Here is a 72,089-nt window from a genome sequence, read left to right as displayed (position 1 = left end):
TGTTTGTAAAATATGTATGTTTTTTAGGTTTTCCCAACTATTTTAGTTGGTAAAAACTAGACAATGGTTTTATCCGGACGAATTTCATGCAATTAAAATGCAGCTAGACCTTATTTAAACATAACCCTGGTGTGATATTTTGGTGTTCAGATTAATTGGTGTTTGTTAACTTGCTGCACTCTGTTGCTTTTCAGATGACTCATGTCGGGTGTGATTATGTACGTTGGGAGGTGTGGGTGCACTCTTTATTCTCTGACCTTCTAAGTTTAAGAAGATTCAAAGCAAACTCTGCCAATAGTCATTTTTCTGCAGTATCACTGTAGGGGATTCTCTGTCCTCTCTGAATTACGACATGCAACACTTTTATTGCATTATATAACCAATGAGGTACATTATGTAAATTGACATGTCTACTGCATCCTCTCTCTTGCTGAACAAATAATTATTAGAAAGCTTTTGATCTGAACTTGGTTTGATCTACTTGGTGGTAGATTTTTGATCTTTAGCTTTTGTAAAGCTTTGATTTGACATGTTAATGGAGTACAATATGTTATATCAGCTGTTATCACACTTAGCGTTGCAACAACAGATGTTTAACAGAAAACAGATAAAATGAAATTTCCAAAACCAGCATTATCCAAGGCAACAATCGAAAGCTCGAAAGAACAAAACAGAGCAACTTTGTTGTGCTCTGTTCAGCTTTTCTGTCATCTTGGTTTCCTCTGACGTCTCTGTGCCTCTTCTCGCTTCATGTTGGGACGCCTCACCAACACTAAAATTGCAAACTGTCAGTAATCTCATCATCACTCAAACACAGGTTGCAAAATGAAGAGTTTTGTTGATACTGTAGCATGGTAGGATTACTAATTGGAAACAGATCATCTTCTTTGCTTTTTGATCCGCCAGTCACGAGTCGACCAATCTGAATTTTATTCACCATCCAGTTTTTCTCTACAATAAACAACTAAGTTCATAAATTTTTTCCTGATTAAGAATTGATGCATTAAACTTTTTATTTTTTTATTTTTACACTTTATGGTGGGTTTTAATATTCTCTTGAGTCTCACTTTTGTTTGATTTTTTTTCCAAACTTGCAGTAAATCAGGAATGGCTGACTGAGTACTGTTTTACTCTAAACAGATGTCAAAAACCAGCGACAGCTTTGTTGGCTTGATGTATGGTGGCCTCTGCATTTGCAGCCGACAACATTTTGTTAGATGTATTTTTTTCAGACAAAGAGAAGGTCCTGCTGATGACAACCATACAGCAGATGTTGAGGTTGTTTGTCAAACAGACATCAGAACATTTCAGCAACAGTGTTTGGAAAAAAGTGCATTTGGCAAGACAGCTTCAGTAAAGGATCTTTACTGTAGCCAGTAAAGTAATCAGATTAACATTTGTTTTAGATTGTGGTGAGTAATCATCTAGCCTGAAAAAAAAAAAAAAGCGTTCTTTTCATACCACATCTGCACTCAGATGTTTTCAATGCATGCTAAACATAATTTGAAAAGCCGTCCCCTAGAGTTTCTAAATGGCTACATAAGACTATACTTTAAGGGAACATGTTTAAAATGTAGAAAAATTAATTGTAAATCACTTTAAATGTCCACAAACTATCACAGAAGAGAAGCGTTCCTCTCTGTAGGATGATAAACTTATTTGACCTCCTTTTTGTAACTTGTTAAATAGTCTATTTCTTGTGTCAACATTTGCCTTAAGATTTAGATCAAGTTAAAGTGGGCGATGGTACTGAGCTCACCTGTGCTCAGTGAGCGTTAGAAAAAAAGGAAGAGAATCAAGTCCAGCTTCTATCAATTTACATTCATGTAATTCTTCATTTTTTTTAAAACTGTCATAGTTCTAAAATATTTAAAAATATATATAAATTAGAACTTATTTCTGCAGGTGCAAACACGTTGCAGTGTATTCTTACTGAGGTAAAAATTCTGTAGTTTAGCCCGGAAGAAGTCGAAGTCAGATTATTACTTCAAACTAGTGTGGTCATGTAGAGGGTTCTCTGGTTAAACTCCACCCTCCATCTGCTTCTGCCTTTGATCATGAACAGCCCTTTTAATCTTTCTCTTGGATCCCATCAACACACAAGCACACACACACACACTCACATATGCTCGTATGCACGTACACAAACAAACACCAAGCATCTTAAAGTCAACAAACTTCAACCAAATCATGGTGGTGCTCTGTAAATCAGCCTTCCTATCTCCTGTGCCATCTCGAGCTTGGATAATCTGCTCCCTGTGAAGCCAGCGCTGTTCATGGAGCCTTGCAGTCTGATGAGGGGGGGTCTTCTCGTAATTGGACATTTGTTCATGCTGAAAGAGACATCATTGCAAATTGTGTTGCGTCTGCTTTTCACGTGCAATCCAAGAACTCTGTGAGGTTGTTGATTTTGTTTCTGCAAAATTAATATATAAAGCAAGAATTGAACGTTTCTTTGTATTCGTTCAAATGTGACATGCTTGCTCTGCTGACTTGGTTTTGCTGAAAAGACAGAAAGTCTCTTGAGATTTCACTTCAGCTTGACATTTTTAGGATCCATTAGCCCCAAAGCCTGCCTTAAGTGGACAGTCTCATTTTAGATTCTACAGGGGCTCAACTATGTGATTTCGTCTGTAAGTGTGTTATTTAGATTTAATCGGATGTTGAGTCTGTTAGGGTTGTTTACTGTGTGATTCTTTAGCCTGATCTTTGCTTCAGAAAACTTTCTGCCACTCAGACCTACACTTTTTTTTCAGATTTATTTTGAATATCACTTGAAACCATCAAAAGAAAGAAAAATAAATATTTCTGGACACTGTTTTTCATACAAACGTTGAGGCATAGTACTTGTCTCCATTATCCTCCATAAACAAACAGGATACAACATCGACACCATGGCTGTGTTTAAATAATTCAAAAAGACTTGCCAGTGCTCATTCGCCAGACATAAAATCCACCACCTTGTGTTTGCAGCCATGGGGAGAAAACAAAGATAGTGAGCAGGTGTTGAGACCGTTCACAGCTGACTGGAGCAGAATGGGAAGGGTCAACCCACATAAAGCCTGAGGGCCAAATGACATTTTGAAAGATTCTACTGCTGCTGACTTGGAGGTAGATTTTACAGAGAAATCTTAGTTGTCTGTAGCACAACGAAGGATACAAAAAAGGCAAAAAAGAACCAACAAAAAACCTACTTTTTCTAGATAGAGGGACAGCTTAAAGAGTGTCTGTAAAGAATATTCCTAAACAATATACAAAAACACATATGAATATATTTAGATGTCATAAGAAATAAAACATGCACAGTTTTGAGCTGATGTTATATCAAGCTGTCCATGAAAACCACAGTTGCCTATTTTAGTGGAGTGCAGTGGATCCTCTAATGAGATCTTCCAACATTCCTCACACTACATCATGTTACTGGATGCCCTGCACAGTATTTTATCACTCCAGGAGAAAATGGACATTGGTGCCAAGATTTTGTTCCCAGTGGCTTAAAGTGAAACCTTGTCTGTTCAGACAGGATTTTGGATGTCTTTTTCAAGAGACTATGACTGCGTGTTTCAGAAAACTAAGCAGAGGAGTCCCACAGGGATATGTACTCAGCCACTTTGTCTTTACTTTGCTGATGCATGATTATTTTCCAGATTCAGGAAAAGCAGGTCATTGAGTGCTTTATCATAGTTCAACCAGAATGATACGATTCATCAACGAGGATGAACTACAGAGAAGAAGTGCAAAAGTTTTTGAGTTGGTCTGTGGACAACACTCAGTCCCACATTGTCGAAACACCACTGAACTTATTTTGGGTCTGTACATCAGTGTGCATCCCTGTGGGGAGGGTCAGCAAAACCAAATTTGTGGGAATCTCTCCAGATATCCCCTCGTGTCTTGATACAGCACATACGGCCAAGAAATTTCATCTGAAAATACATTTCCCCAGGAAGGTAAAGTGAAATGCATTACCGAGGCTTCTTTGAGGTCATACTGAATGCTGTGTGAGAACTTGAGGTGTGATACGGTTAGCTGAGAAAGCCATTGGTGTCTCATTATCCTGTTTGAAGACCATCTATTAGGAAAGATGCGAGCAGAACTCCTTGGTTTTGCATGATTTCTTTCACCTCTTGGACGTTTAACCTCCCACCATTTAATACATTTTACATAAAATCAGTAAATATCTACTTAAAGAATAGCTTAAATCTAGTGTATGTTATGCAGAAGAACTGCTATTATTTAAACTAAATGTAGATTTTATTATGACCATTCTCTTACCACCATCTGTATAATTTTCCTCTTCCAACTGTATTTATGAGAGAGCAGTCATCTACCAGTGAAGAAAGTGAAACTCTCTCATGTTTATTTTCCCATGGGATTTACATTTTTGTACCACTTACTAGGCTAACATTCCTTTGCAAAGCACATTGAGCTAATCTAAAGAGGGAAGAAAAAAAAAACAACCTCTAGAAAACAGTAGTATGATACAAAGAGAAGAGGCTGCATAGTCTTGCCGGAGGATGGCGCTATAGCTAATGCTGCTCGTGCTTGCAATCCAAGAGAGGAAGTGGTCAACTTCAACTGAAGTTGACCACTTTATAAGTTGAAGTTGTCTTTATAAGTTTAAATAAAAGTAAAACTTCACTTCCCCGAAGGCTTCGTCAAGCTTTAAATGCAACAACGGAAACCAAGATGTTTTTACCCCAGTTCACATCCGACTTCCTGGGATAAAATACAGTAAAACTCTTCCTTGTCTCTTCTCCTCTTGTCTTTCTAAATACTTTTTTTTACTTCTTTTTGTCTTTTATTCCTCTTTTTGCCTATTTCCATCATTGTCTTTCTGTTAGCGGCTAAAACAATACCTGTCTTCCACAACATGTCAGGACAGTCAGTCATCCAGCCTGTAGTAATGGGGAAAGCATGGAGTTCCCAGCAGAGTGACTCACGGTTCTAGCAAGCAAGGGTCGTGCAAGTGTGTGTGTGTGTATATGTGTGTGTGGGACAGCTGAAATATGTGTGGGTGGTGGGGGGAGGGATAACTAAATCACGTGTGGGTCTCTGTGTGTGTGTGTGTGTGTGGGGGGGGGTGTGCCCAAACATGTTTATGTAATTTGGGTGTATGTTTGCCATGTTTTCCTTCCTGCTCGGCTCACGGTGAGAGATTTGTCGGTAGTGTAAAGGTCATTTGGTAGTCAAGAGTAAAGCACACATAAATCCTAGGGCTCAAATTAAAATGAGCCCTAGGAGGAAAAATAAACTTCTGTTTTATTTTTTCATACATATGCATATTTTTATCTCCCAATAAACATGTCAATCTTTGCATCTTGGACATATTTATCTATGACTTTCCTTTTTTGATTATTTCCTGTTTTGTGGACACTGGATTGTGAATTGATCTGGCAAACCCAGACAAAATCTTTCTCTATCTTTAGGTATGTAAATATGTTCTTTATTCGAACATTGTGATGTTGCTAAAGCTGGTATGTAATAATTCTTATCAGTTATGTGAAAAGAATTTGTGATTGTGAAAGGATGAGCGGGAATGAATGGATGATCCCTTTCATATCTATTTGTAGACAAACTGTTTCTCATCGCTTTACTTCAGCATCATAAGTGCACAATCCAGAGAACTTCAAACTTATCAGTCTATATGATCAACTTTTTGGGTTTGTTTTAGTTTCCGTGTTTGTCGGTAGTGTAAAGGTTCTGTTTTTTGTAGCTGTAATGACAGGAGTGGAAAATCCCTGCAAAATTACAAATTTCCCAATGATGTGACTGTTATAAAACTTCTACTTTAAATTTAGAGATTGTAAAAATCCTAACCATTTGTTGCTGCATTTTAGTAGTCATTGGTTGAGTTTAAGGAAATTAAAAGCAACCTGAAGGAGTTTTGAATAACAGTAATTATAATATGTGTATATGGTATCACACTGACCAACAGGGTTTATTGAAAAAAATGTTACATTTCTCTTACATTCCTTTTACGTCTAGCATGACCGTACAAGTAATTTTCCACCAGTTTCATGTGTGATTTAAGTGCCTCAAAGGCAAATATTTTAAATTAGAAATTGGATACTGGTAAGAAAAAGGAAAATATGCCCAGCATCCAGTTTATTTCTTGGCTTTATTTTAGAAATGTTCACTTTTATAAATAAAATTCCCATGGAATATAATCAAAGAAAAAAATTTTCAAATAACAAATGTCAGGATTTTTTTTTTCAAGCATCAGAGGAGCACCTCTGCTTAGTTGTAAAATTTGAATTAGTTACTCTTTACTGAGTACTGTACTCTTTACTGTGCATATAGCCATGTATAATGTACATAGTATATTGCATAAGTTTATGCTGAAGATTTTAATTTTAATTTTTCTAATTAAAATTAACTGCAGACATGTTGGCATTTGACAACTTTTAATGGATTCTGTAATACAGTGCATTTAATATAAAATCGAGGTTCAGGAGTTGGGTGTGTTCAGAGATTTCCATACCAATTACTTGATTCACTCTGAAAACTGCGGTAGGACTGGGACATTCCTAATTGTTGAGTGTTGTCTTTTGAATGTGTTCACATGTGTGTACATGTACCCAAGGGTGACATTAGGTTTTTCCACTCACTCGAGGCACACTTTAACCCAGAAATGTTTGGATTTGAAATGCACTATTTAAGGGACTCGCATCAGCAGCTAGTTTGACCTTCCAGATGTTATGACGTCAGCTCTGACACCTATCCAACTTTGTAATTAAAATACAGTGTAAGCAAAACACTCTTATGTGAAACAGTGCGTGACTTTCATTAGCTAACCAATGTAGCGTGTCGAATATTTTATATAAGCCTTACTTTTGGTTAGAGATTATTCTTTTCCAATTGACTCTTCAGTGGCAGAAGCAGACAACGGAGGCAACCAAACTAAGGTTGCCTTGATGTAAATATGAAAAATGGCTCCTCTTACCCCATTCTCACCTATACGAGTTGCTTAACATCACATTAAATCCCCAAAAGGGTGAGTTAAAATTATGCACAAAGCTATCATTGTTACTGTTGGACAAAGGTCGTAGTCCAGCATTAGGTACATTTTCATTTCTAAGGTAACGGTTGACATAATATGGAAACCAGAGAGCACTCGGTGTTGCAGCTTAGGCATTCTGACAAAAAGTTGGCATCTGACATGTCAGGGCTTAGACAGCTCAACATTTTTGTTTTGTTGGGTAAAACCTCAGAACGCTTCTGTCATCACAGTTTTTACACTAATAATATAGTGTCAATGGATGTAATACCTAATTTTTTTTTTTGAAGTGGAAACTGCAGTTTGTGATATTGTGTGTATATGTTTATGCACATGAGAGCGTCTCAGTGTTGGATAAAACAGCAATCTTCAACTATCTGCTTCATGTCTTTATAATTACTTCCAGCAGTAGAGAGGCGCCAGTCTACGGTTAGTATGCACACCCGGGCACAGGCACACACACAGATTCAGACACTCGCGGCTTGCCGAGCAGATCATCGGAGGAGCGTGGCAGAGCAGAACCAATCCAAGCTAACTAACTTTATTGCTTTTGAGTTTAACATCAGGCAAGATTAACAAGCAATATGTGTGAGCTTTTCTGAGTGTGTCTGTTCATGCATTTCATGCATTTTCAGATGTAGGCAAACGGATATTTTGTTTGCTTATGATTAAATACAAAGAACATGTTTGTTTTTTTTTTTTATTGAAATACTTTTAGATTTCATTGTCAAACCTGTAGCTGATGTTGGTGATCATAAATCATATTGTGCTGTATATGTGCCTCTGTGCAACTTTTTTGGAGGAATAACGGAGAGCAGATGTGGAGGAGTAATGTTTAAAGACCCTGTCATTGGCTCACACAGAGCAGATGTGTGTTGGACTATCATCTTCCTTTTGGCCAGTAGCTGCACTGAGTCAAACGGTTCGGCTGCGTTTCACACGCTGAACAAGCAGCATAAACAAACCTCACAATATAAGGAGACAGAAAGCCGATTTATGCTAATAGATGCTGTTGGAAGGGTTGGGATTTGTCAGAGCAGAGAGAGGTTGACTTTGGGGTCAATGTGCGTATGGCTGGAAGTCTCTTGACAACCAGTACACCATTGCCATGGTATTTTCCTAAACACTGTAATAAAATGTGGTTTACGGTAAAAATCTAATACTCCCAGCTGATTTCCGTTGAATGATCTCCAGACAATTAACCACCGTTAAAATGGGTAAAGTTAAGAAGAACAATAAAATCACATCTTCTGGTGATTTATGGTTTCAATTTCTTTTGTGGAAACTCCTCCTTTCTCTCTTTTTTTTCTGTTGTATTTATTTGCTGATGTGTGACAGTTCCTTTTCAATAGAGCATGAAGACATGTTCATTTAAAGTTTACTATGGTCTAACAATATTGAGTGAAGTAAAGAAAAACATTTCTTATTTAGCACAGCGTCTTAGTTATGTGAAAAAGAAAGACACCAAGTTTGGTGTTTAAAAATTAACTTTGGCATTTAGTTTGAACAATAGTAAACGAAATGAGGTAATATAATACTGAATGAGTGTAATAAAATATGAACAACAACAGTAAAAATAATATGAATGAACACAAATGATTCTACTACTACGGTTTCTTAAGTTTATGGATGTTGTTGTTCACCATCCACATCTATTTATATCCTGGTAAAAACATGTAATGATCTTTAAAATAGAAGTTGTAGTTGCTTAAACTTCCAATAACAAAATTTAGAAAAACCTTGAACTGGAGAGGTAGTCAGTAAGTGAAGTGTGGAGGTAATATATTGATTCATGCGTATTAGAAAAGTCTTACTCCGATTCGTAATCCATGCCTTTCTGTTTTCTTGTGGCATACTTAAGATGGGGTAGAACTTCAGCTAAGTACGCCCAGAAATTCTTGTTGCATACCGAATGTATAAAAAAATCTGTATAATTTGTTTTATTGTGACTGTAAATGTTACTAAAGTCAGAGTACATGCTGAAACAGTTGAAGAGATTCTCACTTTATGTGCTTTGTGAAATGATCCTAACATGATGGATTTATGTTTAGGAAAACGAATTGGTTATTTGTTTTTTATAAATACTGTAATTATCTTCTGGTAGATTTTATGTGTGATGGTTTACGGTTAGTTCCTGAGTCTATGTGCCAATGGGCCTTTGAGATTCAATGCCCAGGGACACCTGAGGGTGTTAATCCGTCTTTGTTCCTCAAATTGGGAAAGATGAGATAATTAAACATTGAAGTGAAGCAGATGTGTGTTGATCTTAAGTCAGTATAACGGCCTCAGAAAATAAACAATTACTCACCTAAGTTTGCTCAAAAGCTTAAAACAACTGGAACTGTGACAAACAAGGCTGGGCAAAGACTCAACTTTATCTTTCCAAGACCAACAGTGAGGAGAACGGGAAACAGTTTTTATTGTAAAGCATTTTCTTTATTAGATGTGCATCTACATGTGGATGGTGTTGTGCACATACAGACTGCATTTACCATGACGATGGAGCAGGCAGTATAGTGCCGGATTATAGATGCGCCACAAAAACTGTGGGTTGTAAGGAACAATAGATGCACTGTTAAAACCCAAGAAGAGGGTTTTCTTCTTGTTGGCAGTCATGAAGCTTCCATTGGACAACATCTGCTTGGCAACTCAGTTTGTGGTCATTTGGTTTTCTTGCATAAAGGCTTCAGCCTTGCTAAACTGGAGCAACGTGTGCTACCTTCCCTGAGCGAAAAATGAAAACTAAAGCTAAAGAGCCATTTACAGGAGTGGTTAGTCTAACTTTAACTTTTTGTGTATTATCATTAATCCATAGACCTTGCTAAGTTTCTGTACTTCCGTGTTTTTCTTTTTTTTTTTTTACTAATATGTGGTCAGCCAGGCAGTGCTGCTTTTCTGAACTTAAGAGGCCTTCATAGATTGGTAATAAGTACCACAGAAGTTAGAGATGAGCTGATAATTTTTGGTTTCCTTCAAAATCTGACTTGCTTATTCTGATTTCGACAGATATTTTTTGATCAATCAGAGAGCATCAAGGGACAACTGGTTATTTTGAATCTTGTTTAGCTGACTATAAATTAGACTAATTTGTACTGTAGAACAATTTAAACATGTTTAAAGAAATAAATGTTATTTCTTAGAGTCCCTACAACATTTTATTTCAGTTCTAAACTGCAGTATTATAAATACTACTCTACCCTATTCACATCTCAGTGAAATGTATGGCTTCACTGAGTTTCTTCCTTAATATCTAACTGAAATATGTCAACAATTAATGGCATAGAGGCTTTTTTTCCCCCTTTGAGGATGAGCCAGTTGGTTTTATCCTTTTTAAAGCCTCCTTGCTTTGGTTACTTATCTGAATCAAATCCTGGATTTAACACCATTCAGTTCAAACAAAAGACCCAATCAACACGTAAAAAGAAAAGTAGGACATATGTTTTGGGAGTTCCAGGTTAAACTTTTAGTTTGGATGTTTTGGGTTCATCAGTACAGTGGATTCATTGTAAAATCTTGCAGTTGATATTTATGCAGCTAACTCATTGCATGGCAGGAAATTGTAACAAAAGGTTTATTCGCTGACGGTGTGAATATGTACGTTTTTAATTTGTTGTAGCTGAGTAGTTGTCTTGAGTCGTGTGTTTCTAATTCTTTAGCCATGTACTTCTTTGATGAGAAACACCAACGCGCAGTCTAAAGAGAAGCGTTTGTATGCAGATGTACTTCTGCTAAGTCCAAACTCCCAACCCCCACTCCAAATGATGCAGTTCAGTACGTGTTTATTTATATGTTACATTGGCTTCAGTATTACAAACTTGAGTGCTCACAGGATTGCGGTCTTTGTGTGTGTGTGTGTGTATGCGTGTGTGTGTGCAAATAGCTGGCATATGGTAGCCATCTTGCCCTGGCGACAGAGCTGGAGGAAATTCCAGCATTATAGTGCTGAAGCCAAGATCCTTACTGCCACAGACACTCACTCGCTCTCTCTCTCTCTCACACACACACACACACACACGCACACACACACACACACACACACACACGCACCAATTGTGCCAAACCCACACACACAAAGTTATATTTTTTACGTCTAAAAGTATTGAAAAGTTAACGGAAAATTCTCAGATAGGAGCCAAAAGCTGTTTTGTATTTAAAGTTTCCACTCTTCCTGCCTAATGTCCTCCCCTCTCCCTTTTTGTTTCACATATACATGTGTCTGCACGCTTAATGCCTAATCTGCAGATTGTCTTGGTGTTATCTCAGTACACAGATGGAGCGTTTACTTCTTATGTTCTAAGGCTTGGGAAAAAGTAAGAAACAAGTTGAGAAACCTGTTAGCTGAATATTTCTGGCAAGGTATATTTCATTTAAAGCTCTCCTTTTTTTCATTAACAGCGTATTCCTAGATAAAGTTGTTTGTGCTGTTTATATTCTATGCTGATTGTCTTTCTGGTTTTATCATTTATATTATCATCATCAAAGTCTTAAGCTTTTGTAAGCATGAGGTGCATTTAAAGAGTTAAAGCATAATACTTAATTTTCACTTTATCATCTAACCCTAAGGTAAATATGAACTTTACAAAAAATATACACAGATAAGACTTTTAGTATTTTGAAATAGCACTGAAGACTTTAAAATTTTGATCTGTGTTTTGTATCTTAAATTAGTAATTAGCAGTTAGTGTATGTAGCATTATAAAATTAGCACTTAGTTTTAATTAGAGGTTCTCAAAAGCTTGTCCATTTACAAATCCAGCATGTTTTATGGCATGAAACCAATATATTTAGCCTTTCTGGGCCTGTCCCAATCACCAGTAAACCAGTTTATTGCATGATAAATTAAAACGAGTTCAATAATTTCCATTTGCATGATTTATTGTTTTTCTTATTGAAAGACAATTTAGTTTACAGACACTTCATAATTTATTTAACTGTTTGTTATTTATCTGTTGTTTTATTTATTTATTTAATATTTAAAATGTCTTACAATTCCAGTATTAAATGTTCATAAGAATGTAAAGTTTATTGATTTTAGAGAATATGTTCTTGCTTTTTTTTTGTTTTGTTTTGTTTTTTTAACCATTATTTGAAACCGGTCTTCTCAAAACTACAATTTTATCGTTTATTGCAATAACATCCAGAAAAATTTGGTCTCATGACAGGCCTAAGCCTTTCTATTATCTACTAAAGGCCCTGCACTCTCCGAATCTACCACTGGCTGACTGGGCCACAGAAATGTAATACAAGACATTTTCCTTTTGACTAATTTATATTTTTGCGCTTCTTCTAAAATCTCTCTGAAAATTTAACTTGAACTTTACTTCCCCTCAGCAACAGGGCCCACTAAGAAGAGCTAAAAAATCCTTTGCTTTGGTTCTGGTCACCTAATTTCTTGTTGCATCCCTAAAACTGAGCCATAACTCTGATGTCTTAATTGATGGACAAAAACCAGAAAGTTCATTTTCTTTTATTCTAAAGTTTTGCAAAATAACATGATTAAGAACTATCAGAATTATTTTGTTCCCTAAGCTAGAAATTGCAAGCAAAAAGATCATTACCATCGGCACCAGAGAAGGATTATGAGGCTATTTGGAAACATTTTTGTCTTTATGGTTTTTCTGTGAGGATCATTCACTAGTGGAAATCATTACAGACATCCTCTATGTTCCCGAGAGCAGATTTGCTTGGAAGCTCATCCTAGAACGAGATTGTGCAATGGTCAGTGAAGCTGCGAAAACCAAAGAGTTGTGTCTTGAACAACACACATTTCAGTCAGTGTGTACAACATTCCCTCCGTTAACATCCACAATGAAATTTGAACAAAGTTCAAACAATAACCTTTAGCTTGGAAGTTTGCCACAAATCAAAATATCTTCAAAAAAAAAAAAATGTGGAGGATGCAACTTGAACCACCAAACATCCTAAGCGACGTCCTTTAGACGGACATAGCTGAGGTTGAGATGTTTAGTGAAAACCAACCGCGGCGTATCAATACAAACATCTCATGCCAACTGGCAGCTGAAGCTTAGCAGAAACTGGGCCAAAGCACAAGACAATGATCTCAGGCGCAGTAAAAGCTTGAACAAAATACCTTTAAAGGAAAAAAAAATAATCAAGGCATTGTATTTGCCAAGTGAAATTCTAGACCACCACCTGACTTGCTTGAAGTGCTGTGGCGGGACCTTAACCAAGCTAAGCATGCACAAATGTGACAGATATTAATGAACATAAATCCTGTTGCAAAGACGAGCGGGCCAAAATTCCTTCACAATGACGTGGAACTGATTAAGTCACACAGAAGACAATTACTTCAAATTGGACAGTGCCAATTTAATAATGAAACAGTTCACTTTGACCTACTTCACATTCCCGTCTGTCAGCCCCCTTTTTTGGTAACATATTTACAACGCTGCTTTCCCACTCCTGTTCCTGCCATGACCTCTCATTCCTCCCTACCACCTTGTTGTTTATCTCTCTTGGTGCTCCAGAGCTGTCAGCAGGTAATGTCGGCTTTGATGCCAAGCAGAAACGTATTCATTTTCTTTTTTTTGTCCCTCTTATTTTAATTAGATTAAAGCCGTGTAAAAAAATTCATTTGGGTAAATGTCAATTACATGTGTCCTGTCTAGAGCAGAGATGAGGGAAGCCGTGGATGTTGGTATTTGTGTTGCTGCTAAGACGGTTTCCACTGTGTGTATTAATGCACATTTATACATTTGGTGTGCAAATTATTAAAATGTGAGAGCCCCCTCTATTTTTAGTGGGGCTTCAAAGTATTTGCGGATTTTAGCCTTTCACAGGTGGTTGAGGTCACAAACCTCCTTAAATATTGGTGATCTACTGAATGCTTATATTTAGGATTTTTGTTTACCTTTTGCAAGAGATAAAAAGTGAAAATAAGACTTTAAATTGATCTATGTACATACACAACACATATTCCATTCATATTTTGGACAGCGCCTGGCCTGCAGTGAATACTTTTGTTTTTGCTTCAAACTTATCTTATCCCTTCTCTTGTTCCATTAGCTCATTCACACCTAGACCCCAACCAGCAAAGCAAGAAATTCACTGGCACTCATTTAAAGACGGCTGTAGTGTGTGTGTCAAAAAAAAAAAAAGCCCTGCTCTTTGTCCGCTGATGTGCTTTGAGCTGCTCCACATATGGAAATACAGACCGACACACACGGATGTCAGTCAGCGGTGCTCTTATCGCCTGGAAAGGTCAGGAAGACAGGGTGTGCAGGGATTGCCATGGTGACCTGGGTAAACACCAGCTCCATTGTAGTCCTCCCCCACCGTCTTGGCTCGGCATCGTTGCGTTGTTGGCTTAGTGCACTTGCACGCGCACACAGAGTATATTTTTTCACTCCGTCTCATTCACACTCGCACACAATGCACAGTTACACTACAGTTTTGTCAGCATTTTACTCTTGGAAATAGATGTGAGACACAAACAAGTAAACACACTTTGACTATTGTTGCGGAGGCTGTAGGGTTATTGAAACATCGGTCTTTGTTAGTTTCTAATTTATGACATGTACTCTAATGACCTGTCCTTCTGAACAGGACATCCTGCAATGATTTGTTATGTCACTGGCCAGCAAAGCAGAGCGTCCCTGACTCAACAGTGATTTTTCTTTTTCAAAATGCAAATATTCCAGCACTGTATTGTTGGTGTGCTTTAGGGTTTTTCCCTACAACACCCAAGATCTGCGATACGTCAATCAGCTAACTTTAAACAAGATTCGCCAAATTCACTCCACCTCCTATCGACCCCCCAGGCCTGGCTTTTTTTCCCCCCCTCCCTTACTTCTATTCTCTGTCTGTCTGTCCTTTCAGTGTCTTGTTTCTTCTCTTGTAAAGCTGCCTGAATGTGCAGTGGCATGCCAAAAACAGAGTGACTCACTACGTGGGATTGTGCTGCCATGGAGAACACTGGTTAATAAAAAGCCTTTTTAAATGTGATCTTTCTCTGTCTCCGTCTCATTTTATCATCAAGACTTGAGAACCGTTAAAGACATCTTCAACAAACCCCTCCTCACATAGGTATTGTTCGATTTTTGTCTTGATACATTGACTTTCACTTTTTACTATGTTTGAATTGGGCGGAACATTTTTCACCGAGAAAGTTTGTACGTCCCGGTTTAGCAATTACTTTTTATCGCTTTGTAGTTAAGAGCTCGGAGAACACTTTCAGCTTTATGACTGGCTAACTTGTGCTTTGTGGTGGATTTACAACTTTTGTTGTTTTTCTGCTTTTACGAATTGTGAGTACTTTAAAGATGCATCCTAGTGACAATGACCACATTCCCGTGTCTGCAGAGAGGTTTGGTTTAGTATTCACAGTAGAAGGGTGACTGGAGGGTGTGACTCAGGCTATTGGCTTGTGATTACACACTCTGACAAAGACACACACATGCAACCTGAAAAGAAAGCACAGCCAACACAGTCAATCTCGCTCTGTGACGCTTGATGTTGCCCATATGCTTTTCGTATTTTTCACGTAGAATATCAGGCTTGTTTTGTTGTCTGGCATAGAGTTAGAACTCTTGATGGATTGCATTCACATAAAAACTAAGTGGAGACTTGGGGACTAGTACTAAACATCAGTACTGATTAGAAGCCTGGAAAGCAGTATTAATCACCAGACAGTCTCATCTTTAATCAGACCTGCAATTAAACAACATATTACAAATAAAATATTATAACTTTTTCCAATTCTGCTCTTAATAGAGCTACTTTATTGAGTAATAGGTGTTTCTTTAGTTTCCACACACTGACTGCTCATGTTTTTCACATTTGAAAATATTTTTACACGGTCAAATTGATCCTACTGTGTAACCAGGGTAAAAGTATTCTTTTTTTCTGTTTAGTTTCTTTTTACTCAGTGGACCTCTGCTCATAATCTGACACTATTTTTTTTTAGACCACAAAATGTTTGTGAATTAAAATAAGTGAAGTTCCAAAGACACTTGCTTTTCACCTTTTCTTTGCTTTAAAAATGTATGCAGTCCTGCTGACCATTAGTATCGGCTGAAACAATGGACGCCAGCATTTAAGGAGAATCAAATGGTTTAAGAAAATGTATTTACTGGACTTTGTTCTGGCAGGGATTAGATTGCGGGAAAACTCGATCAGACTGGGAGACAGAACAGGGGCTTTACAACTCATCAGGGTCAGATACAGATAAGAACCAGCTGACTGGAACTGATAGAACAGAAGAATTATTTTTCCCTATGGTTGTATACCAAAAAATATAAAAATAAATGTGACTTGCATATTTAATTTTTTTAAGATGATCAAACAGGGAAGCTATACTAATGGAGCAATAGAAATCCGGGTACTTAACTTTGAACATTTTGACATGTGAGTGATGAAAAGCCATCAAGCAGACGAGGTGGCGAATGTGTCAAAGTCTAAAAAAAGAAAGCAACAGGCTGAAAGTGGAGGATAGCAGAAACCGTGTCTGTGAGGTTTAACATCAGACTAAATGTTGCTGACAAGGTCCTTCATTAATATTCCATTTGCACATTTTAATCCATCAGCAGAAATGTTTCCTTTTAACTATCAGAATGTCCTTTCTATAACAAAACGGGGAAAAAAAAACACACAAAAAAAACCAAAAACATTACGATAACACTTCCATTATACTGGAAACGTTTAGTCATGTGAAAAAAAAAGTTGTTATTTTTATGCTACTAAAAAAAAAAAAAATCGAAAATGATGAATGTAGGTCTTTCGCTTCTGGGCACAATGAACAAAGTGAACTGTCAAAACCTTTCCTTAAAGATTAGTTGGTTTTGCTTGTCAAACTTTTTAAATGAATGAAAAAAAATCATATTTAAAAAACGTTGCCAGAGTGAATCATCCTAGTCAACTTGAGCATCTTGTGAATAAGTAATTGTGCTTTGCTTAGCTATGCTTATGTCACTGTGGAGGTGTTTTGACCTGCTCTTTGCAGACTTTTTTCTAGGCCACATTGGAAGGATTTTCCTTGCACAAACCGTTTAAAATTGTGACACACCGTCTCAATTAGATTTATATCAGGATTTTACTAGACCACTAAGGGGAAAAAAAAAACATTTTTAACCATAAAGAGGAGGACCTTCTGGTGTGATTTGCATCTCTGTTTTGCAGCATAACCCATGTGTAATTGAGGTTAAGGTCACACACTAAAGGCCAGACATTCAATTACTTTTTCTCATCACTGTATAGCTTATGAATACCATCCTGTGTTCCCACTGAGTTTTTGTTCATGGACTGTTTCTCAGCAGCTTAACAGTAAAATGGGGCAATGTAAGCAAGCGAGTGAGAAAGCTGAGATTTAAATTTGCCCCATACTCTGAGGTGGCGGTGGTGAATGTAACACAGCTGTGCTACCTCGTAGCACGGTAGACACAAGGGGGCCCGGCAAAGACGTCAAGAATATTTTTGAACCAGTTTATGTAGGAGCCACTCAATTTTCCCAGTTTGGTTAATTGCTTGAATTATTTGGAGAAGGAGGTAATCTGCTATTGTAAACTTTTATAGCACAATGAACCTGTAATTCAGTTGTTGATTATAAGATGTATGTCTGGAAAACTTGGCTGCAGAAATTTCCAACCACTTATTGTGACTGAACCCAGGATGCGCGAGGCTTGTCGCGGGTCGGTGTTTATTTAATGGGGTCAAACTTCATAAATGTGAGGTGTAATATAGTCAAGCTGTGCCAGTGTGTTTTGTTTATTTAACATTTACAGCTGCTGGTCATATTAAAATATGTTGTGATGCAAATTGTATGGAGAAAACAATGAAACACCAACAGTTTTATTTCTGTTGGTCCATATGTTGCTGTCACGTCATCTTAAGAGTCCTCTTTGTAATATATTGTAAATAACGCTTTATAAAACACTATTAATCAGTCACTAAGATGTAACACATTGCTTAGACGCTGGCAGCCTCAAACATAACACCTCATTCTCCTGTTTACTTTAAGGTTTATATAACAGATGATCTGTTTGGCTGAGATGCTGTGAACCACATGTTGGAGTGTTATTCTCACTAAACCACAGTGATCGCAGTTCAAGCGCCCGTAAATAAACCTTCAAAATTCAGATTGTCTTTGCAGATGGCATTAGAGAACAATCTGGTTTTTGCAATGGTCAGGGATATTCACACAGTAGACGTTGGGTTACTACCTGTTGGGTAGAACTGTTACAAAATTCTCATGTGATAACGGGAAAGAATATCCGGTTGACGGCGTCAGATCAAAGGTTTCAAACATAAATGTTACTGTTGCAAAAAATAATCCAGACTACTACAGTTACAGCAATCTTGTTTTCTACAATGTTTTGAAGATTTATATTTAGACTTGGGCAAAAATAAATGCCTGTCGTGACTGAATGCTGGCTTTACCAATCCAATATTTAAATTTTTAAGAGTTCCTTGTGCAGAAAAATAAATCTCTCCCTCTCTGTGTTCTTTTTCTTTTTATACAATAACACGTTTAATTTAATTCTTAGTAGCTAGTTAATTAGATGGCTGTCTGCACAGATAACCAGCCTGCAGGCTGCTGCCTAGCATACATGTGTTTTGTTGTTTTCCAACTGTTGTATTACCACAGTTTTTGTATTTCCACACTATCCTTGAATTTTGGGTTTGGAAATATTGGCAAACGAATGAGAGAAAAGTTGAGCCGCCATTTTTCCGCCTCCTGACCAGCAGTGTGAAGCAGCAGATCGGAGAGAGGAGGAGTCGTCTCACTCTGATGACTCTCAGAGGTTGTGCAGGGACAGAGCCTCCGGCAATTTCTGCGTCTTCTCATTAAAAAGGAGCTTAAACCTTAGGAACGGTGTGATGGAATACGTTTGAGTTTTTAATAACCACAGCCTTTTGTTGACAGCCTTGCTATACCTTGATTCCGATAACTGACTCATTCCTACGTGGCTGAAATCTTGGCAGAAGATGTTTAGCTTTGCAAAGTTTCTGTTGCATTTTTAAAGTCTTTCAAAGTATTCATATTTATTTTATATTTTTAGACAGTTTTAAGTGCATCCAGATTTCCCCTATTACATCTTAAATAGTTTGTTTTATAATATAAATTTTCTGTGTTAATTGATTAACACTCGTTTGGATTGTTTTCATACATCATTCACTTGTTCATGTGCGACAAAAACTGCAGAGACATTTTTAAAGTATAATGATATATGGATGGGGTTAGGGTTAGGCTAACACTAGGGTGATACTAACCTGATTGTAGATGCACGTCTGTTTTAGGGTGTGGGGCTTTGATGCCACATTCTTAATAAACAGCAGATTAATTTGTCTGTTTTAATCAGCCTGTGGGACGATTTAGCAGCGCTTATAAAAACTTAAAGACGGCTTGCTTAATTCGACTTTATTAACAAAATATAACTCTGGTTAGACGGTACAGATGGTGATGAATAAAAAGTAATAGGATGAGCTGTGACACATTACGAAGGCTCAGACTGTGGTACTGCAGGTTAAGAAATGTTCCTGATCCAAACATGTCTAGCACGATTAAACAGAGTGAAAAATATTGGTAGCGAATATGTATGTTTTGATACTTTGATTATGCAATTCAAGGTGTAAATATGTTCTCTGAACTAAATGTCTGTCGCTCATTGTTTGCTCATACTTCGTCTCCTCTTTTGCTCCTGATGAATTATAGAACTGTTTGACATTGAAAGAAATGGTGTTTGTGTTCAAATATAAAAAAAAAAGAGTGGGTTCTTTATGCTTCGTGCTTCGTGCCAGTCAACCCACGGAAGATGTCTCATTGAGTTTTGGCATTGAGCAGCTTCATGAAAAACAACACTGCTGAATTGATTATACATATATATATATGGTCTTTTCTGTGCAGGATCTAAATAGGCTGCTTTTCAATTTCATAATGAGGAAAGCATATGTTTTAAATATATTTACATGCTAACCTCTTTCCAGACCTTCAGGATTTTTCTCTCCTTTAATACAATGCAGTTTTCTGTACTTATCTTATAGTTATTTTGTATATGAATTGTTATGAAAAGTCTGTTATTTGATGTTGAAAAGCTCTTTCACTTGAGCTTCTGCTGCTCAATTACTACCGTTTCCTGTTTGAGGCCTTAAACCCCGTGAAAGAGAACTACGATGCGATCGGTTGCAGTATTTATCTTTTTTTTCCAGAAGCATAACCAGGAAATGGTTACTTTTGATTAAAATTTAAATAACCTCCTCCTCCATCTGTGTCTCTGTCTTTCTAGATGCCAGGCCTTCTGTCCAGTCCTGTTTGTCTCACAGTCATCTGGTTTTTGTCTTGGTCACTGCCTCCCAGCCGTGCTCAGATTTGGAGTGATGAAGGTAACACATGCTCACGCACGCACACCCACGCCTCAACACACTTTCTTCTCAAACAAAACCGACAGTTACATTTTTATGAAAATATATGTGGCTGCACATTTGTCTGGGCACATACCTTCGCATCAACCCAGCAACAACACACACAGAGACGCACATCCTGTCGAGATTCTGACATGGACTCCTCTGGATCCTTTACACTTGGTGGCACATACAGAGCTTAGAGTGAGCATGAAAGAAAGTGTAAAATGTCATTCTTTATTGACAACTCCAGTGCTTGTCTTTCACTTTTTGTGGAAGCAATTTCATAAGGTCAGAGCTCGTAATGTATGCTGTAATGGCTACAAACTCCCACACTAGGTAACTAATTCAGCTGCAAAGAAATCTGAGAGATGTGTCATGGTACCCTATAGGAAAGATTAATTAAATGAATAACAGTACTTCTCACCTTTCCTGCCCTGATTTTCCACAGATGGTTACCTGAAGCTCCGGTTTTTTGTTTAAACTTGACTAAGGTTATTACAGCACAACACCTTCAGTAATAACTTTAGGTCATGAGACAAAAAACCTGTAAAAACAGTCTTTAATTAAACCAGAGAGGCTGTTATGGTTTGAAGACGACGCGATTGTGTTGGCTATGGATAACAGAGCCAAAGTTTCAGCAGGTGTTGGAGTGAAACGTGTAATTATTTAAATGTGTTTTCAGTTTAAGCAGAACGTCCTAGCTATCAAACAGGTGATTTTTCAGGTATGTAGAAATGACACATGTGCACATGTGTGTTTGATGGTTGCCTCTTAGCCATCGACCACACATGTGCACATAGCAACCTGACCAGCAGAGCAAATGGAGCAACAGTTTGTTTTTCAAAGCGGGGTAGCAAACTTAAAATTTTTTTTATTATTTTTGCCTCACTTCATTATGATCAGTCCCTACAGTCTGGAGCATAAACTGTATTCATGAAACAACACAGATGTTGTTTCATAAACTGTTGTGACTAAGCGATTTAGGCAAATTGTGTTTTTGTGCGCTCACCTATTTTATAACACAATCAGGTGCCTAAACTCATGCACATCTGCACATTCAAGTATGCAAATGTCAGCAAAGCAGTGCAGACATTTTATTTTCGTAACAACTCGATGTGTCATTCCTTTTTCAGGAATTACAAGTCAGATTATTCTTAGAAAATTTGTTTTACTGTGACAATAAACTGTCTGAATGAAAGTCAGCCTTTTTCTTTTTTCTTAGCTCTGGGTGAAACTTTTTTTCTTTTTTTTTTTCTAATAGCCACCAGCAGGAAAATAAGACAATTTCCTGATTCATATGTTATTTATCAAAGCATACTGCAAATCACACCAGTAACCTGTGATTATTTTCTCTTTCATTCATTTGAAAGAGAACTATGTGAAATCTAACCCCACTGATCCACTCATCCATTCATCCATTTGTCCTTCTGACAGTGTTAGTTTTATTTGTAGTTTTGTAATTAAAGCACAGCCTTGATAGACAGAGCTACAATAAATTATTATGGACTTCTAAACTTTATAAACTAAGAAGGACTTTAAACTTTGCTAATTTGTGTCTGAAGAAGTTTTATTTGCCTCTGAAAATCAAATCTTTCTTCCTTTCTTGTGTGCTTTCTTTCCTTTTTTCTGTCTTTTTTTCTTTCTTTCTTTTTCCCTTCTTACTTTCTCCTTTCCATTTTTTCTTTTTCTTTTTTTTTTTTTTCATTTTAATTAGTGAACAAACTGACCTTCACATGAGGCTGTCCGTTCTACCCTGAGGCTCCTCGGTCCTTTCTATTGTTTTGAAAGTACCGAGTTTCATCCAGCTTGCAGTTTCTGTGTCTGCTTTGCCATCTGATTTTAACGTCAAGACGAACCTGAAGCCTTTCTGTGCACATTGTTATGTGGACGTGTGTGTGAGAGAGAGAGTGTGTGCATAAACGCATTTTTGTGTATGAATGGATGTGCTGTTTTATGTCTGTGTGTATGCGTGTGTGTGTGTGTGTGTGTGTGTGTGCGCACATGTTGGGGTGCTCCTGCCAGAGGCAGAATCAGATATGAGTGGAACGCTGCGGGTTTGGGGAATAATGTACTTCACTGCCAATAAAACATGAATACACACATTCAGACCAGCCATTTCTTTGTGCTGCACCAGGGCCCCAGGTACACACACACACACACACACACACACACACACACACACACACACACACACACAGACACACACGTACATGCAGGGAAAAAAAGAAATGGAGTGTAGTGAAAGGAAAAAAGAAAATGTAGTTAAAATTGTTGAAAATTGGCTCTGTATAAAACCACTGAGTAAATGGAAAGACTGATGAGGAAAGTGAGACAATAAGAACGAACAATGGTCTATTATAGGACAAACAAAACCATTTGTAAACTTTAGTAATCGAGATGTTATGGACAGTGTAAGTCAAGATTTGTTCTGAACTCTTTCTTACCATGTGAGATAACCTTGTTGCATAGTGTTTAAACCCAGAGACTATTACATTGTTGTATCCCCACAAGTTTCAGTTTCAGCCTCCAGTCTTCTTTAGTTGGAGTATCACGGGTCTTTTGTCCCCGGCCTCCTGGTGCGTCTTGTGAAACCACGTGCGCTCTCATGGAAAATTTTCTTTAGGGCTTTGAATATTTTTCAGACTGCACAAGTCATGAACAATGAAGTTTAATTGTGAATTTGGCTAATATAATTGCGGTGTTGGTCCTACTTAGCGTTTTGGCCTCTTCTGGTTCAGGTTGTTTATGGCAAAACTGAACAGTTTTACATTTTCACAAAAAAAAAATATAACTTGCAGTAGAGGCTGAATAATTTTAGGTGCCGACTGTATGCTTGCCATATTGACTAGAAACAACACTGAATGCAATATTCCCTTTTCCCTTTTCCAGATTACTTTTTTAGTTTCATGCAAGCGAAATATGTGTAAAATACTTTGCTTCCAGTTTGTGTTATTATCTGTACATTCATGTGCATGATCCTTCTTTATCTTTCTTAATGTATTAATGTTTTCTTATCTGAACTGTAAAACCTACTGACTGAAACTTGGCTAATGTTACTCATTTCAGGAATTTTTCATTCACTTAGAAATACAGAAATCCAACAATTGCTCAAGCTCAATTAGTCAATTTTCAGCTTGACTAGTTTGACCCGTGGGTGGCAGTTGCAGCACCCACAGATCTACTCACAATATTAATAACTGTTTTTTTTTTCTGTGTAAAAATTCTTGTGTTGTTTCTTTGTTAAGGTAACTTTTGAGTTTTCAGGTCAACCAGACATTAGTTTTATCAAAGTAATTTACCTCCCACAACATCCGTCTTGAAATAAAAATTTATTGACCATGCCCTTTGTTATATGTGATTAGCTATGTCCTATATTCCACAGCATTATTAACAACTTTATTTCACTTTAGACGGTCTCAATATATTTCCGTGTTCTCCTCCCCTTTCACCATTCGTCTCTCACTCTTAGAAATCAAAATGCAACCACAAAGTCCCTGTGAAACTCATTTCCAGCTGTTTCAGTTCATGCAGCTGCCATCAGCAGAAAGAATTACAAAGAAAAAAAAAAAAAAAACGCTAAATATAAGCTGCCAGTGAAAACCAAGTTTGCTAAAGATCTGCAGCAAACATTCATGAAATATTGGTTTATTTCAGACACACCGCAGATTCATGAACCGTTTTAGGTAGTACTAGTAATTAAATAACTTTTCTGCAGTTCAGCAGTTTTTCGTTGAAATAGATTAGATAAAAACATAAAACTAAGGGTAGATTGTTTGCTGCTATGGTCGGAGAGGCCAGCAGGGAGTTTGCATGCCTCAGTGGCTGAGGTTGTGAATTAATGAAGCTGTTTGCGTGGCAGCCCAAACTATGCTGTTTTTTTGTTTTTTTCCTTTTTTCACCCCAGATCTCTCGTAAATGCCAGCTTTCACATTACGAAGCCAAGCTAAACATGTGCTCAACTACTCTCACACACACTAGATAGAATATCTTCTTTGCAAATTACTACAGCCACCACAAATATTTGCTCGAGTAAACACTACACTTGCTATACTTTAAATCAACACCACCCTTCAGTTTTGTTTGAGTTGGCAAGTATTGACATTGAAGATTTCTCCACATGTCAGTGATAGAAATCATCAAACTTTTGCAGTTAAGCTACATCTGGCATTTTCTGTTTATTCAGCTTCGGTACCGTTAGCAGTTCGATATTAATCCTGAAGTGATATAAAGATGTTGGATTACTGATTCTTATGAAAGTATAATTATTATCTGGTCCACTCTAATCCAGAAGTTGCATTTAATCTATTTAGCACTGACCATAACTAGTAGTAGCACTACCAGTAAAGATATCTGAAGCTCATCACTGCTTAGCCACGTTTATGTTGCATTGTGGGACACATGGCGTAAACAAACTAATGGTTGTTTGTCTTATGATCAGGCCTTGTCCAAGTTCCAAAAAGTGATATTTTTTTGGCATACCTTTCATGTAAGTTTGAACTAAACAGTATTGAGAAACAAACTAATGAAATGATTAAAATCTCATTGTTTTCTACGAGCTCAGAGCACATCTGCTTCTTGTCCTGATCCAATAATGATATCGGATATCGGTCCGCACATGCTCTTTGTTTTCCTGCAAAGCTACATAAATATCTGCATCTAAATTACGCTTTTTTTATTTTTTTAACATGCATAACAACAAGTCTATGCAGTATATTGTAGTTGGGGTACTGCTTCTGATTTTTTATTTACTTATTTATTTTATTGCCTTTAAATAATAAGTTAATCAGGACACAAGACAGAGTAAAATGTAGTTTACTGCTTTTGACCATTTGAGTTCTAAAGTGTAACTTACTTTATTGGTCCCAGCGGGGCTCTACTTTTAAAACGGTTTCAAAGTGGATTTATTTGAAAGACAGTAATATTTCAAAAATGACTACAACCAGCTTTCAAAGATAAAACACAAACACTCCGCAGCAGCTTTCCAATGCGTGCCAAAGACTCCTCAGTCTGCCGGATCCCGAACCGTGTATGGTCATGTTATTGTAACCCTGCTGACTGGACTGCTAGTGATTGTGCTTGAATCACATTAACGTAGACAGTACAGACACATTGTATGTCAGACTGCTCGGCGTGCACATTCTGGAAGCGAGCATGAAACGCTCTTTAACGTTTTATGCGATGTCTGTGTTTGCAGTGTCGGACGTGCAGTTTGGGCGTTTGGAGTCCAACGTGACACTGGCATGCGGGAAGTCACAAATCAGGTAGGAAGACCAGCATATTGCAAGCACTAAGAGGAAGTTTCATCTTCACGAGTATTGTGGCAAAAATGACAAAGAGCGCAGTTAGTATGAAAGATTCCCCAACATCACTTGCTATCATAAAAATTAATAAAGTACCTTCCTCTGTCCAGTGTCCCTGTGGTGTGGCGTCACAACCACAGCTCCGTGTCGTCGTGGCACCAAGTGACATTCAACGGAAGCTTAGTCCTGTTCCTCGTCGACCAATCAGCACAGGGCAACTACAGCTGCTATGACGACAGTGGGCTCCTCCTCCACTCGGTCATACTCCGACTGGGCTGTAAGTGATGCTTTGACTTCTTCAGATATACGTAGGTTTTAAAGGTAGTAGTACACATATAAAATGTCTTCTTGCAAAAGTATTCATATCACTTAAACTTCAGTGTGTTTCATGGTATTATATGTGATAGACTAACTGAAAGTAATGCATGGCTGTGAAGCGGATGAATGCTGATTCATATTTTTTTTTATTATTATTATTATTTTTTTATGAACAAAAATATCAAAATTGTTGTACATTTTTCTTGGTGTGTATTCTCTGTAGAATTGTAGCCATTCCACAGAGATTGCACACAAACAGGGAGGTTTGTTTGAGAACATTGGTGCACAAATCATGAAGATCCAAATCCCAAATGCAACACACCAGACAGGTCAGCGATAACGTTTACCATAAAACTGCACTATGAAACTTTTACAAAAATATTATTTTATATAAAAAAAAGATATTTTATTCATAACATAGTTCAAACTGTCATTGTCATGACCGCATTGTACGAGACAATCTTGGTGGTAATTTTAACAAATATGTAAAAACATGCATATTTTTATAAAAGTTACATATTGCAGCTCATGCAAAGGACAGAGCAAAATCATGGAGGGTGTTCTGCTTAGATGGAAGGGAAACTGAAAACATCCAACATAGCAGTCAAGGTGAAACATGGTGGCAGTGTGACCAAGCTTCAGGCATGTTTTCATTCAGAAGGGACAAGAAAAGATAATCACAGTGGATGGGGAAGTGGCTGGAGATGCATACATGACAAAGTGTTAAGGCAGTACATGGACCTGCTAGAACATGACATAACGGTATAGCTTAAAGCACATTCATAATTCATGTTAGTTAGTGGCTCAGTTAGTGCAGACCAGTAGATAAAAATCCGTTTGAGCATTTTTTTTAATTAAATAAACAAAATGAGCAATGAGCAAAAATGTCTTCTGGGTGTGCAAAGCTGAAAGAGGCATAAACTGAAAGACTTGTGAGTGTAATTCCAGTGAAAGGTCGTTGTAGAATTATGAATGTTTTTCTGTTTATAGTAAGATTACTTATGAAGTCAGTGATAAATGGAGCAGAGCTATTAGTCCTCAGAGGAAACTGGTCTTATCAGCCATCACAAAGCCATCCACATCCTGCCACTGTCTCAAACAGGAAGGGGCTTCCAACTGATTTTCCTTCCAAGGAACTGGGAGTTTTGCCTTCTGCTGGTCAAAGCCCTCCTGATTGTTTCGGTTCATAATGGGGACACTCTTGTTTGTTAGATCCCCCTGGGCTGCTGAGCATTTCCTGCCGTGTACCCAATCACACATTTGTTCGCTGCACCTGGAAGGACTCTGTGAAAACCTTCCTGCCAGCCAAGTACAACACCTCCTTCAGGTACAACACAGTTACTGCATCGGAACGGTCAAATTCAGAACATTGTGTTTTGTTTTTTCTTGTTTTGTTTTTTTAAATTGTAATAATAATTAAACACTTTTGATCTTGTTTTCAAGAGGGAAGGAAGAGAAGGAGCCGACCAAAGTGTGCATCGTGGACTCCACCAACAGGCGCTGTGTTGTAGAAGATCCCGCTTTCTGGCAGACCATCCACACATTTGGAGTCACAGAGACAAACGCTCTTGGGTCCCAGACATCTTACCGCAGAATCAGACTAAATGAACTTTGTAAGGCTGCATAAGAAATCTGTGATTTTTATCAATTTTATTTTTTATTTTAAAGGGGAGTGTCTCATAAAACTAAATTATGTGAAAGAGAGTTGTCTTAATTTAACGCTAGGAAACACTGCTTGGTTCTAAATTACACTTTTTTTGTCCATTAGAGCTGAAACACTGTTATTTTTTTAAAGAAAATATGTTTCTTTCTTCTGCAAAAATAAAAAAACAACAACTATTTGTTCAGTTATTCACTTTCTAACTTTCTACTTGTTTGTTTTTACAGTGAAACCAGACCCTCCACGGTCTGTGTTCATAGAGGAAGTGGAAGGTAATCCATCAAAGTTATGGGTTACATGGAAGAATCCGTCGTCTTGGCCAGAGGACCCTTTGTTTCCCCTGAGATTTCATATTCGATACAGACCACAGGGATCCATGCACTGGTCAGAGGTAAGTCAATCAAACCCTCGCCCACATTGTTGGCTTTTGATGCCGAACTGGTTCGCCACCCCTGCTCTATTCGGCGTTATGATTGTCCCATCAGTAGCATCTTTTTGTCTGTCCAAAAACAGATGATGACAGAAGAGAATTCAATTGAAATACCCGACGCCACACCGCACCACAGCAACCAGGTTCAAGTTCGGGCCCGCGACGACGTCAGCCCGGAGAGCCAGTGGAGCGAATGGAGCGCCCCGAGTTTCCGTACGCCCTGGCGAGGTGGGACACATTAATGGATATTTCATGGATATTTTTGGTGACAAATGAAAATATATGGGCTGACTGAAATGATTGGACTAGACATAAATAGGTCAAAAATAATGAGTGAAACCTTCTATACAGCTTCGGCGATATTGTAACTTTTTGAGAAACTATGAAAGAAACGTTGTTTAGATCAAATCTACTAAGAGAGTTGGACTCAAGACAACAATGTCGGGATAGAAAACTGGGACGCAGTAAAACTGGATGAATGGTGAAGTGCTGGAAATGAGCCGGTTCTAATTACTTGTGTTTGATGCGCAGCCAGAAACACGTACAGATTTCATTAAGTATAATTAACTTTGACTGTAGGTTTCTTTTGTGGTTTGAGTCACGGGATTTGGTACATTGACGGCAAAGTTTGCATCTGTTTGTTTGCGTTGCAGCCGACACCACCACTCACCCTTCAGATGACCCAGACGATATCTATCTCTTCAGCACGCCGCCTGAAACTTTCACCTCCAAAACCCACGGTAAGACCCGCTTGTCTCTTTAAAATATCAGACCCCTGGCAGTCTTGTTCCTCGGCAACAAACCGGGTGTTTGTTGTATGAACGTGATGCCAGTTGTCATCACATTTATACAATTTCCTCATTACCATTATCCTTAAAAAGTATTTTAAATGTAGAGCTAGAGCACTGCCTCTACTCGTTCTGTGTTTTCCACATGCTTTTTTAATTAGGTGAATCACATTTCCTGCTGTTTAAACTCTTTCTAAAATTATGTAGGCAGCGCCAGAAATTCCTACAAAAAAAGCTTCTAAGGATAATGGCGTCTTGGGAAAGTATTTACATAATTGTAAAGAGGATGGAAAATTGCACGTAATTTTGTCAACTATTTTTAAAAATAGAAGCCTGAAAACTTGGCTGATTATTTGTATTTAGTGCCTATATGTATCTAGTTGTGTCTATGAATAAATGCAGCTATTCTGTAAAGGCCTTGGAGATTTGCTAAGGAATGTTAGTGAGCAAATAGCGTCGTGATTTGGCCCAGGATCACGTTGCATGCTTCTGGACTAACTTTTTGCACTGGCTGCGCTGGTGTGCCTAGCTTTTTCTCTACAGCACAAAATTGAGTTGCACCCAAATGTTCAACTGCATCACATTAAACATTGCAGTTTTACAAGTTAGCTTTTTTTTTCCTGAATCACTGTTCAATACGCCAATATTTACTGATGAAAGACTAACAATTTAGCAAACATAAAGGAACTGAAAAAGGGTTTGAAGTGGTTCAATGAGCTAAAATCTAAGCAAGATAAAATGAATGAATGAAGCGATGTAAGTTCAAATATTTTAAAGGCTGAACATCTTATGGATATTTACAATAAATGCAGTGGGAAGGACTGGGAGGGTGACTGATCACACAGATACATGCGCTCAGAAAAGTCTTGTGCTCTTAGGCTGGAGGGAAAAATATAACACTATTATTATCATCAGTGTAATGCAGAAACCAGACTGACAAAACCAAAACATCAAAATTTAAAACGCCCACATCCTCCACAGCTCTGACACACATATCCTGAGATTATGATGATGATTTTTAGATGACTGAGGCCTTAACTTTCCTACAGCCTCTCTGTTTATCTGACTAGCCCAGCCTGCTCACCTCTGGTCCACTGCAGTACACAACATTGACACGGTCTACCACAGCCAATCAGAGGATGGGAGCCCGCCCTGTGCTATCTCTGATTGGTTTAGACAATGATGTGGGCCCAATGCATGTCTGCTGTTGAAACACAGGGAGACTCTCAGTGTCAGGGACGTTTTTTTTTAACATCTCATAGGGTGAGCTGTTCACAGATTGAATATAAGTGTGTGCTTTTCACATTATTTTGTGGAACACTTTCTAAACTAGATCCACTTTTCTTTCCACTTCACATTGTGCCATATCATTTTTCAGACTCCCTGGATAATCACCAGAAAATATGCTACAGTATTTAACTGTAGAAATGTTCCAGGGTGGAAGGGTTCAAGGGTTGTGAATTACTTCAAAACTTACTTTTGTACTTTGTAGCTTTGTTTTCTCTCCAAACTTTTTTTTTATGTCACTACTTTTGCTTTTTTGCTGAACTGTTCATTATGTGTGACTGTATTTCATGATCTGGGTAGAGGATGTGCACAGCTTGTGTCATTTCTCCTCATTCTTGTTTTGGGTCTTGCGTTCTTAACTATTTATTGGCCTGATATCAAGGAAAACTGCAGGATAATCTGCTTCATAGCTCTTGTGTTTGTTTTGGCTGCGTATAAATGTCTAATCAGTCATTAATGCAGCTGAAAGCTCAGAGGGCATTATTTACAGTCATTACAGTCTAGATAAGACCAAACATGTACCTCTTGTTTGGTCCTATCCTCCATTACATATAATTGTAGTACATTGCTCCTACAGCGTGTCGTGTTCTTCGATGTGATTTTTGGTTCCTAGATAGTAGCACCCATATATCTGGGTGAAACAGAGTTGAAAGCGACCTGCAGTTGCAATTATCCCTTCTAAACTGTACACATGCAGGGAACCTGCAAGTGTACACAAACACCCACATGTAAGAGAGCAGGGAGCATGAAAGTGAGTGGAACTAAAAGACAAGCTGAAAACTGATTTTTTGCAGGTTTTTTTTTTTCAGTCTGCATATAAAATGTTGATAATGCATTTCAAACTGATTGTTTTCAGATCATTTGCGTCCATAAAAGAGTTTTGTTCCCCCATGAAAGTGTAATCAGTGAATGTTTCTTTGTCAAATCTGGAACAGCAATCCTCCGATTGACTTTTAACCCAGGAGTAATTACATCCAGCAACGCATCATCAGTGTTTTGGCAGTCTGTTTAGTTCGTAAACAACAAACTAGAAATTTGCGAAATCTCTTCTGTTTTTATTAAAACTCAGCTACACCCACTGGCTTTTGTTATCCTTTTGTTGTCCCAATTTTCCTCAGTCACACGCTGCTCCGTTTTCATCACCTTCCTGCTGCTTTGCGTCTTCCACCCTGGTAGGCCCCCAATATGTTGTTTTGCTTAAATCTTTTGTTTTTTTTCCCTCCCCCCCACTTTCTTCCCACATTAGGTGTTGTACAAGAGGATGATGGTAATTTGGGTCTGGTGATCCTCTTGGTTTTGTTCTCCATCTTCATACTTACCACCGTCCTTTCTCTTATTTTTGTCATATGGTAAGACACAAAGACAAGCACACATCCCAGAACGGATCACAGCTGTATGTTTGAACGAGACTTTACGTATTATTTTATTTTTTTATTTTATTATTATTTCTAGGATGAGACAGAAACGGCGGGAACATGCAACCAAACAAGAACTCGCCTCTATGGTCAAGATGAAATCTTTGCCAATCTAATGAGACATTTACCTCGCAGCATTTAATGTGTCAAGGTAAGTTTTCTTTTCTTTTCTTTTTTTCCTTTAAGGAAATATTTAACTTTTTACACCTGCGTAGGCAAACAAAGATCAGGCCGAAATCCAGTCAAATTCGATTTTTATGGAGGCATAAAAATCACGGTGTGACAAAAATGTGAAATAGTTCAAGGTGTGTGAAAACCTTTGCGAACCGTTTTATATTGGAAAGACAGTGGAGGTCACAGCCATTTGTTTTTATTTATTTTGTTTACCAGATTCATCTGCGAGTTTTGAAAAGAAGCAGCCTACATGTTTGAATCCAATTAAAATCCTATTTTGGATGCTTTTTACTGTGACTTAAATAGCTCCACTGATGATCATCAAAAGCATGCTTAGCCAATGAGACGACTTTCATGGTTTTTCTGCTTTACTACGATGCAATATGGTTCAAAGAGTTGCTATAAACATCTCTGAGACAACCCTTCAGATTGCCTGCCAACTTTTGATTATAAGGCTGGCACAAACACACACACACACACAAACACAGATTATAACTACGTATGCCTGCATATCTTCTATTTATCTCTGGCTTTTAAATACATGCTTTCAAACAAATTATGCTATGATATATGTTTTCTGCAGCTGCATTTATCTCCCTTCTTCACCCTGTTTTTTTTTTTTTCTTTTTTTATGTGTGTTTTTCTTCTTAGGTTTGTTTGAAGTGTCCACAACCTGTCAGCTNTTTCTTCTTGTTGGCAGTCATGAAGCTTCCATTGGACAACATCTGCTTGGCAACTCAGTTTGTGGTCATTTGGTTTTCTTGCATAAAGGCTTCAGCCTTGCTAAACTGGAGCAACGTGTGCTACCTTCCCTGAGCGAAAAATGAAAACTAAAGCTAAAGAGCCATTTACAGGAGTGGTTAGTCTAACTTTAACTTTTTGTGTATTATCATTAATCCATAGACCTTGCTAAGTTTCTGTACTTCCGTGTTTTTCTTTTTTTTTTTTTACTAATATGTGGTCAGCCAGGCAGTGCTGCTTTTCTGAACTTAAGAGGCCTTCATAGATTGGTAATAAGTACCACAGAAGTTAGAGATGAGCTGATAATTTTTGGTTTCCTTCAAAATCTGACTTGCTTATTCTGATTTCGACAGATATTTTTTGATCAATCAGAGAGCATCAAGGGACAACTGGTTATTTTGAATCTTGTTTAGCTGACTATAAATTAGACTAATTTGTACTGTAGAACAACTTAAACATGTTTAAGGAAATAAATGTTATTTCTTAGAGTCCCTACAACATTTTATTTCAGTTCTAAACTGCAGTATTATAAATACTACTCTACCCTATTCACATCTCAGTGAAATGTATGGCTTCACTGAGTTTCTTCCTTAATATCTAACTGAAATATGTCAACAATTAATGGCATAGAGGCTTTTTTTCCCCCTTTGAGGATGAGCCAGTTGGTTTTATCCTTTTTAAAGCCTCCTTGCTTTGGTTACTTATCTGAATCAAATCCTGGATTTAACACCATTCAGTTCAAACAAAAGACCCAATCAACACGTAAAAAGAAAAGTAGGACATATGTTTTGGGAGTTCCAGGTTAAACTTTTAGTTTGGATGTTTTGGGTTCATCAGTACAGTGGATTCATTGTAAAATCTTGCAGTTGATATTTATGCAGCTAACTCATTGCATGGCAGGAAATTGTAACAAAAGGTTTATTCGCTGACGGTGTGAATATGTACGTTTTTAATTTGTTGTAGCTGAGTAGTTGTCTTGAGTCGTGTGTTTCTAATTCTTTAGCCATGTACTTCTTTGATGAGAAACACCAACGCACAGTCTAAAGAGAAGCGTTTGTATGCAGATGTACTTCTGCTAAGTCCAAACTCCCAACCCCCACTCCAAATGATGCAGTTCAGTACGTGTTTATTTATATGTTACATTGGCTTCAGTATTACAAACTTGAGTGCTCACAGGATTGCGGTCTTTGTGTGTGTGTGTGTGTATGCGTGTGTGTGTGCAAATAGCTGGCATATGGTAGCCATCTTGCCCTGGCGACAGAGCTGGAGGAAATTCCAGCATTATAGTGCTGAAGCCAAGATCCTTACTGCCACAGACACTCACTCGCTCTCTCTCTCTCTCACACACACACACACACACACGCACACACACACACACACACACACACACGCACCAATTGTGCCAAACCCACACACACAAAGTTATATTTTTTACGTCTAAAAGTATTGAAAAGTTAACGGAAAATTCTCAGATAGGAGCCAAAAGCTGTTTTGTATTTAAAGTTTCCACTCTTCCTGCCTAATGTCCTCCCCTCTCCCTTTTTGTTTCACATATACATGTGTCTGCACGCTTAATGCCTAATCTGCAGATTGTCTTGGTGTTATCTCAGTACACAGATGGAGCGTTTACTTCTTATGTTCTAAGGCTTGGGAAAAAGTAAGAAACAAGTTGAGAAACCTGTTAGCCGAATATTTCTGGCAAGGTATATTTCATTTAAAGCTCTCCTTTTTTTCATTAACAGCGTATTCCTAGATAAAGTTGTTTGTGCTGTTTATATTCTATGCTGATTGTCTTTCTGGTTTTATCATTTATATTATCATCATCAAAGTCTTAAGCTTTTGTAAGCATGAGGTGCATTTAAAGAGTTAAAGCATAATACTTAATTTTCACTTTATCATCTAACCCTAAGGTAAATATGAACTTTACAAAAAATATACACAGATAAGACTTTTAGTATTTTGAAATAGCACTGAAGACTTTAAAATTTTGATCTGTGTTTTGTATCTTAAATTAGTAATTAGCAGTTAGTGTATGTAGCATTATAAAATTAGCACTTAGTTTTAATTAGAGGTTCTCAAAAGCTTGTCCATTTACAAATCCAGCATGTTTTATGGCATGAAACCAATATATTTAGCCTTTCTGGGCCTGTCCCAATCACCAGTAAACCAGTTTATTGCATGATAAATTAAAACGAGTTCAATAATTTCCATTTGCATGATTTATTGTTTTTCTTATTGAAAGACAATTTAGTTTACAGACACTTCATAATTTATTTAACTGTTTGTTATTTATCTGTTGTTTTATTTATTTATTTAATATTTAAAATGTCTTACAATTCCAGTATTAAATGTTCATAAGAATGTAAAGTTTATTGATTTTAGAGAATATGTTCTTGCTTTTTTTTTGTTTTGTTTTGTTTTTTTAACCATTATTTGAAACCGGTCTTCTCAAAACTACAATTTTATCGTTTATTGCAATAACATCCAGAAAAATTTGGTCTCATGACAGGCCTAAGCCTTTCTATTATCTACTAAAGGCCCTGCACTCTCCGAATCTACCACTGGCTGACTGGGCCACAGAAATGTAATACAAGACATTTTCCTTTTGACTAATTTATATTTTTGCGCTTCTTCTAAAATCTCTCTGAAAATTTAACTTGAACTTTACTTCCCCTCAGCAACAGGGCCCACTAAGAAGAGCTAAAAAATCCTTTGCTTTGGTTCTGGTCGCCTAATTTCTTGTTGCATCCCTAAAACTGAGCCATAACTCTGATGTCTTAATTGATGGACAAAAACCAGAAAGTTCATTTTCTTTTATTCTAAAGTTTTGCAAAATAACATGATTAAGAACTATCAGAATTATTTTGTTCCCTAAGCTAGAAATTGCAAGCAAAAAGATCATTACCATCGGCACCAGAGAAGGATTATGAGGCTATTTGGAAACATTTTTGTCTTTATGGTTTTTCTGTGAGGATCATTCACTAGTGGAAATCATTACAGACATCCTCTATGTTCCCGAGAGCAGATTTGCTTGGAAGCTCATCCTAGAACGAGATTGTGCAATGGTCAGTGAAGCTGCGAAAACCAAAGAGTTGTGTCTTGAACAACACACATTTCAGTCAGTGTGTACAACATTCCCTCCGTTAACATCCACAATGAAATTTGAACAAAGTTCAAACAATAACCTTTAGCTTGGAAGTTTGCCACAAATCAAAATATCTTCAAAAAAAAAAAAATGTGGAGGATGCAACTTGAACCACCAAACATCCTAAGCGACGTCCTTTAGACGGACATAGCTGAGGTTGAGATGTTTAGTGAAAACCAACCGCGGCGTATCAATACAAACATCTCATGCCAACTGGCAGCTGAAGCTTAGCAGAAACTGGGCCAAAGCACAAGACAATGATCTCAGGCGCAGTAAAAGCTTGAACAAAATACCTTTAAAGGAAAAAAAAATAATCAAGGCATTGTATTTGCCAAGTGAAATTCTAGACCACCACCTGACTTGCTTGAAGTGCTGTGGCGGGACCTTAACCAAGCTAAGCATGCACAAATGTGACAGATATTAATGAACATAAATCCTGTTGCAAAGACGAGCGGGCCAAAATTCCTTCACAATGACGTGGAACTGATTAAGTCACACAGAAGACAATTACTTCAAATTGGACAGTGCCAATTTAATAATGAAACAGTTCACTTTGACCTACTTCACATTCCCGTCTGTCAGCCCCCTTTTTTGGTAACATATTTACAACGCTGCTTTCCCACTCCTGTTCCTGCCATGACCTCTCATTCCTCCCTACCACCTTGTTGTTTATCTCTCTTGGTGCTCCAGAGCTGTCAGCAGGTAATGTCGGCTTTGATGCCAAGCAGAAACGTATTCATTTTCTTTTTTTTGTCCCTCTTATTTTAATTAGATTAAAGCCGTGTAAAAAAATTCATTTGGGTAAATGTCAATTACATGTGTCCTGTCTAGAGCAGAGATGAGGGAAGCCGTGGATGTTGGTATTTGTGTTGCTGCTAAGACGGTTTCCACTGTGTGTGTTAATGCACATTTATATATTTGGTGTGCAAATTATTAAAATGTGAGAGCCCCCTCTATTTTTAGTGGGGCTTCAAAGTATTTGCGGATTTTAGCCTTTCACAGGTGGTTGAGGTCACAAACCTCCTTAAATATTGGTGATCTACTGAATGCTTATATTTAGGATTTTTGTTTACCTTTTGCAAGAGATAAAAAGTGAAAATAAGACTTTAAATTGATCTATGTACATACACAACACATATTCCATTCATATTTTGGACAGCGCCTGGCCTGCAGTGAATACTTTTGTTTTTGCTTCAAACTTATCTTATCCCTTCTCTTGTTCCATTAGCTCATTCACACCTAGACCCCAACCAGCAAAGCAAGAAATTCACTGGCACTCATTTAAAGACGGCTGTAGTGTGTGTGTCAAAAAAAAAAAAAGCCCTGCTCTTTGTCCGCTGATGTGCTTTGAGCTGCTCCACATATGGAAATACAGACCGACACACACGGATGTCAGTCAGCGGTGCTCTTATCGCCTGGAAAGGTCAGGAAGACAGGGTGTGCAGGGATTGCCATGGTGACCTGGGTAAACACCAGCTCCATTGTAGTCCTCCCCCACCGTCTTGGCTCGGCATCGTTGCGTTGTTGGCTTAGTGCACTTGCACGCGCACACAGAGTATATTTTTTCACTCCGTCTCATTCACACTCGCACACAATGCACAGTTACACTACAGTTTTGTCAGCATTTTACTCTTGGAAATAGATGTGAGACACAAACAAGTAAACACACTTTGACTATTGTTGCGGAGGCTGTAGGGTTATTGAAACATCGGTCTTTGTTAGTTTCTAATTTATGACATGTACTCTAATGACCTGTCCTTCTGAACAGGACATCCTGCAATGATTTGTTATGTCACTGGCCAGCAAAGCAGAGCGTCCCTGACTCAACAGTGATTTTTCTTTTTCAAAATGCAAATATTCCAGCACTGTATTGTTGGTGTGCTTTAGGGTTTTTCCCTACAACACCCAAGATCTGCGATACGTCAATCAGCTAACTTTAAACAAGATTCGCCAAATTCACTCCACCTCCTATCGACCCCCCAGGCCTGGCTTTTTTTCCCCCCCTCCCTTACTTCTATTCTCTGTCTGTCTGTCCTTTCAGTGTCTTGTTTCTTCTCTTGTAAAGCTGCCTGAATGTGCAGTGGCATGCCAAAAACAGAGTGACTCACTACGTGGGATTGTGCTGCCATGGAGAACACTGGTTAATAAAAAGCCTTTTTAAATGTGATCTTTCTCTGTCTCCGTCTCATTTTATCATCAAGACTTGAGAACCGTTAAAGACATCTTCAACAAACCCCTCCTCACATAGGTATTGTTCGATTTTTGTCTTGATACATTGACTTTCACTTTTTACTATGTTTGAATTGGGCGGAACATTTTTCACCGAGAAAGTTTGTACGTCCCGGTTTAGCAATTACTTTTTATCGCTTTGTAGTTAAGAGCTCGGAGAACACTTTCAGCTTTATGACTGGCTAACTTGTGCTTTGTGGTGGATTTACAACTTTTGTTGTTTTTCTGCTTTTACGAATTGTGAGTACTTTAAAGATGCATCCTAGTGACAATGACCACATTCCCGTGTCTGCAGAGAGGTTTGGTTTAGTATTCACAGTAGAAGGGTGACTGGAGGGTGTGACTCAGGCTATTGGCTTGTGATTACACACTCTGACAAAGACACACACATGCAACCTGAAAAGAAAGCACAGCCAACACAGTCAATCTCGCTCTGTGACGCTTGATGTTGCCCATATGCTTTTCGTATTTTTCACGTAGAATATCAGGCTTGTTTTGTTGTCTAGCATAGAGTTAGAAAATAAAAAAAAAGAACTCTTGATGGATTGCATTCACATAAAAACTGAGTGGAGACTTGGGGACTAGTACTAAAGATCAGTACTGATTAGAAGCCTGGAAAGCAGTATTAATCACCAGACAGTCTCATCTTTAATCAGACCTGCAATTAAACATATTACAAATAAAATATTATAACTTTTTCCAATTCTGCTCTTAATAGAGCTACTTTATTGAGTAATAGGTGTTTCTTTAGTTTCCACACACTGACTGCTCATGTTTTTCACATTTGAAAATATTTTTACACGGTCAAATTGATCCTACTGTGTAACCAGGGTAAAAGTATTCTTTTTTTCTGTTTAGTTTCTTTTTACTCAGTGGACCTCTGCTCATAATCTGACACTATTTTTTTTTAGACCACAAAATGTTTGTGAATTAAAATAAGTGAAGTTCCAAAGACACTTGCTTTTCACCTTTTCTTTGCTTTAAAAATGTATGCAGTCCTGCTGACCATTAGTATCGGCTGAAACAATGGACGCCAGCATTTAAGGAGAATCAAATGGTTTAAGAAAATGTATTTACTGGACTTTGTTCTGGCAGGGATTAGATTGCGGGAAAACTCGATCAGACTGGGAGACAGAACAGGGGCTTTACAACTCATCAGGGTCAGATACAGATAAGAACCAGCTGACTGGAACTGATAGAACAGAAGAATTATTTTTCCCTATGGTTGTATACCAAAAAATATAAAAATAAATGTGACTTGCATATTTAATTTTTTTAAGATGATCAAACAGGCAAGCTATACTAATGGAGCAATAGAAATCTGGGTACTTAACTTTGAACATTTTGACATGTGAGTGATGAAAAGCCATCAAGCAGACGAGGTGGCGAATGTGTCAAAGTCTAAAAAAAGAAAGCAACAGGCTGAAAGTGGAGGATAGCAGAAACCGTGTCTGTGAGGTTTAACATCAGACTAAATGTTGCTGACAAGGTCCTTCATTAATATTCCATTTGCACATTTTAATCCATCAGCAGAAATGTTTCCTTTTAACTATCAGAATGTCCTTTCTATAACAAAACGGGGAAAAAAAAACACACAAAAAAAACCAAAAACATTACGATAACACTTCCATTATACTGGAAACGTTTAGTCATGTGAAAAAAAAAGTTGTTATTTTTATGCTACTAAAAAAAAAAAAAATCGAAAATGATGAATGTAGGTCTTTCGCTTCTGGGCACAATGAACAAAGTGAACTGTCAAAACCTTTCCTTAAAGATTAGTTGGTTTTGCTTGTCAAACTTTTTAAATGAATGAAAAAAAATCATATTTAAAAAACGTTGCCAGAGTGAATCATCCTAGTCAACTTGAGCATCTTGTGAATAAGTAATTGTGCTTTGCTTAGCTATGCTTATGTCACTGTGGAGGTGTTTTGACCTGCTCTTTGCAGACTTTTTTCTAGGCCACATTGGAAGGATTTTCCTTGCACAAACCGTTTAAAATTGTGACACACCGTCTCAATTAGATTTATATCAGGATTTTACTAGACCACTAAGGGGAAAAAAAAAACATTTTTAACCATAAAGAGGAGGACCTTCTGGTGTGATTTGCATCTCTGTTTTGCAGCATAACCCATGTGTAATTGAGGTTAAGGTCACACACTAAAGGCCAGACATTCAATTACTTTTTCTCATCACTGTATAGCTTATGAATACCATCCTGTGTTCCCACTGAGTTTTTGTTCATGGACTGTTTCTCAGCAGCTTAACAGTAAAATGGGGCAATGTAAGCAAGCGAGTGAGAAAGCTGAGATTTAAATTTGCCCCATACTCTGAGGTGGCGGTGGTGAATGTAACACAGCTGTGCTACCTCGTAGCACGGTAGACACAAGGGGGCCCGGCAAAGACGTCAAGAATATTTTTGAACCAGTTTATGTAGGAGCCACTCAATTTTCCCAGTTTGGTTAATTGCTTGAATTATTTGGAGAAGGAGGTAATCTGCTATTGTAAACTTTTATAGCACAATGAACCTGTAATTCAGTTGTTGATTATAAGATGTATGTCTGGAAAACTTGGCTGCAGAAATTTCCAACCACTTATTGTGACTGAACCCAGGATGCGCGAGGCTTGTCGCGGGTCGGTGTTTATTTAATGGGGTCAAACTTCATAAATGTGAGGTGTAATATAGTCAAGCTGTGCCAGTGTGTTTTGTTTATTTAACATTTACAGCTGCTGGTCATATTAAAATATGTTGTGATGCAAATTGTATGGAGAAAACAATGAAACACCAACAGTTTTATTTCTGTTGGTCCATATGTTGCTGTCACGTCATCTTAAGAGTCCTCTTTGTAATATATTGTAAATAACGCTTTATAAAACACTATTAATCAGTCACTAAGATGTAACACATTGCTTAGACGCTGGCAGCCTCAAACATAACACCTCATTCTCCTGTTTACTTTAAGGTTTATATAACAGATGATCTGTTTGGCTGAGATGCTGTGAACCACATGTTGGAGTGTTATTCTCACTAAACCACAGTGATCGCAGTTCAAGCGCCCGTAAATAAACCTTCAAAATTCAGATTGTCTTTGCAGATGGCATTAGAGAACAATCTGGTTTTTGCAATGGTCAGGGATATTCACACAGTAGACGTTGGGTTACTACCTGTTGGGTAGAACTGTTACAAAATTCTCATGTGATAACGGGAAAGAATATCCGGTTGACGGCGTCAGATCAAAGGTTTCAAACATAAATGTTACTGTTGCAAAAAATAATCCAGACTACTACAGTTACAGCAATCTTGTTTTCTACAATGTTTTGAAGATTTATATTTAGACTTGGGCAAAAATAAATGCCTGTCGTGACTGAATGCTGGCTTTACCAATCCAATATTTAAATTTTTAAGAGTTCCTTGTGCAGAAAAATAAATCTCTCCCTCTCTGTGTTTTTTTTCTTTTTATGCAATAACACGTTTAATTTAATTGTTAGTAGCTAGTTAGTTAGATGGCTGTCTGCACAGATAACCAGCCTGCAGTCTGCTGCCTAGCATACATGTGTTTTGTTGTTTTCCAACTGTTGTATTACCACAGTTTTTGTATTTCCACACTATCCTTGAATTTTGGGTTTGGAAATATTGGCAAACGAATGAGAGAAAAGTTGAGCCGCCATTTTTCCGCCTCCTGACCAGCAGTGTGAAGCAGCAGATCGGAGAGAGGAGGAGTCGTCTCACTCTGATGACTCTCAGAGGTTGTGCAGGGACAGAGCCTCCGGCAATTTCTGCGTCTTCTCATTAAAAAGGAGCTTAAACCTTAGGAACGGTGTGATGGAATACGTTTGAGTTTTTAATAACCACAGCCTTTTGTTGACAGCCTTGCTATACCTTGATTCCGATAACTGACTCATTCCTACGTGGCTGAAATCTTGGCAGAAGATGTTTAGCTTTGCAAAGTTTCTGTTGCATTTTTAAAGTCTTTCAAAGTATTCATATTTATTTTATATTTTTAGACAGTTTTAAGTGCATCCAGATTTCCCCTATTACATCTTAAATAGTTTGTTTTATAATATAAATTTTCTGTGTTAATTGATTAACACTCGTTTGGATTGTTTTCATACATCATTCACTTGTTCATGTGCGACAAAAACTGCAGAGACATTTTTAAAGTATAATGATATATGGATGGGGTTAGGGTTAGGCTAACACTAGGGTGATACTAACCTGATTGTAGATGCACGTCTGTTTTAGGGTGTGGGGCTTTGATGCCACATTCTTAATAAACAGCAGATTAATTTGTCTGTTTTAATCAGCCTGTGGGACGATTTAGCAGCGCTTATAAAAACTTAAAGACGGCTTGCTTAATTCGACTTTATTAACAAAATATAACTCTGGTTAGACGGTACAGATGGTGATGAATAAAAAGTAATAGGATGAGCTGTGACACATTACGAAGGCTCAGACTGTGGTACTGCAGGTTAAGAAATGTTCCTGATCCAAACATGTCTAGCACGATTAAACAGAGTGAAAAATATTGGTAGCGAATATGTATGTTTTGATACTTTGATTATGCAATTCAAGGTGTAAATATGTTCTCTGAACTAAATGTCTGTCGCTCATTGTTTGCTCATACTTCGTCTCCTCTTTTGCTCCTGATGAATTATAGAACTGTTTGACATTGAAAGAAATGGTGTTTGTGTTCAAATATAAAAAAAAAAGAGTGGGTTCTTTATGCTTCGTGCTTCGTGCCAGTCAACCCACGGAAGATGTCTCATTGAGTTTTGGCATTGAGCAGCTTCATGAAAAACAACACTGCTGAATTGATTATACATATATATATATGGTCTTTTCTGTGCAGGATCTAAATAGGCTGCTTTTCAATTTCATAATGAGGAAAGCATATGTTTTAAATATATTTACATGCTAACCTCTTTCCAGACCTTCAGGATTTTTCTCTCCTTTAATACAATGCAGTTTTCTGTACTTATCTTATAGTTATTTTGTATATGAATTGTTATGAAAAGTCTGTTATTTGATGTTGAAAAGCTCTTTCACTTGAGCTTCTGCTGCTCAATTACTACCGTTTCCTGTTTGAGGCCTTAAACCCCGTGAAAGAGAACTACGATGCGATCGGTTGCAGTATTTATCTTTTTTTTCCAGAAGCATAACCAGGAAATGGTTACTTTTGATTAAAATTTAAATAACCTCCTCCTCCATCTGTGTCTCTGTCTTTCTAGATGCCAGGCCTTCTGTCCAGTCCTGTTTGTCTCACAGTCATCTGGTTTTTGTCTTGGTCACTGCCTCCCAGCCGTGCTCAGATTTGGAGTGATGAAGGTAACACATGCTCACGCACGCACACCCACGCCTCAACACACTTTCTTCTCAAACAAAACCGACAGTTACATTTTTATGAAAATATATGTGGCTGCACATTTGTCTGGGCACATACCTTCGCATCAACCCAGCAACAACACACACAGAGACGCACATCCTGTCGAGATTCTGACATGGACTCCTCTGGATCCTTTACACTTGGTGGCACATACAGAGCTTAGAGTGAGCATGAAAGAAAGTGTAAAATGTCATTCTTTATTGACAGCTCCAGTGCTTGTCTTTCACTTTTTGTGAAAGCAATTTCATAAGGTCAGAGCTCATAATGTATGCTGTAATGGCTAAAAACTCCCACACTAGGTAACTAATTCAGCTGCAAAGAAATCTGAGAGATGTGTCATGGTACCCTATAGGAAAGATTAATTAAATGAATAACAGTACTTCTCACCTTTCCTGCCCTGATTTTCCACAGATGGTTACCTGAAGCTCCGGTTTTTTGTTTAAACTTGACTAAGGTTATTACAGCACAACACCTTCAGTAATAACTTTAGGTCATGAGACAAAAAACCTGTAAAAACAGTCTTTAATTAAACCAGAGAGGCTGTTATGGTTTGAAGACGACGCGATTGTGTTGGCTATGGATAACAGAGCCAAAGTTTCAGCAGGTGTTGGAGTGAAACGTGTAATTATTTAAATGTGTTTTCAGTTTAAGCAGAACGTCCTAGCTATCAAACAGGTGATTTTTCAGGTATGTAGAAATGACACATGTGCACATGTGTGTTTGATGGTTGCCTCTTAGCCATCGACCACACATGTGCACATAGCAACCTGACCAGCAGAGCAAATGGAGCAACAGTTTGTTTTTCAAAGCGGGGTAGCAAACTTAAAATTTTTTTTATTATTTTTGCCTCACTTCATTATGATCAGTCCCTACAGTCTGGAGCATAAACTGTATTCATGAAACAACACAGATGTTGTTTCATAAACTGTTGTGACTAAGCGATTTAGGCAAATTGTGTTTTTGTGCGCTCACCTATTTTATAACACAATCAGGTGCCTAAACTCATGCACATCTGCACATTCAAGTATGCAAATGTCAGCAAAGCAGTGCAGACATTTTATTTTCGTAACAACTCGATGTGTCATTCCTTTTTCAGGAATTACAAGTCAGATTATTCTTAGAAAATTTGTTTTACTGTGACAATAAACTGTCTGAATGAAAGTCAGCCTTTTTCTTTTTTCTTAGCTCTGGGTGAAACTTTTTTTCTTTTTTTTTTTCTAATAGCCACCAGCAGGAAAATAAGACAATTTCCTGATTCATATGTTATTTATCAAAGCATACTGCAAATCACACCAGTAACCTGTGATTATTTTCTCTTTCATTCATTTGAAAGAGAACTATGTGAAATCTAACCCCACTGATCCACTCATCCATTCATCCATTTGTCCTTCTGACAGTGTTAGTTTTATTTGTAGTTTTGTAATTAAAGCACAGCCTTGATAGACAGAGCTACAATAAATTATTATGGACTTCTAAACTTTATAAACTAAGAAGGACTTTAAACTTTGCTAATTTGTGTCTGAAGAAGTTTTATTTGCCTCTGAAAATCAAATCTTTCTTCCTTTCTTGTGTGCTTTCTTTCCTTTTTTCTGTCTTTTTTTCTTTCTTTCTTTTTCCCTTCTTACTTTCTCCTTTCCATTTTTTCTTTTTCTTTTTTTTTTTTTTCATTTTAATTAGTGAACAAACTGACCTTCACATGAGGCTGTCCGTTCTACCCTGAGGCTCCTCGGTCCTTTCTATTGTTTTGAAAGTACCGAGTTTCATCCAGCTTGCAGTTTCTGTGTCTGCTTTGCCATCTGATTTTAACGTCAAGACGAACCTGAAGCCTTTCTGTGCACATTGTTATGTGGACGTGTGTGTGAGAGAGAGAGTGTGTGCATAAACGCATTTTTGTGTATGAATGGATGTGCTGTTTTATGTCTGTGTGTATGCGTGTGTGTGTGTGTGTGTGTGTGTGTGCGCACATGTTGGGGTGCTCCTGCCAGAGGCAGAATCAGATATGAGTGGAACGCTGCGGGTTTGGGGAATAATGTACTTCACTGCCAATAAAACATGAATACACACATTCAGACCAGCCATTTCTTTGTGCTGCACCAGGGCCCCAGGTACACACACACACACACACACACACACACACACACACACACACACACACACACAGACACACACGTACATGCAGGGAAAAAAAGAAATGGAGTGTAGTGAAAGGAAAAAAGAAAATGTAGTTAAAATTGTTGAAAATTGGCTCTGTATAAAACCACTGAGTAAATGGAAAGACTGATGAGGAAAGTGAGACAATAAGAACGAACAATGGTCTATTATAGGACAAACAAAACCATTTGTAAACTTTAGTAATCGAGATGTTATGGACAGTGTAAGTCAAGATTTGTTCTGAACTCTTTCTTACCATGTGAGATAACCTTGTTGCATAGTGTTTAAACCCAGAGACTATTACATTGTTGTATCCCCACAAGTTTCAGTTTCAGCCTCCAGTCTTCTTTAGTTGGAGTATCACGGGTCTTTTGTCCCCGGCCTCCTGGTGCGTCTTGTGAAACCACGTGCGCTCTCATGGAAAATTTTCTTTAGGGCTTTGAATATTTTTCAGACTGCACAAGTCATGAACAATGAAGTTTAATTGTGAATTTGGCTAATATAATTGCGGTGTTGGTCCTACTTAGCGTTTTGGCCTCTTCTGGTTCAGGTTGTTTATGGCAAAACTGAACAGTTTTACATTTTCACAAAAAAAAAATATAACTTGCAGTAGAGGCTGAATAATTTTAGGTGCCGACTGTATGCTTGCCATATTGACTAGAAACAACACTGAATGCAATATTCCCTTTTCCCTTTTCCAGATTACTTTTTTAGTTTCATGCAAGCGAAATATGTGTAAAATACTTTGCTTCCAGTTTGTGTTATTATCTGTACATTCATGTGCATGATCCTTCTTTATCTTTCTTAATGTATTAATGTTTTCTTATCTGAACTGTAAAACCTACTGACTGAAACTTGGCTAATGTTACTCATTTCAGGAATTTTTCATTCACTTAGAAATACAGAAATCCAACAATTGCTCAAGCTCAATTAGTCAATTTTCAGCTTGACTAGTTTGACCCGTGGGTGGCAGTTGCAGCACCCACAGATCTACTCACAATATTAATAACTGTTTTTTTTTTCTGTGTAAAAATTCTTGTGTTGTTTCTTTGTTAAGGTAACTTTTGAGTTTTCAGGTCAACCAGACATTAGTTTTATCAAAGTAATTTACCTCCCACAACATCCGTCTTGAAATAAAAATTTATTGACCATGCCCTTTGTTATATGTGATTAGCTATGTCCTATATTCCACAGCATTATTAACAACTTTATTTCACTTTAGACGGTCTCAATATATTTCCGTGTTCTCCTCCCCTTTCACCATTCGTCTCTCACTCTTAGAAATCAAAATGCAACCACAAAGTCCCTGTGAAACTCATTTCCAGCTGTTTCAGTTCATGCAGCTGCCATCAGCAGAAAGAATTACAAAGAAAAAAAAAAAAAAAACGCTAAATATAAGCTGCCAGTGAAAACCAAGTTTGCTAAAGATCTGCAGCAAACATTCATGAAATATTGGTTTATTTCAGACACACCGCAGATTCATGAACCGTTTTAGGTAGTACTAGTAATTAAATAACTTTTCTGCAGTTCAGCAGTTTTTCGTTGAAATAGATTAGATAAAAACATAAAACTAAGGGTAGATTGTTTGCTGCTATGGTCGGAGAGGCCAGCAGGGAGTTTGCATGCCTCAGTGGCTGAGGTTGTGAATTAATGAAGCTGTTTGCGTGGCAGCCCAAACTATGCTGTTTTTTTGTTTTTTTCCTTTTTTCACCCCAGATCTCTCGTAAATGCCAGCTTTCACATTACGAAGCCAAGCTAAACATGTGCTCAACTACTCTCACACACACTAGATAGAATATCTTCTTTGCAAATTACTACAGCCACCACAAATATTTGCTCGAGTAAACACTACACTTGCTATACTTTAAATCAACACCACCCTTCAGTTTTGTTTGAGTTGGCAAGTATTGACATTGAAGATTTCTCCACATGTTAGTGATAGAAATCATCAAACTTTTGCAGTTAAGCTACATCTGGCATTTTCTGTTTATTCAGCTTCGGTACCGTTAGCAGTTCGATATTAATCCTGAAGTGATATAAAGATGTTGGATTACTGATTCTTATGAAAGTATAATTATTATCTGGTCCACTCTAATCCAGAAGTTGCATTTAATCTATTTAGCACTGACCATAACTAGTAGTAGCACTACCAGTAAAGATATCTGAAGCTCATCACTGCTTAGCCACGTTTATGTTGCATTGTGGGACACATGGCGTAAACAAACTAATGGTTGTTTGTCTTATGATCAGGCCTTGTCCAAGTTCCAAAAAGTGATATTTTTTTGGCATACCTTTCATGTAAGTTTGAACTAAACAGTATTGAGAAACAAACTAATGAAATGATTAAAATCTCATTGTTTTCTACGAGCTCAGAGCACATCTGCTTCTTGTCCTGATCCAATAATGATATCGGATATCGGTCCGCACATGCTCTTTGTTTTCCTGCAAAGCTACATAAATATCTGCATCTAAATTACGCTTTTTTTATTTTTTTAACATGCATAACAACAAGTCTATGCAGTATATTGTAGTTGGGGTACTGCTTCTGATTTTTTATTTACTTATTTATTTTATTGCCTTTAAATAATAAGTTAATCAGGACACAAGACAGAGTAAAATGTAGTTTACTGCTTTTGACCATTTGAGTTCTAAAGTGTAACTTACTTTATTGGTCCCAGCGGGGCTCTACTTTTAAAACGGTTTCAAAGTGGATTTATTTGAAAGACGGTAATATTTCGAAAATGACTACAACCAGCTTTCAAAGATAAAACACAAACACTCCGCAGCAGCTTTCCAATGCGTGCCAAAGACTCCTCAGTCTGCCGGATCCCGAACCGTGTATGGTCATGTTATTGTAACCCTGCTGACTGGACTGCTAGTGATTGTGCTTGAATCACATTAACGTAGACAGTACAGACACATTGTATGTCAGACTGCTCGGCGTGCACATTCTGGAAGCGAGCATGAAACGCTCTTTAACGTTTTATGCGATGTCTGTGTTTGCAGTGTCGGACGTGCAGTTTGGGCGTTTGGAGTCCAACGTGACACTGGCATGCGGGAAGTCACAAATCAGGTAGGAAGACCAGCATATTGCAAGCACTAAGAGGAAGTTTCATCTTCACGAGTATTGTGGCAAAAATGACAAAGAGCTCAGTTAGTATGAAAGATTCCCCAAAATCAGTTGCTATCATAAAAATTAATAAAGTACCTTCCTCTGTCCAGTGTCCCTGTGGTGTGGCGTCACAACCACAGCTCCGTGTCGTCGTGGCACCAAGTGACATTCAACGGAAGCTTAGTCCTGTTCCTCGTCGACCAATCAGCACAGGGCAACTACAGCTGCTATGACGACAGTGGGCTCCTCCTCCACTCGGTCATACTCCGACTGGGCTGTAAGTGATGCTTTGACTTCTTCAGATATACGTAGGTTTTAAAGGTAGTAGTACACATATAAAATGTCTTCTTGCAAAAGTATTCATATCACTTAAACTTCAGTGTGTTTCATGGTATTATATGTGATAGACTAACTGAAAGTAATGCATGGCTGTGAAGCGGATGAATGCTGATTCATATTTTTTTTTATTATTATTATTATTTTTTTATGAACAAAAATATCAAAATTGTTGTACATTTTTCTTGGTGTGTATTCTCTGTAGAATTGTAGCCATTCCACAGAGATTGCACACAAACAGGGAGGTTTGTTTGAGAACATTGGTGCACAAATCATGAAGATCCAAATCCCAAATGCAACACACCAGACAGGTCAGCGATAACGTTTACCATAAAACTGCACTATGAAACTTTTACAAAAATATTATTTTATATAAAAAAAAGATATTTTATTCATAACATAGTTCAAACTGTCATTGTCATGACCGCATTGTACGAGACAATCTTGGTGGTAATTTTAACAAATATGTAAAAACATGCATATTTTTATAAAAGTTACATATTGCAGCTCATGCAAAGGACAGAGCAAAATCATGGAGGGTGTTCTGCTTAGATGGAAGGGAAACTGAAAACATCCAACATAGCAGTCAAGGTGAAACATGGTGGCAGTGTGACCAAGCTTCAGGCATGTTTTCATTCAGAAGGGACAAGAAAAGATAATCACAGTGGATGGGGAAGTGGCTGGAGATGCATACATGACAAAGTGTTAAGGCAGTACATGGACCTGCTAGAACATGACATAACGGTATAGCTTAAAGCACATTCATAATTCATGTTAGTTAGTGGCTCAGTTAGTGCAGACCAGTAGATAAAAATCCGTTTGAGCATTTTTTTTAATTAAATAAACAAAATGAGCAATGAGCAAAAATGTCTTCTGGGTGTGCAAAGCTGAAAGAGGCATAAACTGAAAGACTTGTGAGTGTAATTCCAGTGAAAGGTCGTTGTAGAATTATGAATGTTTTTCTGTTTATAGTAAGATTACTTATGAAGTCAGTGATAAATGGAGCAGAGCTATTAGTCCTCAGAGGAAACTGGTCTTATCAGCCATCACAAAGCCATCCACATCCTGCCACTGTCTCAAACAGGAAGGGGCTTCCAACTGATTTTCCTTCCAAGGAACTGGGAGTTTTGCCTTCTGCTGGTCAAAGCCCTCCTGATTGTTTCGGTTCATAATGGGGACACTCTTGTTTGTTAGATCCCCCTGGGCTGCTGAGCATTTCCTGCCGTGTACCCAATCACACATTTGTTCGCTGCACCTGGAAGGACTCTGTGAAAACCTTCCTGCCAGCCAAGTACAACACCTCCTTCAGGTACAACACAGTTACTGCATCGGAACGGTCAAATTCAGAACATTGTGTTTTGTTTTTTCTTGTTTTGTTTTTTTAAATTGTAATAATAATTAAACACTTTTGATCTTGTTTTCAAGAGGGAAGGAAGAGAAGGAGCCGACCAAAGTGTGCATCGTGGACTCCACCAACAGGCGCTGTGTTGTAGAAGATCCCGCTTTCTGGCAGACCATCCACACATTTGGAGTCACAGAGACAAACGCTCTTGGGTCCCAGACATCTTACCGCAGAATCAGACTAAATGAACTTTGTAAGGCTGCATAAGAAATCTGTGATTTTTATCAATTTTATTTTTTATTTTAAAGGGGAGTGTCTCATAAAACTAAATTATGTGAAAGAGAGTTGTCTTAATTTAACGCTAGGAAACACTGCTTGGTTCTAAATTACACTTTTTTTGTCCATTAGAGCTGAAACACTGTTATTTTTTTAAAGAAAATATGTTTCTTTCTTCTGCAAAAATAAAAAAACAACAACTATTTGTTCAGTTATTCACTTTCTAACTTTCTACTTGTTTGTTTTTACAGTGAAACCAGACCCTCCACGGTCTGTGTTCATAGAGGAAGTGGAAGGTAATCCATCAAAGTTATGGGTTACATGGAAGAATCCGTCGTCTTGGCCAGAGGACCCTTTGTTTCCCCTGAGATTTCATATTCGATACAGACCACAGGGATCCATGCACTGGTCAGAGGTAAGTCAATCAAACCCTCGCCCACATTGTTGGCTTTTGATGCCGAACTGGTTCGCCACCCCTGCTCTATTCGGCGTTATGATTGTCCCATCAGTAGCATCTTTTTGTCTGTCCAAAAACAGATGATGACAGAAGAGAATTCAATTGAAATACCCGACGCCACACCGCACCACAGCAACCAGGTTCAAGTTCGGGCCCGCGACGACGTCAGCCCGGAGAGCCAGTGGAGCGAATGGAGCGCCCCGAGTTTCCGTACGCCCTGGCGAGGTGGGACACATTAATGGATATTTCATGGATATTTTTGGTGACAAATGAAAATATATGGGCTGACTGAAATGATTGGACTAGACATAAATAGGTCAAAAATAATGAGTGAAACCTTCTATACAGCTTCGGCGATATTGTAACTTTTTGAGAAACTATGAAAGAAACGTTGTTTAGATCAAATCTACTAAGAGAGTTGGACTCAAGACAACAATGTCGGGATAGAAAACTGGGACGCAGTAAAACTGGATGAATGGTGAAGTGCTGGAAATGAGCCGGTTCTAATTACTTGTGTTTGATGCGCAGCCAGAAACACGTACAGATTTCATTAAGTATAATTAACTTTGACTGTAGGTTTCTTTTGTGGTTTGAGTCACGGGATTTGGTACATTGACGGCAAAGTTTGCATCTGTTTGTTTGCGTTGCAGCCGACACCACCACTCACCCTTCAGATGACCCAGACGATATCTATCTCTTCAGCACGCCGCCTGAAACTTTCACCTCCAAAACCCACGGTAAGACCCGCTTGTCTCTTTAAAATATCAGACCCCTGGCAGTCTTGTTCCTCGGCAACAAACCGGGTGTTTGTTGTATGAACGTGATGCCAGTTGTCATCACATTTATACAATTTCCTCATTACCATTATCCTTAAAAAGTATTTTAAATGTAGAGCTAGAGCACTGCCTCTACTCGTTCTGTGTTTTCCACATGCTTTTTTAATTAGGTGAATCACATTTCCTGCTGTTTAAACTCTTTCTAAAATTATGTAGGCAGCGCCAGAAATTCCTACAAAAAAAGCCTCTAAGGATAATGGCGTCTTGGGAAAGTATTTACATAATTGTGAAGAGGATGGAAAATTGCACGTAATTTTGTCAACTATTTTTTAAAAATAGAAGCCTGAAAACTTGGCTGATTATTTGTATTTAGTGCCTATATGTATCTAGTTGTGTCTATGAATAAATGCAGCTATTCTGTAAAGGCCTTGGAGATTTGCTAAGGAATGTTAGTGAGCAAATAGCGTCGTGATTTGGCCCAGGATCACGTTGCATGCTTCTGGACTAACTTTTTGCACTGGCTGCGCTGGTGTGCCTAGCTTTTTCTCTACAGCACAAAATTGAGTTGCACCCAAATGTTCAACTGCATCACATTAAACATTGCAGTTTTACAAGTTAGCTTTTTTTTTCCTGAATCACTGTTCAATACGCCAATATTTACTGATGAAAGACTAACAATTTAGCAAACATAAAGGAACTGAAAAAGGGTTTGAAGTGGTTCAATGAGCTAAAATCTAAGCAAGATAAAATGAATGAATGAAGCGATGTAAGTTCAAATATTTTAAAGGCTGAACATCTTATGGATTTTTACAATAAATGCAGTGGGAAGGCCTGGGAGGGTGACTGATCACACAGATACATGCGCTCAGAAAAGTCTTGTGCTCTTAGGCTGGAGGGAAAAATATAACACTATTATTATCATCAGTGTAATGCAGAAACCAGACTGACAAAACCAAAACATCAAAATTTAAAACGCCCACATCCTCCACAGCTCTGACACACATATCCTGAGATTATGATGATGATTTTTAGATGACTGAGGCCTTAACTTTCCTACAGCCTCTCTGTTTATCTGACTAGCCCAGCCTGCTCACCTCTGGTCCACTGCAGTACACAACATTGACACGGTCTACCACAGCCAATCAGAGGATGGGAGCCCGCCCTGTGCTATCTCTGATTGGTTTAGACAATGATGTGGGCCCAATGCATGTCTGCTGTTGAAACACAGGGAGACTCTCAGTGTCAGGGACGTTTTTTTTTAACATCTCATAGGGTGAGCTGTTCACAGATTGAATATAAGTGTGTGCTTTTCACATTATTTTGTGGAACACTTTCTAAACTAGATCCACTTTTCTTTCCACTTCACATTGTGCCATATCATTTTTCAGACTCCCTGGATAATCACCAGAAAATATGCTACAGTATTTAACTGTAGAAATGTTCCAGGGTGGAAGGGTTCAAGGGTTGTGAATTACTTCAAAACTTACTTTTGTACTTTGTAGCTTTGTTTTCTCTCCAAACTTTTTTTTTATGTCACTACTTTTGCTTTTTTGCTGAACTGTTCATTATGTGTGACTGTATTTCATGATCTGGGTAGAGGATGTGCACAGCTTGTGTCATTTCTCCTCATTCTTGTTTTGGGTCTTGCGTTCTTAACTATTTATTGGCCTGATATCAAGGAAAACTGCAGGATAATCTGCTTCATAGCTCTTGTGTTTGTTTTGGCTGCGTATAAATGTCTAATCAGTCATTAATGCAGCTGAAAGCTCAGAGGGCATTATTTACAGTCATTACAGTCTAGATAAGACCAAACATGTACCTCTTGTTTGGTCCTATCCTCCATTACATATAATTGTAGTACATTGCTCCTACAGCGTGTCGTGTTCTTCGATGTGATTTTTGGTTCCTAGATAGTAGCACCCATATATCTGGGTGAAACAGAGTTGAAAGCGAGCTGCAGTTGCAATTATCCCTTCTAAACTGTACACATGCAGGGAACCTGCAAGTGTACACAAACACCCACATGTAAGAGACCAGGGAGCATGAAAGTGAGTGGAATTAAAAGACAAGCTGAAAACTGATTTTTTGCAGGGCTTTTTTTTTTTTTTTTTTTTTTATTAGAAAAAAATTTTTGGAAAATTTAGATTTTCAGTCTGCATATAAAATGTTGATAATGCATTTCAAACTGATTGTTTTCAGATCATTTGCGTCCATGAAAGTGTAATCAGTGAATGTTTATTTGTCAAATCTGGAACAGCAATCCTCCGATTGACTTTTAACCCAGGAGTAATTACATCCAGCAACGCATCATCAGTGTTTTGGCAGTCTGTTTAGTTCGTAAACAACAAACTAGAAATTTGCGAAATCTCTTCTGTTTTTATTAAAACTCAGCTACACCCACTGGCTTTTGTTATCCTTTTGTTGTCCCAATTTTCCTCAGTCACACGCTGCTCCGTTTTCATCACCTTCCTGCTGCTTTGCGTCTTCCACCCTGGTAGGCCCCCAATATGTTGTTTTGCTTAAATCTTTTGTTTTTTTTCCCTCCCCCCCACTTTCTTCCCACATTAGGTGTTGTACAAGAGGATGATGGTAATTTGGGTCTGGTGATCCTCTTGGTTTTGTTCTCCATCTTCATACTTACCACCGTCCTTTCCCTTATTTTTGTCATATGGTAAGACACAAAGACAAGCACACATCCCAGAACGGATCACAGCTGTATGTTTGAACGAGACTTTACGTATTATTTTATTTTTTTATTTTATTATTATTTCTAGGATGAGACAGAAACGGCGGGAACATGCAACCAAACAAGAACTCGCCTCTATGGTCAAGATGAAATCTTTGCCAATCTAATGAGACATTTACCTCGCAGCATTTAATGTGTCAAGGTAAGTTTTCTTTTCTTTTCTTTTTTTCCTTTAAGGAAATATTTAACTTTTTACACCTGCGTAGGCAAACAAAGATCAGGCCGAAATCCAGTCAAATTCGATTTTTATGGAGGCATAAAAATCACGGTGTGACAAAAATGTGAAATAGTTCAAGGTGTGTGAAAACCTTTGCGAACCGTTTTATATTGGAAAGACAGTGGAGGTCACAGCCATTTGTTTTTATTTATTTTGTTTACCAGATTCATCTGCGAGTTTTGAAAAGAAGCAGCCTACATGTTTGAATCCAATTAAAATCCTATTTTGGATGCTTTTTACTGTGACTTAAATAGCTCCACTGATGATCATCAAAAGCATGCTTAGCCAATGAGACGACTTTCGTGGTTTTTCTGCTTTACTACGATGCAATATGGTTCAAAGAGTTGCTATAAACATCTCTGAGACAACCCTTCAGATTGCCTGCCAACTTTTGATTATAAGGCTGGCACAAACACACACACACACACAAACACAGATTATAACTACGTATGCCTGCATATCTTCTATTTATCTCTGGCTTTTAAATACATGCTTTCAAACAAATTATGCTATGATATATGTTTTCTGCAGCTGCATTTCTCTCCCTTCTTCACCCTGTTTTTTTTTTTTCTTCTTTTCTTATGTGTGTTTTTCTTCTTAGGTTTGTTTGAAGTGTCCACAACCTGTCAGCTTCAGCAGTGAGTAAACATCTACGCCACACCGCTGTGACATGCTGAAATTTCAGCTGAAATTATGAACAGAGCATTACTCCATCCAACTTCCAGGACAACGGGGGACAAGAGTGGAACGGAGAATTTTTCGGTATTTACCACATGACTGCAGGGGAAAGTTTTGTGAGCCTCGCTGGACTTATTCAGTGGCATCCAATTAACTGCATTACCCACAATGCATTACAGAGTCGCCAGGAGAAACCTGCGACCAAACTCTGCTTACTTAAGCCGCGATAACTCCTCAGCGGAACGAAAAATAACACGGCACCACGACAGTTTTACTTTCACAACCAATGCTGCTTCAGGTGGACTGACTCTTTGTGCCTTTTGAACTTTTTTTTTCTTCTTTTTTTTTTTTTAACCAACAAAATAGGACAAGAAATTCAGCTGCCAAACACAAAGAGATAGGATTTTATTGTGGAACTGCTTGGCTCTTTCTCCCCAACCAGAACATTTCCATTTAATTCATTTATTTTATGAGTCTCTCTGTGTGAATAAACACAATCATTCTTACATTGACTGACTCAATGCTGTGAAGGAAGCAGAATCTCTGCCAGTCTGTGTGAGTGTGTCTGATGCCAAAGCAGCAACAATGGGCATTACAGCCTCTGCTGGAGGGGGGGTGGGGGTGGGGGGTGAACGGGAGACTAGAAAACAATCTGCAACCTGCTTTGGACCTGAGGGAGAATTTTGGGTTTTGGAGAATGAGGGCCAAGGAGGAAATTTATCTGGCTTATAATGAACGATTTTATGTTGCATGATTCCATGATATGTTGCATGAATGGTTTTACGTTGCATGACCCCATTATGTTGTCTGTCACTTACAGTACATGTATTTCCTTGTTCATTTATGTCTTTTATCCATCCATGGACAATTTTGTTTTCATGTGACTGAAAGACTGAGAAGGAAAAGAGGAGAGACTGGCCTTTCACAAATCACCAGCGTTAAGACGTCACTTACTTAGTCATATATAAAAGATCTTGGAGAGTTTTTGTTAAACAATTAAATTCCATCACAAGTTGAACCCATTGAATCTAAATTGAAAAATCAATGGAAATCTAAATCTAATCAAAAATATTCACTTTTTGCAGACAATTTGCAAATAAAGCAAGAAATGCATAGTGTAATAAATATCAAGTCTGTACTAAAACCAGAACATGACGCTAAAATGGTCTTTGCATTTTAACGTCATGACTCCTTCAGTGTTGCATGAAGGAGTCCTGCATTGGTAACCTTTGTTCATGATATGTGGGCATTGTGCACCACAGTTGGTTTGGTCATCAGAATTTGAGACACTGGCCTACAACCTAATTCTACTCAAACTCAAGAACTCAAGTAATTTATTACTTTGCAGAGCAGCTGCTATTCGCAGGAGGCTGCAACCAATAGGATCTCACCGAGCAGCTTAAACAAACACTCCATGCTAATAAATACACTTCCACCTTGAACATAGATATAGTTTTGTACTGGGCATCAAACAAGGCTCCACAGCTGTGGAGAAGTGCACACAACTCCAAATTGTGCATGTACACCTTGTGCAAAAAGTTTGGTTTTTCTTGCTGCAGTTCAGAATTAAAAAAATAAATAAATAAATAAATACCCCCCAGGCTACCAGAAGCCACTTCATAGTTGCACAAAAGCAATTGCAAGCATGAACCCTCCAGTACCAATTACTTAAATTTTGCTTTCAGAGCATTATCCACAGGGGCGTCGTTTACAACACCCAGCATTTTTCTCATTAATATGAATCTTAGAGGAAATTCCTGCTGATCTTTGTGTCACATTTCTTATTCAGGCTGCACAAAAAAAAGTTAGCAATTGTAATACAGGCAAAGTTGCTGCTCACTATCCTCAGTGTTATGAACTGCACCATATTCTGCTGATCAGCGTATTTTTCAGATTGTATGAAGACTGAAATAAGATTATGTGATGGATCAGGAGGTGAATCGATTTACCACCTTTGAGAAAGCACATTGACCACAGAAGAAAAGTTTGATTCGAAAGAGGCTGGCGATGACTAGGGGGAACGAGGAAGATTAAGCAGAAGCCAATAAGGTTAATACAAAATCGTTACATTTTGCAAGCACCACATAAACGATTGTGGTGCCACCTTCTCTGAAACAAGGCTGAAACTGAAGGTTGAGGTGCAGAAACCTCACATATAGAGTGGTGAGAGAGACAGAGATTAAACAAATTGTGAGCAGAGTAATAAAATAGTTGGCCTCACAATGAAATGTGAAATCTGGGTAGGCTTTGGCACGACCCAGTCTGAGTGATTATGAGGGTTTTAGAGACCATCAGATGGTTTTAACCCAGTCTAAAGGGGCCCTAGTAAATTCTGGGAGTTATTAAAAACAATGATCATCTAAAGAAAGAGAAGAAAGTTTAACATCCTACGTGAAGTTACATTTTTTGCTTATGTATGTTAAGATAGTTGATTACAAAATGAAATTATTAGACATATAATGCCCAAGAGAAGGATAAGGAAATCAAAGCATTTCATTTTACAGTAAAACTGAGATGATCTTCCTTAGAAGTCTACTAAAGAGCTATGTCAACGTCTGACACATATAGTCATAGTTTCTACTGTTTAACCCCTTCTGTCAACGCCAGAGGATGCAGACAGTTTGCATATAGCAGATCATATTAGTGGGATCCAAATATTTGCATTGCAACTTATTTCTATTTTCAACATGGGGCTCCTTTTACTTCAGGGAGGTGGCTTGTGGACAGTTATGACGGATGTTAGCATGTGGTTTTGAGCACCACCGTAAACGAACGGGTTTTGGTATGCTGAAGACATTGAGCACTTTTTTGAGGAACACGGTAAAGGCTGGGATCGGGTGAGGAGATTCACTTCAACTGCATTAATGGAACCTATGGTTGTTGTTGTTTTTTTTGTTGTTTTTTTTTGGTGAGGATTGCACAGCTTTGTCACATTGATAAACTCTGATATTGTGTTAATTAACCGTCAACTTGTCAGTGAAAGTTTATATAACTGAATGTGCACAAGATAAACTGACAAGGGTTGCTTTCACTCAACACACCAACTCACAAAAATGTTAAAGTTCTGAAATACCTCTTTTACAGCTTTCTCCTTTACTTCCTCCTTCAATGTTTTTGTTTCTTTCTTTTATCCTTTAGTTTTATTCTGCAAATGTAAAGTTTTTTTTAATTCTAGTTTTAGAAACACAAGGGTGTATCCAAGTCAAATTGTTCCAGTTTGACGACTGTCTGTTTTCTAAAGCTAACTTCATATATATATATTTTTTGCATGGATTCCAGCAAAGCTTACCTGTATATTATCACTGTATATCACAGATAATGGATGTTAAAAGTGTATGTGGTGTTTATAAACCTGTTCATGGGGGTAGGTTTGCAGACATGGTTTGCTCAGTCGCAAATTAACAAATATTTTTCGAGAATTAGTGAAAAGATTTTGATTATGACGTTTGAACTCTCAAAAGGGAATGCTGTTGGTACAGTGCCTTGCAAGAGAATCATTCGAACACATGGATATGCTTTCAGTTCAACTTCAATGAAATGTCGCCGCAACTCAAGGAAGCTAAATTTTGATCTCGTCTGACCAGATAAACTTTTTGACATAAAATGTATTAGTGTTTCATTAGTGAATACTTCTGCAAAGCACTCTAAATCAATCCAAACAACACATAGTTTAGGTTTAGAACTAGCACTACTGACTGAGTATAATTCATGTCTGCAGAACCTTTCCTGTGATATGTATTTGTGTCTTTGACCCCAGTTACATGAAGCTGTGTTGCTGTACACTTACTGTATGGATAGTGAATCAGTTTTATTCTGACATGCTTAATTCTAGGACTCGTTTTATTTCTGTCCTGTCAAGTGAACCATAGATTTTCTCTCTGACCTCTTCCCTTAAATTTTGTGTCAATATTCGGAACTTTTATTTAATTTATTTTTTTTTTTTTTTTTTTTTTACATAATATGGATCAAACTGGATTTGGAAGATGGCAAAACTTGCTCAATGAAAAGCAGAGAGACTATACCCCTAATTTTGACATCTTGCTGAAATTAATGAATTCGTGTTTGTGGTTCTGAAAACAAATGTCATATTTGCAGATTGGATCTGAAACATTCTCAGTATGGATTCTGTGTGCTCATCATTGTCGTTTATTTCCCCTGGTTTGAGGTTGACGGCTACCTGCTTTGTTTCTACATCGTGAGCATCTATGGATGTATTTCTGTTTCACGTTGGTGGTGTTTTGTCTGGTTCTGCGGACAGAATTATTTCATTATCCCTCTGCAGTGTGATACTGTATGGAGCCTGTTGGTTTTTAATCTTACAAGCTCAATACACTCAGGCATCCTCGCTCAGATGTAAATAGTTTATTTTTTTCTTTTTATTTTTTTTTCTAGCAATATGTGTACAACACATATCATCATAAGCTGTTTTTCTTCCTGTACTGGTATGTTTCTGTGAAATAAATACTATTTTACCACATTTTCAATAGAAGGAAATCATTTTGTGTTGTGTTTACGCCTCCCATAGTTCAAACAGGCAGAGCTTGGTCTCCCCAGGGGCTAAGTAACATTTAGTTACATAAACATGTTTTCTGTTGTTCTCTTGACCGTCATCATCAATGAGAGGTTACTCTAGGTGAAAGAAGGAAGGAAAAACAAAAGTTTTCTTTTGTAAATTCTCTGCTCTGGTATGCAGCATCACTTTTGCTGGAAAAATGTGACAAATTAAGCAACATCTGCTATTTCCTGTAGTGTAGTGGTAGATATGGCTGTTCTTCCTCTTCCTTCCTGCTCTATTCAGGATATTCCTATTTAGCACTAACAGCTCAGCACAATGACTTGGATACAGACCCAGTGCAAGTACTTGAGCCGAAGTGCGCACTACAAAATGTGCTTTTATCTTCAAAAGTGAGTACTTGAATATTGGGAAGACATTTTATTAGCTTTTATAATGTTCAAATATGAATCAGTCAGTGTAAGGAATTGGGTATATCTTTGGATTTTTTTCCCCCCTTTTTTCTTTTAAATGTCAATCTAATAGTTTAAAGGTACCATTGTTTAAGTGAAAACATCTGTTTCTCGTCCTGGTATATTAATACTGAGACACTAAGCAGTCTGAAGGAACTTCAACAGAATTTCCCTCAATCGTTTTTGCATTGCTATTATGGAAGAATAATCTTATCTTCACTTTATATATTTCTTACTTATTTCAGAAAACAGATTTGCACAAAATGGCATTGATCCAAAAATAAAGTTACATTTAAAATTATTTAGGTTCATTCCTGAAACTGCTCAGTTCCAGTCCTGAAATTAACTGAAACATCACTGCTTCACATTAATTCGTATTGGAAACTTTAAAAAATAAAATGAAATGTTCTCTAAGGTCTTGAATGCAGTGTCTTTTTTTCCCCTCAAGCAAGATTTGAATATTTACAGGAAATATATATTTTACTTAGAACATAATGTGAGATTTTAGTCAAGAAATGCATTACATAGCTCTTTGTGAATAACTTTTTAGGTACCTTTTTTTAGAATAAGAATTTAATCTATGTTAATTTAATCTATGTTGGGAAAGCAAACATAAGTTGCTCTCCCAGAACAGTAATATAATCACTCAAATGTAAAATAACTAGTCTTAACCTGCCAATAATTATACAGGTGCCTTAAAGTGTCTAGTTAAGATACCCTAAGGCCACAAAAAGATGGGCCTTAAACTCACCAGGGAGCTAACAAAAAAAATATAAAGATAATATTTATGCTGGATATATTTTCTTGAAATAAAAGAACGCCACTAGAAATAGGTACTCTGCTACATATGTTCTTAATACTAAAGACTCCTTCTTTTATTTACATTCATACCACAAACACAACCTTTTCAAATGCACCGGTGCAGAAGTGTGTGTGACAAAAACACTTGCAGTGCTCACATCTCATCTTTCCTTACCTTTTAGATAACATTTGGTGTTTAGCAACCGTTGTTCTCCAGATGTTCAGAGTATCTCAACAAACATGAAGGATGTGTGTTATTCAAATGTCAATGAAGCCACCAACAAAACGAGCCAGATACGAAGCAAATTCTCTCATGGAATAAAACAATTATTTNCACCGGTGCAGAGGTGTGTGTGACAAAAACACTTGCAGTGCTCACATCTCATCTTTCCTTACCTTTTAGATAACATTTGGTGTTTAGCAACCGTTGTTCTCCAGATGTTCAGAGTATCTCACCAAACATGAAGGATGTGTGTTATTCAAATGTCAATGAAGTCACCAACAAAATGAGCCGGATACGAAGCAAATTCTCTCATGGAATAAAACAATTATTTTTTTTTTTTATATATATATATAAAATAAGTTGAGCAAATTTAATCTAACTTTCCCTCAATCGTTTTTGCATTATTATTATTATTTTTTTTTAAACTTAACACTTGAAAATAAACTTTTAGCAGTATTATAAACTCCAGGAGCCCTCTAGTGGAAACGGGACATCAATACATGTACTTCTTCAATCCAAAAAACAGAAAAGGGAAAAGACTGGGCTTGCTTAAAAAGTTTCCAGGTTACAATAGACACAGCAGGAGAAAAATGCATTGTCCCCAGGATACCTTACAATTGCACAGCACACCCCTACAGCCCATCACTATGTTGCATGTTATGGGAAATTTTAGTGTTAATAATACTGCTTAATTCACTTTGTTCACGTCACATCTATTTAACTAGACTACCTATAAATGCTTTATTTTTATGCTCAATCTTCAGAAAAACAAAACAAAGATATCCTTTTGAGAATAAGAATTTAATCTGTATTAATAATTCCCTTATAACTTGTCATGGTTAAGTACTCAGCACTGTTTTAGTATATGAAATGTATTTCTGAGATCTAGGAATGCATATCTAATTTTACTTTGCCATTTTTTTCTGCACTTTATGCAAGAGCAAATAGAGTTGCTCTCTTAAAACTGTAATGAAATCAGTCAAACATGACAATAATTACATGGATGCCTTTAAGTGTCCATTCAAAATACACTCAGGCCACAAGAAAATTGGCCTTACAGTTAGCAGGAAACTAAAAAAAATATGCAAAGTAATATTAATATAGGATATATTTTATTGAGATAAAAGAACACTAGAATTAACTCGGTACTCTGCATATGTTCTTAATACTAAAGACCCCCACCTTACAAAATCACTCAAAAATTAAGTATATTTCACATTTTAAAAACTTAAAGTGCAAATATTCAACACATCAAAATCAGTCAAAGATAAAAAGAAAATAAGCAGCAGTAAAATATTTTTACTGGGGGGGTGGGGGGGGGAGCATTTTAAATAGCATGGCAAATACATTCACACCACAAACACAAACTTTTCACATACACCGGTGCAGAGGTGTGTGACAAAAACACTTGCAGTGCTCACATCTTTCTTTAGCTTTAAGGTAAAGTTCCAGTGTTAAGCAACCGTTAATCTCCACTAATGTTCAGAGAACCTCAACAAACATGAAGGATGTCCGTCATTCAAATATTAATGATGCCACCAACAAAACGAGACACATACAAATCAGATACTCTCATGCAATAAAAAGAGTTTTTTTTAATATAAATATATAAAATAACCTGTGCAAATTCAATCTAACTTTCCCTCAAATGTTTTAGTATTATTTTAGAAACTTAATGCTTGAAAAGAAACTTTTAGCAGTAATACGCAAACTCCAGGAGCCCTCTAGTGGACAAGGGGCTTTAATACATCCGCTTCCTCAATGAAAAGAAAAGGCAAAAAATAAAAATCTCACCTTGCTTAAAAAGTTTACATTTACAATACACACAGCAGGAGAGAAATACATCGTACCCATGATACCTTACAATCAAACAATACACCCATCAAGCCCATCACTATGTTATGCAAAATTCTAGTGTTAATAATACTGCTTAGGAATGAGTGTTTTCACTGTACACCTATTTCATTAGACTACCTGTAAATGTTTTTTTGATTTTTTTCATTTTTAACTGTTTTTGTCGATACTAATGTGAATGTTTCTTCATACCAATAAAACATGTGCCAATGTTATGAACACCCTACTCAAAAAACAAAATAAAAATCCAGCATATTTCAGATTTGCGATTGGCAAAAATCACCAAATGCTTAAATGTTACAAGCAAACAATCAGAAGAGTGAAACAGTCCGTATCTGAAGAAGGCGGCACTGAAAGCCAAAACGACAAAAGGCTCAGACAGTAGCAAGTTACTGCTGGTTAGACAGAATGGCTTCTCCAAGCATCACAATGAAGTGTCAGGTGAAGGGACAGCTATAACAGTTACATATTAATATAGGCAATTTCGTGTTGTGGTGATTAGAAATGGATGTCATTGGTTGAAGTCAGACAGAAAATCGTCAAAATGTGTACATGTGCTTAAACTATCTCCATCGAAAAAATGGCGTGCGAGTTTCAAACAGCCTGTGGTCGACCTTTGGTTGGCTTTTCCTTGAGTTGTTGAGGCTGAATTATAACATTTTTCACTGATTGGTGCAGATCAGACATGGGTTGGTTACCAGTTTCAACACAAACTAAGGTTTTTACAAAGTCCCACCTATACAACCACAAAAATTACTGATCACACCATTCATACGGCTAAACGGCCTGATCAGATGAAAGGGAATGTGCTGCAGTGACAAGTCTCTCCTGTAGAGGTCAGCAAAGAGTGACAAAGAACAGCTTCTAGTCACCAGACTGAAAAAAAAAATAATATTTTCCAACTTCCATTGAAAACAAAAACTTATTTTACACTTTTTCTCTGCCATATTGTGAGAATCTCAAAGCCCATGTGTTGTGAAAATATATTCTGGAAATTTTTAACACATGTCGAAGCTGGTATAAAACAGTCACTGGACAGAGTCACTTCAGAGAAACTTACTTTGCAGATAAAGATTTAAATACATGACACAAGTATCCACAAAGAGTCATTTCATAATAATCCAAGATTGGCACCCATTTTGGAATGTTCCTTTACTCAAAAAACAACACAGTTCTGGTCGGAGATGTACTTCAATTCATAAGCATAAATATTCAAAATGTTGTATTTGAATTGTTCATTTCACAAGGTGAAATTACCGTACAACACAACAGTAGTAACTTAAAGGATTTTGTATTTCCTTGAATCCACAAGACTACTTACAAGCTCAAATGTATACATACTCTCCCCAAAATATTTGTCACATGTCTGTTAATATCAAAATCTAGAACGTTTTTGCTGGAATTTGTACCTTTTTAAACTGGTTGCCTTTTAACAGGATTATGGTCTGCGCCATTTCAGAAGCCAAATGTTGGTTTTCCAAAAGTAGTTTTGATGTGTGTTTTGGAACACCTGACCTGTTGGAAAAACCAACCGAGTCAAAGTTTCAACCATCTGACCCAAATTGTCATCTTGAGATAAAATATTAGAATGCTTAAGAACAACGTTCAATGTTTGGGACCTTTTACCAACTGAAAATTGGTGGACCAGTGTCACTGTCCACAGTGAAGCAATTTTTACATCATCATAGATGATAGCCTCCTTCAAATTCCTTGCCTGATAAAGACCAGCCCTGGTTTGGACCCTCGGTTGCTGAAAAACAATTGCTTTCTGGACTCTGTTGAGATTTTAAATTTTACCCAATCGTTAACGTTTGGCCATGACATAGTGCCGAGCTGAGGAGGCGTTGGCAACACACGGACTGAATGGCTTTGTTCACTGCCTCCGCTGCCAATTCTAAAACTGCAGACATATTGTAATTTGTAAATTGACCTCATCGTTCACAGCTTTTCCTTCTGTTTGCTGATTGGCACAGTTGAATTCTACCAGAGAAATGCGGGTGAATGGGAGAAAACCCGGGCAGAGCACTGAAGTGAGATTAGAATCAGGCAGGATTGCGCAGGAAGGCAATGTCTATGTTAACAAACTCCAGCCAAAAAACTTGGACAAATGTGGGGTGTTTATGAGGACGATGATATCCAGCAGAAATCCAAACTGGTTTTGGCCCTGATCTAAACAATATTACAAAATTTTAAAAGGTATATGTTGATAATGTCAAGCAAAAATCTTTCAATTATCTACCGCTCTTGAAAAGAAGAGAAGTCAAAATCCAGCCAGAACCTGGTTGATACCACGAGGAGGTGAATATATGTAGAGACTGTATGTATAGATTAAAGAAAATAAGAATAATCTAAAACAAATTTAAACTTCTGCATCCAGTTCTGTTCTTTTTTATTATTATTAAAGGAGCAGACTGAATCATCAGGCTACCCCAACGCTCGTGTGTCTATGTACAAGCTGTTTGCTTTTGTAAAACTGTTCTCAAATAAATAAAAAACAAAACAAAAACAAAAAAAACTCATCTTAATCTTTCAAGTGTTAGAAATTTTTCTTCAGTCACTTCAAGTATTTGAATATTTCAAACTGTCAATGATTTCCTCCAGGGGTAGCTGACGCATCTACACGTCGATCGCAACGCCGTGTTTGGTCGAGATCACGTCCCTGGTTCCCGTTAGGTACATGAGCACGGAGCACAGGTGCGGAAGTGTCGCCGTGGTGCTGACATACAGCCAGTAGGGGACGGGCGCCGTGTTGCCGAACGGACACACCCACAGGCCATGGCGCACGGCGTCCCGCACGTGGTGAGATGTCATGGAAATGAAGAGCATCCATGGCAACGAGCACCAAGAGTCTTTGAGGCGGCCAAGCCACATCAGGAAGCGGAGGGTGAGGCAGATGACTGGGATAAGGGAGGAGCAGTGGAGAGGAGGCCGTTGGGGCAGCGACACGGCAGCCTGGAGGAGGAAATTACATACTTTTAGATTATTGATATGGTCTCACTTGGCCTAAAAGAATGTGAGAAGTAGCACAGCTCTGACCTTGAGAGACAGAGATCCAGCCATGTAGAAATGGTCCAAGTCTATAATGGATGCCAGAAGGCCCGCCAGCAGCACTTCATATAAATCACTCTTTTTCCTCAGTCCGATCACAACAGCCCACGACCACAGCCCCACCAATCCGTGCGTGGCGTTGTCCAAGGCAGCACGCAGCCACAGGTGCTGCTGGATGGCGGACAGCTGGAGCGCATGATCCGCCACCACGCAGAACACCCCGAGTCCGGCTGAAGCCAACAGAGAGGCGGAGCTGAACGTCTGCAGGAGCGCCTGGGCTTTCTCCGCCTCCACGGCCAAGCTGAGAGGCACCCGAGCGCTGTCCGCCCTGAGGCCCACCCCCAGCAGGGGAGACGAGGAGGGGGAAGAGTTGAGCTTGGAGTAAAAGCCTTGCATGTCAAAAGGTGGCTAAGGGGAGCCTATCGTCAGAGAAGATCAGCAAGGTTAAGGTAGACTGCAGAAGAGGGAGAGAGAAAGGAAGGATTCAACCTTTGGAATGAAACAGAAACTACAGAAAAACATCATCAAAAACATCAGAAAAACATCCCTGCAGAAACATCAGGGTTTCTGCAGGGTTCACCAACTCAAATTTGAGACAATTGTGAATGTCATTTAAGACCCATCTCCGCAGAAATGTACTCTCCTAATTAGTATTAATGCTGCTTAGGCCTGTCGCGATAAACGATAAGTCAATTAATGATAAATGAAACCTATCGACCTCATTATAATTATCAGCTTTATCGTCTCTTCCTGCCTTTATTGTTTCCTTTCTCTCGATGACACTGAATGAAAAAAGGCTCAGCTCCGGTGTTCTCCACTGACCCTCCCTTCCTATTTCCTTAGTGTAATGTCCAGCGCACCTGATGGACCACAAATTAGCCGACAGAAATCCTAGATATAACGGTTCATCGGGTTCGATCGTGCTGTGTGGTGTCCAGCCATAGCCATTATTTTGGACTTGTACTGTAGCCCAAAATAATGGCAACAAGTCCAGTTAACTAATATTAATATCAGGCATTAATCAATGCTTTATTAGAATCTACCTGTGATGCATGTGGCTAGAGTCAACGTAAAGTCCCGACTCAATGAAACTCATGAAGAACAGCTGAAAACTTACCGGGTTTATCAACTGCGGTAGCGATTTGGCTCCAACTCCTCCCCTTGTCATTTCTATATTCTTTGCACGAAATGTTAAATAAATATTAATGTTGTTTCCACATATCATCTCAGATATCCGCTGGACCTCGAGTTGCGCCGTGTCAGCTGTTTGGGATCCTCCTCATTATTCCCCCTCAGAAAGCGCGGAGGAGAATCCGCGCTTTCTGATTGGCTACCTGTCAATCAGCGCTAACGCTCCCGGTCGGGGAAAACCGCTGATTTAGATCGAAGCGGCCACGACGATCTAAATCATACTGCAGAATGATCGGTTACGAAATCACCAGCGACAATCTTAGATCGGCCAACGATTTAAGATTATCTTAAGGGGAAAATAGGAGCAAAAAATCGTGTAGTGTGAACTACTGTGTTAGGTAGTCGGATGTGCCCATCTTCTCTATTTAAATCTAGTGATTACTGAAAGGCAATATAGTATACAGACTTCACAATCTGCACTCTTTTGGTTGAATGCAGTATTTATTTCCACTTTGGCTTTATGTTTTTTAGTTTTTATTCAAGTACGTTTTTTGTTAATGGAGACGGAGAATCAATTTTATTTTGTTTTTGGTTGTTTTGTTTATTTAGTTTATCAGTTCCAGTGTTATGTGTTCTTTTGAAAATAAAGTGTATCCATCTATGGCAGGAAATCACATGCATTTATGAGATATTTCCATTAAATCAGTGTAAAAAGGTATTGAAACAATATTATTGTTTATTGCAATAATTTTTTAGACAATTAATCGCTCAGCAAAATTTGTTACCGTGACAGGCCTAATGCTGCTGTCTTTAGGTATTGACATCATCTACGGTTTATAAAAAATGTTTGCTTTTTGTGATCATCTTGGGCGCCACTAAAATGAAAGAAAGTACTTGGAAAAACTATTTCCAAGTACTTTAACCTGGAAACACCATTCAAATTTCATATCATTCAACTACTTTTTCATACCTTTTACAGATTTAATGTAGTCACTCTTCAAATTTTTGCTATCAGAAATAAAAAAGCGCTCGCCCACCAACTCAGAGTTCAAGTCTAATTTCAACTCTAATTCCAGCACCAAAGAGGTGATTCTCAAAAAAACATGGCATTCAGCACATGATTAACTGAAAGATGAGGCATCTCTTCTACATTCCTTTAAGACAGTGGTGCCCAAAGTCGGTACTCGAGGGCCGTCATCCTGCATGTTTTAGTTCTCTCCCTGGTTTAATGTACCTGGATGAAATTAGAAGGCCTAAGAAAAATACTGACTTGCTGAAAAGGTTGTTGCCACCAGCAGGGAGAGAACTAAAACATGCAGGATGCCGGCCCTTGAAGACTGACTTTGGGCACTTCTGCTTTAAGTTATGTAGTACAGGCAACTGCCATTAGATCTAAGATATCAACCAAGTTCCTCATTTTTAAAAGAACACACTTTGCTAAAGTACTGACACCCAATGACATATTTTTCTTATTTGGTAATGTGGTAACATATATTTTATTGATATGTCAGTGTTTCCCCAATTCTTGTCCTTAAGGCACACTGCCTGTTTCCTTTTTTTTTTAAAAAAAAACACACCTGATTCAGATGTCTACCTTTTGTCAGTTATCACATTAATTCACAATAAAATACAATGAAGTTCGTGGTTACGTATTATATAACTCAATCCATGGGTAAGGCACTGTAAGCAAACCATTACTGCTCAAACAACAGCTTCAGTCATGTCAGAGTAAACCCTGAGGGAATATAAGAAAATGTCTCCGAGTCTGATGTAACTGACTGAAATGTGGGACAGCCTCATTCATTCCCACATTTAAGCACAGCCTGACAGTAAGATCCAGCGCGTAAAAAATAATTAGCTGTTATTTATATCCCAGCCTCGTCGTCGATCCTGCAACCACATATCAATTTTAGAGAGAGAGCTGGACACAAATATTTCTCCATAAAGCGCATTTCATCGAGCTACAGTGACGTTAGTGACGCTGACTGAAAGACAGCGGTGAGGAACAAGATGTTGCTTTGTGTAGGCGGCGGACAGCGGCTGTCAGCGGCGGATGCAGTCAACAGTCTCCTTCACGAATGACGCGCTTCGTCTCACACCGCATCACAATATTTAACATTTGCTTATCTTATCACTTGGTTGCGATTAAGAGCAACTAGTTGAAACATATCAAGTTACTCACCCCATAGCACAGCATCAAACACCCTGCTGCTAGGGCTTCCGGGTCTTCTTCTGCTGTGTTTTGCAAGTCTTCCACGCTTCACGTTGCTGCCACCTACTGGTCATTGATGGAATAATAAGCACAGCGTGAGGAACATAGCGGATTTGGAAGGATTGTGAATATTGGTGTAGAACCATCAAAATATAGCAACATTTCTCAATTTACGATCAAGGCAAACTATAGTGTATAGTTTGATCCAGTGTGATATTATCTTTAGTTGTTTTGGACAAACAAACGAAGAAATAATAAAGTTTAAGTAAAATAGATGTATGCCAACATAAAACATATTTAGATGGGGGAAAAACATTACCAATACCACATTCTAAAAGTAAAACATTCTTTGAAAATTTATAGGAATTTATGAGAGCAATTGCAACTGAACTTGGTATTTCTAATACAGACAATTTAGAGGGTCTTTAACGATTTTGGGACCCTAATTTATTATATTTGTATGGTACTGTGTCATACAACCTTACCTTTTGAATGAGTTGGATCAGGTAATAATATTTTAGCCTTCATTCAGCCTTCAGCAACATAATTGTTCATTAATTCATCAGAAAGTTTTACCTGCAAAACAAGAAGGTAAAATCTATTATTTTTATCAATATTTTTTTTGCCTTTGATGAACCAAGCAGTTTTTATGCACAGGATGTTTTCAAGGTTTTTCCTCCTATGATGGTTTTTCTCATTCTGTCTCTTTCAGCTTCTTTTGTCTGGGATGTTCACTGAGCTCTTCCTTCCTCGGGGCCATCTTCCTGATATATTCTTAGAGCATGGATGTTTCATCTTGGATAGTGGCTCTGATGCTTGCTATTCATCTGCCTCCTTCTTTGCACTTAGTGTACAATGTGTAGCCTGTGGATACTGGGTTTCGGGGGGAATTCACCAAGCATTGTGAGCAGCTTTCATCTGTGGTCTGAATTTCCTCCTTTGGCTGACTTATTACCCCAACAGAGTAACTGATTACTGGCAAGGCATAGCTGTGGACCGCCAGGACCTTGCGCTTGCCATTAAGCTTTTAGTAAAACTAAATAAATAAGAATGTATCTTCAGGCAACTCATGAAATTAGTCAGGATTTAGAGCAAAGCAAAGTTTCTAATTCACATTGGTTAAATATAAGTGACCTTCATAGATTCTGTGGTAACATCTTTCTTTCACTTGGGTCATTGAGTGCTAATTCTACTAAAGACCATAACATCTTTCAACAATAACATATGTTGTTGAGATTCAAGAGCACTGCTTTGGGCTGGTTTGAGTCATATTTATTTTATTTATTTTAATTTGTACATGTACAGTTGAGTCAAAAAAGTGTTTTCCCCCAATACAGATTTCTTCTGTTTTTGCTTTTATTCCCCCTGTTTGTTTGTTACGTTTAGATGTTTCAGAATATCAAAGATTCTTTTTCCACAATAAATAAAAGTAAAAACTAAATGTAGTTTTTAAATGATGATTTTGTTCACTAAGGAGTCTGGGGGCTTCTCTAAACTGACTGGACAGTATGAGAAAAAGCGCTTAACCCCTAATGTTAATTAATTGTGATTGAACTAATTTTCTTTTTTTAACTGGGCTGAATTTCACAAGTCAAAGCCCATTCCTGATTATTATCTGACCTGGAAAGTTAACAATTGGTTTAAACATAAACCCTCTTGAAAGATTTCCAAAAGCAGAGCATCATTAAAAAAAACAACAAAAAAACAAATCTTCAAATTAAAAACAAAGAGTAGCAAAGCTATTTCAAAGCTAACCAAAGTCAGTGTATTTATTTACTACAGAAGAAAACATGCAGCACTGGTAAACCCGTCCAGGAGAGGCTGGTCAAAAAAACAAAAAAAAAGTCCAAGAGTATACATCGAAGATTGAACCAGGAAGTCCCAAACCAACACTAAATAAAATAGGAAACTCTGCAGGTCGCACTGGCCTCAGGTAAAGTCAGTGATCAAATTTAACAATTAGAAAAAGACTGAACAGAAATAGCCTCCTTGGGAGAGGGCTCTCCACATCGCTCCTGGATAAAATAAATTATTTCTGTAAAGGAGAAATGACCAGAACACACTGCCAATTATCATAAACATTTGATGTCAGTCATTGCTCAGCTAGATCCGAGGTTTAGGGTTTCTTCTTCTGCTGCTTTTTTTTTTTTCTTTCTTTTTTTTTACACAGGGCCATATCAGTTTGGATAGCTATGCTGCTTAATGAACAATTACTCAGTGTATCTTTATTGAATATAAAATTTTATTTGATGATCTGAAGCATTTAAGTGTGACGACAAAGAAAAAGCAAAAATAAATCTGTAAGGAGGCCATGGGTAGCAGGTGAAAAATAAGAATGATTTTTTTTGCAACAGTAGTTATATATCTCTTGATAACAAAGTTTAATTTATGTAAAAGAGATGCAAATTCAAAATTGCACATAAAATGTAAAATATTTACCACAAGAGGGGGCAGGAGACCACATAATAATGACGTGGCACTGATTAACACTAAAAATGATCAATTAAAGAGGGTAAGGTAAGGTAATTTTATTTATATAG

The 72,089-nt window shown here is 37.8% G+C and overlaps 3 protein-coding genes and 1 long non-coding RNA gene across 4 annotated transcripts in view; 3 read left to right on the top strand and 1 right to left on the bottom strand.

Annotated features, from left to right (window-relative positions):
• il11ra (interleukin 11 receptor subunit alpha) overlaps nt 1–32,410 on the top strand; it is a 42,280-nt gene extending 9,870 nt beyond the window's left edge. Inside the window, exons 2-12 of the mRNA XM_007541532.2 lie at nt 20,239–20,335; nt 25,551–25,617; nt 25,767–25,933; nt 27,187–27,301; nt 27,418–27,587; nt 27,862–28,025; nt 28,148–28,292; nt 28,718–28,804; nt 31,386–31,488; nt 31,592–31,705; nt 32,380–32,410. Of these exons, the coding sequence (XP_007541594.1) occupies nt 20,239–20,335; nt 25,551–25,617; nt 25,767–25,933; nt 27,187–27,301; nt 27,418–27,587; nt 27,862–28,025; nt 28,148–28,292; nt 28,718–28,804; nt 31,386–31,488; nt 31,592–31,670 (1,194 nt within the window). The 3' untranslated portion in view covers nt 31,671–31,705; nt 32,380–32,410. The remainder of the gene's footprint in view (nt 1–20,238; nt 20,336–25,550; nt 25,618–25,766; nt 25,934–27,186; nt 27,302–27,417; nt 27,588–27,861; nt 28,026–28,147; nt 28,293–28,717; nt 28,805–31,385; nt 31,489–31,591; nt 31,706–32,379) is intronic.
• Nucleotides 32,411–43,043: 10,633 nt separating this feature from the next.
• Nucleotides 43,044–59,789, top strand: LOC103130201 (ciliary neurotrophic factor receptor subunit alpha-like). The gene is made up of 11 exons (XM_007541531.2): nt 43,044–43,166; nt 48,382–48,448; nt 48,598–48,764; nt 50,018–50,132; nt 50,249–50,418; nt 50,693–50,856; nt 50,979–51,123; nt 51,549–51,635; nt 54,243–54,345; nt 54,449–54,562; nt 55,239–59,789. Exons 1-10 carry the CDS (start codon nt 43,070–43,072, stop codon nt 54,525–54,527), a joined length of 1,194 nt encoding a protein of 397 aa, XP_007541593.1. The 5' UTR covers nt 43,044–43,069; the 3' UTR covers nt 54,528–54,562; nt 55,239–59,789.
• A 237-nt stretch (nt 59,790–60,026) lies between these two features.
• Nucleotides 60,027–63,877, top strand: LOC107834413 (uncharacterized). Its single transcript, XR_001660205.1, has 2 exons — nt 60,027–61,207; nt 61,429–63,877. It is a non-coding gene; the product is annotated as an uncharacterized LOC107834413 (long non-coding RNA).
• A 1,621-nt stretch (nt 63,878–65,498) lies between these two features.
• Nucleotides 65,499–69,627, bottom strand: tmem267 (transmembrane protein 267). The gene is made up of 3 exons (XM_007541530.2): nt 69,520–69,627; nt 66,195–66,660; nt 65,499–66,110 (listed from the first exon to the last, which is right to left on the bottom strand). Exons 2-3 carry the CDS (start codon nt 66,600–66,602, stop codon nt 65,775–65,777), a joined length of 744 nt encoding a protein of 247 aa, XP_007541592.1. The 5' UTR covers nt 66,603–66,660; nt 69,520–69,627; the 3' UTR covers nt 65,499–65,774.
• Nucleotides 69,628–72,089: the final 2,462 nt, after the last annotated feature.

This window comes from Poecilia formosa, unplaced genomic scaffold, assembly GCF_000485575.1.
Source record: "Poecilia formosa unplaced genomic scaffold, Poecilia_formosa-5.1.2 Scaffold615, whole genome shotgun sequence".
In the NCBI taxonomy this organism is placed as follows: Eukaryota; Metazoa; Chordata; class Actinopteri; order Cyprinodontiformes; family Poeciliidae; genus Poecilia; species Poecilia formosa.
Note: the sequence above shows the minus strand (reverse complement) of the source record. Positions and strands in the feature narration are given on the sequence as shown.

Bases quoted from the DNA above. Each gene is read 5' to 3' on its own strand.
- LOC103130201 (XM_007541531.2), top strand. From the start codon at position 43,070: ATGCCAGGCCTTCTGTCCAGTCCTGTTTGTCTCACAGTCATCTGGTTT. The intron at 50,133-50,248 runs GTACAACACAGT...CTTGTTTTCAAG, and splicing joins AAGTACAACACCTCCTTCAG to AGGGAAGGAAGAGAAGGAGC. The intron at 50,419-50,692 runs GTAAGGCTGCAT...TTGTTTTTACAG, and splicing joins AATCAGACTAAATGAACTTT to TGAAACCAGACCCTCCACGG.
- tmem267 (XM_007541530.2), bottom strand. From the start codon at position 66,602: ATGCAAGGCTTTTACTCCAAGCTCAACTCTTCCCCCTCCTCGTCTCCC. The intron at 66,111-66,194 runs GTCAGAGCTGTG...TTCCTCCTCCAG, and splicing joins CTGGATCTCTGTCTCTCAAG to GCTGCCGTGTCGCTGCCCCA.